The sequence below is a fragment of the Dufourea novaeangliae genome, unplaced genomic scaffold, assembly GCF_001272555.1.
Source record: "Dufourea novaeangliae isolate 0120121106 unplaced genomic scaffold, ASM127255v1 scaffold23, whole genome shotgun sequence".
In the NCBI taxonomy this organism is placed as follows: domain Eukaryota; kingdom Metazoa; phylum Arthropoda; class Insecta; order Hymenoptera; family Halictidae; genus Dufourea; species Dufourea novaeangliae.
Window position 1 is genome coordinate 487395 of NW_015373894.1, and position 66034 is coordinate 553428.

The following is a 66034-nucleotide window of genomic DNA, read 5'->3' on the forward strand; positions in this document are numbered from 1 at the left end:
CTAATGAAAACAGAATAGTAGAAATCATCTAGATTACCATTATTCGAATATTTCTACCATTCTTGTTTCAATAATATGTATTCCACTATGACTCTTATTTAAAGAATCTTCTAATTACTATCCCTGAAATTAAACTAAAAATCTTAAAAATAATTAAAAATTAAACTTCGATTTTAGGGTAAAAATGTCTTTCCCCATATTTCTTTTTGAAAAGAATGTCAAAGGATTGCCGAAGAAATTTTCATTAATATTCTAAGAAAAAAAGTCAAGATCTTATGGGGGTTATACTTAACACCACCATATCTTCTTTTCGATATTTTTCACGTTCAGAATATACATGCAAAATTTTGGAGAAAAACGTTAACAATTTATAGGCTAATGTGATTCTTGTTAATTAATATAAAAACTTCCAATCTCTTAGTTTCCTTACATTTCAGTACAATAAATCCTCGATGAGTGTTCGACACTGAACAATAAATATTTCATAAACTAATGGCCCAGCAATTCCAAACTCTATCACTATGCTAAACCTCATCAAAAACTCAGTGTTAAGCTGCGTCCACACAATATAACAAAAGAATGTTATATAAAAAATTGTTATACATCTTCGCTATACAACATGTTTTAATAACTTATTACAAAATGATACCTTTTGAACAAGTCCATAACAAATTCCTACATTTCGAATCTCATTATTAACAATGGCGTCACACTTATATTACATAACATTTTTTTTCTGTTCTTCTAACAAATTTTATAACTTTCTTATATAACTTCTTATAGTGCAGACGCTGCTTTACACCTAGGTACCCTTCCTAGTCAGTGCCAAAACGCCTTCGAACACTCATCGAGGATCTACTGTCCTTCAAAAAATGACACGTATAATTCCACACAATTCTGATCAATCGATCTAACTGTTCGCCAACATCCACCATCGCTGGGTGCCCCCCCCCCCACTACCCCTCAACTGAAGAGTAAGCTTCAGTTTTATGGCGTAGCCGACCAGCCGTGTCGTCGATGGCGTCCCCCAAAGCACGTGCTATTTACCTGTTTGGCAATCAGCTACACCACTCCTGGCGAACACATGTCAGAAACTCGACGGTCAGTCGTATAAATCTCCACCAGGGAAGAAAAATTTGGCGAGCACGTGGTGATCAGCCTGTGCCCACCTTGTCCGGGTGCACCTTTAATGAGATTCTCGGTCACGTTGCTTATATGCCTCGTGTACCCTTACGAACAAACTCGGCTTCCACTAGGGGAAAAAGTGACATAAGACTAACGACGTACTACGACTTGGTAAATATACGAAACGATTAACAGGCATCGAAAGATGTAAGAATCTTTATTAATGCAACTTTAGAAAACAATCATTCAGATGGGACTGACGTCGCAATTATTTGTTGTATTTATTCGTTTTTGAAGTAGCTTTCTTTTTTGTAAAAAATTATCGATATATTGACAAAAATTATCAATACCTGTAATTATTAGTTCCTAAAATAATGGTAAAAAAATTGTGATATATCGATAAATATCGTCCATCGCTATCCTGAACGACCTAATCTAATTGTCAGAGTGTTCCGAGCCAATAGTCCACGCCTTGAGAAACCGTCTGGGAGATGTTTAGAGAGGGTCGGATTGGATTAAACTGCGCCAATCTCTGCCTTGAGATGCTTGGCAAACATCCATGATTAATTGGGGTAGTGGGCAGTGGTGGGGCTCGAAGAAGCACTTTCATTGGATTAGGATCTAGAAAAGGGGTTCAAACGATTGTGAGTCTTACTCGATAAACCTGCTTCTTAAATGTCCTTGAACACATTATAATATTCAGTTTAAGAAGACTAAAACTCAACACTCTAGCCTTTTTCATTTGTAAGAAATTTTGCAAATAGTTTCTCCAAGGTGTGGATTTGCATATGTACCCTAGAAGTATAACACTGATCACTTGATTGAAGTGTCTAATGTAGATCTAAGTGTAAGGGATGAAATGGATATATGAATTTGGATATTTACCCTACAATTATAGTACTAAAAACTTGCACAAGAACTGCTTTTAGGAAAAATAATGTTAGAGCTTGTTGATGGTATGATAATGTAACTAAATTGTCTAATGTAGATCCAAGTGTAAGGGATGAAATGGGTATATGAATTTGGATATTTACCATATAGTTAAACCACTAAAAATTTGCACAAGAACTGCTTTTAGGAAAAATAAGATTAGAGCTTGTTGATGGTATGATAATTTAACTAAAGTGTCTAATGTGGATCTAGATGTAGGGATTAAATAGTTAGGACTTTGCATATGTGCCCTAAAATGATAGCACTGATTACTTAACTAAAGTACCTAATATGGATTCAAGTGTAAGGGATGAAAAGGGTATATGAATTTGGTTATTTACCATAAAATTATAGCACTGATTAGGTGAACTTACCAACTAACTAAACTACCTACAAACTTAACTGATGTTTCTAATGTAGATCTAAATGTAAGGGATGAAATGGGTATTAATTTAGACATTTAAGACATAGCACTGATTTCTTAACTGAAGTGTCTAATGTGGATTTAAGTGTAAGGGATGAAAAGGGTATATGAATTTGGTTATTTACCTTAAAATTATTGTACTGATTAGGTGAACTTACCAACTATATAACTAAACTACCTACAAATTTAACTGAAGTTTCTAATGTAGATCTAAATGTAAGGGATGAAATGGGTATTAATTTAGACAATTAAGTAGATTGTAAGGGATGAAATGGGTATTAATTTAGACATTTAAGACATAGCACTGATTTCTTAACTAAAGTGTCTAATGTGGATCCAAGTATAAGGGATGAAAAGGGTATATGAATTTGGTTATTTACCATAAAATTATAGCACTGATTAGGTGAACTTACCAACTAACTAAACTACCTACAAATTTAACTGAAGTTTCTAATGTAGAGCTAAATGTAAGGGATGAAATGGGTATTAATTTAGACATTTAAGACATAGCACTGATTTCTTAACTGAAGTGTCTAATGTGGACTTAAGTGTAAGGGATGAAATGGGTATTAATTTAGACATTTACTCTGTAGTTATACCACTGATTATTTAACTGAAATATCTACTGTGGATCTAGGTGTAGGGATAAAACAGGTAGATCTCTCATACATAACCTAAATTTATAGCACTGATTACTCGAGATACGTAATATGGGCCTAGATTTAGGGATGAATTGAGTGTGTTCTAAGAAGATTGATTGATTATAACGAGGAATGTTTACAGTTTCGGGGGGATCGAACATTCGTAAAGGCGGAAAAATCGTTGGGGAAAACCGTCTTTTCAGGACCCATTTACCTGTGCCACGGTTCATTTCGTGCCGAGTTATGCCTGTTCCTCGGTCAGCTAGACTTCCAGGCTGGATTATGGGGAGGACTTTATTAGCCCGGTAATCCACGAGTGGCGAGCATGCGGGCGACGTATTTCCCCATCGTACTTGGGCCTGAAAAGCAACGGCGGGGCCATTATTTTCACCACGTTCTTGCCTGGGCCCCGTCAACGAACCGTTCCGCCGGTCGAAAATCAGATTTTTATTTTGATAGAAACACGTGCTGAAACGACTATGACCTGTACCATGAATCTTCATACAAGAATCGATTTTCATTCAGATGCTGATATTTTTATTGTTGTTTATTAAGTAGCACACTCTTTAATGATTATGTATAGGAAACATAAAAATAACAAATTCTTCAATACTATTAATTAAAGAGTAACTTTTAATTAATAGTATTGAAGAATAAATCATTAAAAATTATCTTCAGTATGCAATTGAGGAAACAAATATAATGAATAATTAATTAGTTACTGTTAATAAGGAAAATTTGACACTGGAAGGTGTTCATAATTTTAACAATATAAATTATGGTAAGAATTGTTAGTCACTGACAATTTTAATCTATGTTCATTAGAAAATAGTCTTGTATATAATATTTAATTAAAAATTCACTTCCATAATCAAAATTAGTATTATTATGGTTAGTATCTAATCGAGAAAACAAATATAATGAATAATTAATTAGTTACTGTTAATAAGGAAAATTTGACACTGGAAGGTGTTCATAATTTTAGTATTTAATTTTAACCTCAAATGATTATTAACAATATAAATTATGGTAAGAATTGTTAGTCACTGACAATTTTAATCAATGTTCGTTAGAAAATAGTCTTGTATATAATATTTAATTAAAAATTCACTTCCATAGTAAAAATTAATATTATTACAGTTTACTTTTAATATTTTGTTTAATTTGAGAATATTCCATATGAAAATGTCATATTGAAATTATTTCTCCTGTTTGGTCAATAAACCGTCCACCTGGAAGAAAAAGGAAGAAACGTTGTAAACAGTCGGTGGAATGTAATTGTAAGGTGCAGGAGCAGTGGAGATGCAGGTTTCCACAAAATTAGATTGCTCTGGGTTTTTCCAAATTAGTCACCGTACTACCGGCAGCGAAGAGGGGGGAGGGTAGGGACAGGTTCGTGAGCGTTCCACGTTTTAACTACTTTTCATTGCAATCAACCTATTAATGGGCCACCTTCTGTGACGGGGATCACCTTCATTGTCACTTTGCTGGTGGCGTGCTTGCCGGTGCACAAGGGGGGTCCTTTGAAGGACAAGTGACTGCTCCACCCTTGGTCGCAGCCAAGTACCCATTGTTCTATCCGTCAATACGAAAGTGACGGTCATTTGTCAAATTTTATATAGGTGATTATACGTGTTTCACTTTAAATGAAACAATTTCACCTGAAGGGAAGTTTGACTAGGTTTTACGATGTTTGATGGACGATGAATAAAATAAAATCCTTTACACCTTATAGGTGATTATATATGTATGTGTCCTACAGATTAAATTATTTTGGTTGAGTGGAATGTTTGATAAGGTTTGATCACGTTTGATCGACAACGAATAAAGCATAATATTAGTAAAATAAATAGTAAAATAATATAAATTTTTATAACTTGTAGGAGATAATATGCACCACCCAAATAAAATTAATTTAGTTGGAAGTTTCACAAGGTTCGATCATGTTTGATAGATAATGAACAAAGTATCAGTAAAATAAAATATAATTGTTTGATAAGCAATGATAGACTATTTTTAATAAAACCAAATTTGTCAAGCTTCCGATGTTTTAGATAATATTATTTTATTATAATATTGACTATATTTGACTATACTTGAATATATTTAACTATGTTTGACTATATTTGAGTATGTTCGATAGAATTTCATGTAATTTACTGTCAAGATCTAGTTTTAAATCGCAAGTTCCATGGAAATAGAATGATTCTGAGCGTTCTTGGGAATTGGAAGGGTTATGCAATGGAAGAAACGTGTTATTAAATGACAGGCACACCCGGGCACGGCAATCCTTCACCGACAATAAACAAACCAGAGACGACGGAAGTGCAGAAACGCGGCGTCACTGGCTGTTTGTTTGATTTTCGAGTCGACTTTTCTTTCTGGCGGCATCCACGACGTCGACGACGCGTGCACCGTGTATACATCGGTTCCAGAACGTGGTTTGTCGAACCGTGAGAGAGGACCACCCTGGTAGCAATCTCTACAAAATCATTTTTTCAAAAATAATAAGCTACAAAATTCCGATCTTCTAATCCCAATTCATCAACAAAGTAAATCCAAATAAATAATCAAGATATTATGAATAAAGATTGTTTCTTCTCAAAAAAAAATTTTATCAAAAAATCAATAGACTTAACATCCGCCGTCTTTGGTACTGAATCGTATTATTGGAAGAATCACAGTAAAATGTCATAAAACAAAGAAAGATGAAATATCATGAAAACAAAACATTTCGTAAGAAAATATTTTAAACAAAAGTTGCTTGGTTTTGAGGGCGAAAGAGAATGATGTTATTTATTTTAATTTGGTGAACGTTTTGAAGGTCAATTTCGTTCTTTTAATTGATTAAACGAATTTTTTAAATTAAAATAAGGAACGTATAAAAAAACAAAGTTGACCTTCAAATGACCTTCAAAACGTTCGCCAGATTATAAATGAATAATGTCATTCTCTTCCCCCTGGTGGACGTCGACTTTTTCTCAACTTATACATTTTGCCACAACTGATGTGAATTTCAATACTGATTTTTTATTTGAACTATATATATATATATAAAAAAGTCTGTGGGAATAACCAAAAAGTAGCAAAACAGATCTATATCGAGATCCTCTACAAATCTACGAAGTTTAATGAAAAAAATCAATATTGAAATTTACATTAATTGTGGAAAAATGTATAAATTGAGAAAAAGGTCGACGTCCACCAACGAAGAAATTCAACGTCGACAACGAAATTGTGTAACGTCCCGTCGGTGATTCTTTACACCCTTGTAAGACGGACCTAATGAAACGTAATTCATTCCCATGCACCTTCAGGAGACATCGTCTGGCGAACACATGTCCCCCGTAGGATTTTATCCATTATGAAAAAGCAGAGCGGCGCCGTTCGTGACATTGGCCGTCGTCGAACATTGAAACCCGAACTCGCTAATTCTCTCTGGCTCCACCAGATGCCGGGGGGCCAAAGGGTTATTAAACATTTCTCTCCGTCCGGGAGATGGCCTGACACGATTACGGCCAGAAATAACCGAAATTATATTTTCCCTAATCATTTTTTTTCTCTTACTTGACTATGCTTGCTTCGTTATTTAACACTAGAACTACCAATGATAAACGCGTATCTTTTTCGATCGATCGATAAATATGACAAACTTTCAAAATTCAGAAATTTATAAATTAACTAATTTCTTTATGGTCGTATCGTAATAAAAGTTACAAAAGATCTAAGAAAACGTATTGTTATAACATTTTAATCGTTGTTATAAGCGTGTATTGGCAAGTCATTTTGACTTGGTTGGTAGTTCTAGTGTTAAAAAATGACTAATTACTAGACTGCGGATTTGTATGCAAAATGAAATTTTCTAAAGTAATTTGTAGAGGTAGGAGCAAATGTAGGAATTTAGTTTAGTTACCCTTTATTCGTTATTCGAAAGTCTTTATCCAGGTAATAAATTTGCCCATTTCTTCCACGTTTTGAATAGCACTTTGCTGCCTCCACTGATATCCTTCATTCATTATTCCTTTCCCACTATTAAAGAAGAGTTTCTTTTTACAGTACCCTAATTTTTAATATTATTTCATTCATTCCAATAATCACGTAAACGGTACTTAATAAATGTGAAATTCTACAAAAATTTTCAGTCGAGTTTTCACGCTTGACACTTGTCAATTGTTTTTCATCTAAATATTATTGGACCCCAAACTCGACTTTCCTTGCACCACTTTCTTTTTTATATAATATTCGATGGTAGAAAAACATTAGGGTGGCCACCGTGGGTAGATGGATTGAATTTCTCGAATCAACGTCTTCGAGGGGGTATTAGACCCACGGGGATGGCCCCGAGACGCGAAGGGCCGTCGCCGTGAAAAAAAGGGCCTCACGGGTTGCGGTGGCCTCGAGGGTCCCCTTGGAATCCTCAGTGGGGGTCCCCCTTTTGCTTTCGTTCATCTTTCCGATTCCCGAGGATCCATTGTCGTTTTTTTTTTTTTTCTCTACAACACACATCCTCAGACAGCTCCCGTTCACGATGGAAACATCGATGAATTGTCGAAAGAAAGTTTAATTAAAAACTAGTCCCATTTCGAACATTTTTCGTTCGAAATTAACAGAAGTAATGAACATCGCTCGAAATAAAATTAATAATAACATAAAAATAATTAAAAATTAATAATCGCAATAGGGTAAACCAATCAGTAATTGATTGCGTACCACTGAATGACTATTAAGCTGCGTCTACACTATATAGCATCATATGTTATATAGCAAAGTTATAAAACTTGTTCGAAAAACAGGAAGTAAAATGTTATATAACATTTTTCGTGTTATATGTTATCCTTCAAGTGTGACGTCATTATTGAATATTTAATTATTAATTATTAATTATTTAATGAGATGGGGAATGTTTTACAAACATATTACAAATTCTCCTAGAAGGTATAATCTCGTAACAAGTTATAAAAACATGTTCAATAGGAAAATTATATAACACTATTTTGCTATATAGTGTAGACGCAGCTTTAGATAAGAAATGTAAATTATGAATTTAAAAATTATTAAATGTTTCTACACGGAGTGTAGTTGTACTTTTAATACTGAATCAATTCTATTAAGAGATTTAATATTTGAAAATTTTGTTACTTTATGTATGAAATTTGTTCCTATTTTATATTTCAAGAGTAAACTTGATTTATGTCAGAATGTGAGGACCGTGCAGAAATGCTTCACGGTCTTGAGGAAACACTTCCCGAAAGGGACACACACTATTGTTCTCTGAAGGAAGCTGCCCTCCCGATTTCCCAGGACCTCTGGGACAACAGTACCTTTCCAGGATCTGCTTGAGTAATTAGGATGCCCAGGGCTGAACGTAAATCAAATTGAAGGTTCAAATTTGAGACAACACGGAAATCTAAGAATAAAAATGTTAATAACATAAGTAGTTAGAGAATAATAGACTGCGTGGCTTAACTATAAAACCACTCTAAAATTTTCAATTCTTATGTATTGTGGTTAAAATAAAAACAAACCATATGCCTTGTCTGAAATTGTGTTGAGAAATAATGTTTTTATTTTAACTGCAATATATAAGGATTGAAAATTTTAGGGTGGTTTCATAGTTATGTGTAGTGTGTACATATTTTAATTATTATTCCATATTAGTGGATACGTGACTGTAGTTTCAACCTAACCTACACAACATATAAATATATCATAAAAATGAAAAGTTTTATAATTAGAATAAAACTAGAATAGTAAATGAACATGTAACACTGAACGAACATTGTATATAGAAACGAGTAAATAAAGTTATTAAAGTAAGCAAATGATTAAATGTTGATATTTTTCTCAATTCTTCGTTTCATATTCAAACAATTTTCGCACCATTGCATTGGTTAGAAGTATTTATCTACTTAATGATATATTCTCGTGAATATAAGTTTATTTTTCAATTGGTAAATTTACAGGATTTTCGTATCGATATTATGAATATCGATACTTTTTGAATAATATTTTTCATCTACAGATATTCAACGAAAAAATATTTATCGATATTTAGTAATTACATAGTAGATTATATTTAGTAATATCGATAAAAAAGAAAATACAGGTTCGAAAAAGTGAAAAAATAGCAGAACAAGCGGTTCAAAAAGAAAAGAAAGTAAAGGGGGATCAATGCAGAAGCAACGGTTACAAAAATAAAAGTAGCTTGACAGCCCGAAGGGAGATAAAAAGTCGAGGGAGGCAGTTTGAGGTTAGAATGCGACCCAGTGGCAAAAAGAAGAAAAGGTGGAATGGTGGGGCGAGCGGTCAGAAGAAAAGGGAATGTAAAACGAAACTAATGAACATCACGTAGGTACTGGAGGGCCGAAGTCGAGGTCGTAGGTCGGCTACTACGGAATCTAAATGATCCTGGTTCTCGGAACAAGAGAAACATCAGGACACGCGACACTTCCCGAACTCCGAAGGAAGCGTGCCCTTTCGTTTATTTTTTTTCCCCGTTCCTGTTGGAACCCCCCGCGGATAGGGAAACCCGCAGGAGTCTTCCCGTTGAAAGATTCATCGTTGCTGTTCCAGCGGGCCCACGTACAAATGCGATTTGTGAAGAGTCGTGAAAAAAATCTGTTCCCCGGAATCCAACGATTTTTCGTACCGTTCGAACGGTATATCTGTTCGGGGTTCATTCGTTTTAACATCAGTGTGGGGAGGTGGGATTACTAGGAAATTTTGTAAAAAAAAATGATACCCTACAAATTGATTGTCTTTTATATTCATAAATATATTTCAAATAAGTGCAGGTGGAGAAAGAGTCTTAACCTCCACAGGGACGAATCTGTTATAGGAAATTATTTATTACTTTTACCATCAGTGTAGGAGGTGGGTTTCCTAGGAAGTTTCGTAAAAAAACAGGATAACCTACAAATTGATTGTCATTAATATTTATAAATATGTTTCAAATAGATGGAAAGAGTCTTAACCTCCACAGGGACGAATTTGTTATAGGAAATTATTTATTACTTTTACCATCAGTGTAGGAGGTGGGATTCCTAGGAAGTTTCGTAAAAAACAGGATAACCTACAAATTGATTGTCATTAATATTTATAAATATGTTTCAAATAGATGGAAAGAGTCTTAACCTCCACAGGGACGAATTTGTTATAAGAAATTATTTATTAATTTTACCATCAGTATAGGAGGTGGGATTACTAGGAAATTTTGTAAAAAAAAATGATACCCTACAAATTGATTGTCTTTTATATTCATAAATATATTTCAAATAAGTGCAGGTGGAGAAAGAGTCTTAACCTCTACAGGGACGAATTTGTTATAAGAAATGATTTATTAATTTTACCATCAGTGTAGGAGGTGATTTCCTAGGAAGTTTCGTAAAAAACAGGATAACCTACAAATTGATTGTCATTAATATTTATAAATATGTTTCAAATAGATGGAAAGAGTCTTAATCGCTCTAGGGACGAATTTATTATAATAAATTATTTATTAATTTTACCATCAGTGTAGAAGGTAGGATTACTAGGAAATTCCGTAAAAAAAAGGATGACCTACAAATTGATTGTTATTAATATTCATAAATATGTTTGAAATAGATGCAGTTGGAGAAAGAATCTTAACCTCTCCAGGAACGAATTTATTATAATAAGTGTGATAAATAAATTATGTGTGAAAAGTTATGGGGAATATTTTCAAGGCTTGACTGTATTTTGTTTTACCTTTTTTTGCAAATATACTGCGAATCTATGAAAAGAAGACCACTAATTAATTTGTACATTTAATACTAGAGTCTTCTGTATCTGAACATCCTAAATTGATATTTGGATTGGAGTGATATTGGCGCCATTTTGTTTCGACTCCCTATTCAGAGAATCTGACCAATCGTTACGAGTATGCGCAGACTCACCTATCCAGGTGAGTCAGATTGCCTCATTGGTTGACTGGAGGACAGGTGAAAGGCAGGTGTAAGCTCCACCTACCCCCCAGTATGTAAACATCTTTGCTTCAAGATGGCCTCTCCCAACAAGAAACACATCGTCAAATGTTTATTATACAGAATAAGTTGTTAAATTATATAAAAATTCAATTTTTGAGGTGACAAATATAAGGACACTCGGATTGCTCGTAGACTTAAAAATCTTCATAGTTAATGTATGATACTATTTTTTTGAATGAAAGGAACATTAAATAATATCTTCTTCCAAAGTAAGACGATTTTTAGGTATAAACAACAAGTAAAATGAGTAAAGGAAGTGACGCTACAATAAAGTATTAGTAATTGGTACATTTACCCTACATTTTACATAAATAACTGTTCTAAATCGAATGGGCTCTCCTCTTGATTATACGTAGTAAGAACCAAAAGTTCTCAGCCCGAGTATTAAAAAACATAAATTTTCCAGATGATCACATTCCATTAGGTCTCCACCAGACCTAACCAAAAATGTAAAAAAACAAACAAACAAATGTAATATCCAAATCTAAAAATCGCAAGCAAAACCAACCAAATTGAACACAAATTTTATAACTATATTCCTCTTCCGGTACGGTTAAGGGCACACAGCGTGTCTGTGTGTTTGTGTGACGAGTTTGCATCGCGTACGGTCGTTCGACTGCAGCCACGTTAAATGCACCGTGGCACGGATGTGTAACGAGAGAACCGTCGTCGGCGGGGTCCTTCCCATCGTTCCTTTTTTTCCCCGAACTCGGTTCAGCCGGTGCTTTGAAATTGGCACGCGGGATGATTTTAGCTATTCGAGGCCGTGGACTCGGTACGGGAGGGGTCAGGAGGGGGAGGAGCAACCGTCGTCTTTCGACCCGCTGGCGCCAGCGCGACAAAAACCCTCCCATAATCAGCCCCGTGTCTCTCCCCCCGCCCCACCGACTCTGTTTCGTCGTTTCTTTGCTGCGACATCGATCAGTCGAGTAGACAGAGTGTTCTGTATATAACCGTCGTTGTATCGATGCCTGGGTCCACTCTGACCCACAAGTACAATGACTCATGGGAGTATTCGTAACCTTGCAATTCTTGAATTCGAATGATTAATATTCTTTAACGATGTCCTACATTCTGAGACGTTTGTCAATAAGGATATATTGTGCAATAATTAAACTTTCGAATGATATATCATTGATTGGAGATAGTAATATAGGAATGGGCGTGGCCAGGTTAGCAGTTAGGGGGGGGGAAGGTAATTTTTTTCTTCGAGGGGGGACAAAATCTAATTTATTTTTTCTAGGGCGGTTGCAAAATGTAATTGTTTTCTTCTAGAGTAGTGCAAAATCCACTTTTTTCCGTCTAGGGAGGTGGGGGGGGGGCAAAATCAAATGGAAGGTAAATGAAAACTTTTGCAAATCATCAAGTATTTAATCCCATAAAAGTATTCTCATTCGTACAATTTAAGGGGCCACAGGAGATTTATAAATATTTACAAACATTTTGATTCCCCAAGGATAGAATTGCTATGAATACGAATACTTTTGTGAGCTTCATTTAGATTACTATGAATTTATATAATACACATATTATTATATTCCCATATTACTATGAGTTTTCTTTTATATTGCTATGAATTGTTACTTTTCATATTTGGAATTTTACAAAGTTAACAAACATGGTTTCTGCCTTTTTAAAAAAAAATCACATAGCTTCATAAATGTAGCCATGTCAGAAATATTCATTTGCTAGATTTTGAAAAATGGTACTATTCCATGTTAGGTATGTTATTCCATATTTGGCTAGTTTTCTCTAATGTCTTCACATATTTCTTCAACTCTTCATACTTTATAATGCTATAACCAGTTTTCGTCCTTTCTTCCAACAGCTTCTTCCTCTTGTATTTTTTCAATTTTTCATATTTTACGGTGTGGCAATACCTTCCCTCCATTTCTTCTTTTCTTCCAACAGCTTCCTCACACAACTCTTCAGTTTTTTCATATTTTAAGGTGATGCAATACCATCCCTCCATTTCTTGCTTTCTTCCAACAGCTTCTTCATACAATTCTTCAATTTTTCACAATCACTATCACTACAAACAGTTTTCTTCTTTTCTTCCAACAGCTTCTTCCTCTTGTATTTCTTTAATTCTTCCTACTCTATGATACCAATCAGACCCACATCTCTTACTTCCTCTAATAATTGCACAAGAACTGTCGACCTATCACAAAAATAATTTTAGTCACGATTTCTTCAGAATCACACACTCAATGTTCTTCCTCTGAGTGATAATGTTCAACAAGGATTTCATCGCTAAATACACCATAACCACCGAGAGACTAGAAATAATATCATCGCGGCAACACCTCAAAAATAACATTCGATCCACGTGTTCGGTGGAGCCACAGAGGTGGTGGAGGGGGCGAACCGCCTCTTCATTAACACATACTTCATCAGCGGCTGTTAATGAATCACACGTTCGTATATCAGCCACGAAACGACTCACGTGTGTTTTTCCAAGCCACTGATTTATACGTCGAACACCATTCTCGGTGTCCAAATAAAAAGGGGATCATCGCCGGCCACTCTCGAAAGGGCCAACCCTTTTTCACCCCAATGGGTGGAGCATCCCTTACAGAAGAAACCTTTTAAAACTTCCCTTATTTATTCTTCCATCGACGGCGGTACTTTTGACGAAAGCCCAACATCTTTCGAAGCTAACTAGCTGCTTCTAATACACGTGGGAAAATTGTTTCCTAGATAATATTTTCATTTAGTATTCCCTTAATCATCCAACCATAACTTGCATCGCTCTCTATTTCTCAAACTGACCGAAAAGTCTCTAATTTCTTCAATCTCTTAAGCCCATCGATAATTAAGTCAATTATCCACGTAAGGATTGATGGCCGGAGGCCGGGTCAATAGTGACCCACAACAAATTTCACATAAACGAGTATGAAACTCAAGGACGATATACATTAATTCATCGGTCGTCGGGTCACCAATGACCCAATCATGATACGAGCCACATAATTGCAGAAAAAGTTTCAATTTCTTCAATCATCCAAGCCCACAGAAAATCCAGTCAACTATCAACCTATTAAATGTGAGAGCCAGAGGCTGGGTCAATAGTGACCCACATAATATTCTACACAAAAACTTTAGTTTTCTTGCTGTATAAACAATTTTGTAGTCGTGTTCACCAACGGGTCACCAATGACCCAGCCATGGTAAACCAACCGTCTTGATCCTCATTTCTTCTTTTTCGATATTCATGCCCCGAACCACATAATTGGAAAAAAAGTTTCAATTTCTTCAATCATCCAAGCCCACAGAAAATCCAGTCAACTATCGATCTATTAAATGTGAGAGCCAGAGGCTGGGTCAATAGTGACCCACATAATATTCTACACAAAAACTTTAGTTTTCTTGCTGTATAAACAATTTTGTAGTCGTGTTCACCAACGGGTCACCAATGACCCAGCCATGGTAAACCAACCGTCTTGATCCTCATTTCTTCTTTTTCGATATTCATGCCCCGAACCACATAATTGGAAAAAAAGTTTCAATTTCTTCAATCATCTAAGCCCACAGAAAATCCAGTCAACTATCGATCTATTAAATGTGAGTGCCAGAGGCTGGGTCAATAGTGACCCACATAATATTCTACACAAAAACTTTAGTTTTCTTGCTGTATAAACAATTTTGTAGTCGTGTTCACCAACGGGTCACCAATGACCCAGCCATGGTAAACCAACCGTCTTGATCCTCATTTCTTCTTTTTCGATATTCATGCCCCGAACCACATAATTGGAAAAAAAGTTTCAATTTCTTCAATCATCTAAGCCCGCAGGAAATCCAGTCAACTATCGATCTATTAAATGTGAGTGCCAGAGGCTGGGTCAATAGTGACCCACATAATATTTCACACAAATACTTCAGCTTTTTTGCTGCATAAACAATTTTGTAGTCGTGTTCACCAACGGGTCACCAATGACCCAGCCATGGTAAACCAACCGTCTTGATCCTCATTTCTTCTTTTTCGATATTCATGCCCCGAACCACATAATTGGAAAAAAAGTTTCAATTTCTTCAATCATCTAAGCCCGCAGGAAATCCAGTCAACTATCGATCTATTAAATGTGAGTGCCAGAGGCTGGGTCAATAGTGACCCACATAATATTTCACACAAATACTTCAGCTTTTTTGCTGCATAAACAATTTTGTAGTCGTGTTCACCAACGGGTCACCAATGACCCAGCCATGGTAAACCAACCGTCTTGATCCTCATTTCTTCTTTTTCGATATTCATGCCCCGAACCACATAATTGGAAAAAAAGTTTCAATTTCTTCAATCATCTAAGCCCGCAGGAAATCCAGTCAACTATCGATCTATTAAATGTGAGTGCCAGAGGCTGGGTCAATAGTGACCCACATAATATTTCACACAAATACTTCAGCTTTTTTGCTGCATAAACAATTTTGTAGTCGTGTTCACCAACGGGTCACCAATGACCCAGCCATGGTAAACCAACCGTCTTGATCCTCATTTCTTCTTTTTCGATATTCATGCCCCGAACCACATAATTGCAAAAAAAGTTTCAATTTCTTCAATCATCCAAGCCCACAGAAAATCCAGTCAACTATCGATCTATTAAATGTGAGAGCCAGAGGCTGGGTCAATAGTGACCCACATAATATTCTACACAAAAACTTTAGTTTTCTTGCTGTATAAACAATTTTGTAGTCGTGTTCACCAACGGGTCACCAATGACCCAGCCATGGTAAACCAACTGTCTTGATCCTCATTTCTTGTTTTTTCGATATTCATACCCCCAGCCACATCATTGTAGATCAACGAACCGACACGATGAGAAAAAAAAAAGTCCCGCGCCGGTCGGTTCCGAAATAAACCGTGATCGAGGATAGCGAGCCTGCGGGTTTCGCCACGGAAATGTGTTTACACGGCACTATAGACTTCACCGGAATAATTTGACGCATCTCCGCGCCGGTTGTCCGCGGTGTCTTTTTGCTCGGAACGAAAACGAAACGGGGTTTCTCGCTGGCGGCCGCCGGATGCCGGGCATTGTGGCCGTGGTTTCGCGGTATCGTAAAGTAAATTCCGTTCGGGGGCGTGTGAAGAATGGGAAGGGAGAGGGTTGGGGGTGGTCCCACACTTACGATTTATTGTTTCCACGTTCCGATCTATTTTAATTATTCCAGCCAGATCGTGTACGAAAAATTCCATAAATCTTCGTCCCGAGTAATTAGCAGGCAACGATACACTGCGTGGAATAAATCGCGTGATTCTTTCCAGGAACATCCAGGGACGTTGATGACGGTGGGGTGATCGTATCTATTCTTTCATGTAGAAGAAGAAATGAAGAAATTAACAGAAATTCAGATGGAGGTGTTAACGCGAAGGTAGTGGTTTTAGTGGCCGGTGGAAGTTGTGTATTTTGCGATCGAATACTTGTTGAACAGTGTCAGTTGGAGGAAGAACATTGAGGGTGATTCTGAAGAAATAGTGACTAAAATCATTTTTGTGGTAAGTAGACAGTTTTTGCGTAATTGTTGTAGGAAGTAAGAGATGTGGGTCTGATTAGTGTTATAGAATAGGGAAAATTGAAGAATTAGACGAGTAGAAATTGAGGGAGAAAAGAAGAAAACTCATTGTAGTGATGGTGATTGTGAAAAATTGAGGAATTGTGTGAAGAAGCTGCTGGAAGAAAAGGAGAACAGAAGAGAACATATCGCGACACTAAGAAGTGGGATTGGAAGAAAAGAAGAAATGGAGGGAATGTATTGCAACACCACAAAATATGAAAAGTTGAAGAAATACATGAAGCAGAAGCTGCTGGAGAACGAAACGAATTGAAAAGAAGGTATTCCAACGCCGCAAAATATGAGAAATTGACGAATTATATGAAGAAGCTGCTGGATGAAAAGAAGAAATAAAAAGAAGGTATTGCAACGCCACGAAATATGGAAAATTGAAAGAATATATGGAAGAACTACTGGAAGAAAAGAAGTGAAATAATTGTAGCACAACAAAATATGAAAAATTGAACAAATGCACGATGAAGAAGCTACTAGAAGAAAGGCAGAAAACAGGTTATAACATTATAAACTCTGAAAAATTGAAGAAACAAATGAAGAGACTTTTTTACGAAACTGATAAATGGAAGTAGCAGCCGTCGTATGTATATCCACGTACCGTTTCCCCCTGGTAGAATTCAACCGTAGAGGATTCAATTTCTCAAACCGGCGACGATTTTAATTAGGGAAGAAGGGATTCGAAAAGTAGATAAATCGGGGAAGAGTCGCCGGCGTAGGTTGAGACCGTGGATAATTTACGACTATGTGTCGCGGGGGCGTTAGACACCCTAAGTTAGAGATTCAAACGGGGGTCTACCCTTACCGGAAGCACGGTGTGAAACCGAAGGGCGTCTGCGCCGACGGAGCCCTTTTTCGAAGGCGCCGCCCCCTCTGTGGGCTGCGTGTCGTCGGTCTGATGAAAGAGTCAGCAAGGGAAAAGTGAGAGGGATGCTGTCAGGGATGAACCGATCCAAGTAAATACAAGTAAATAATCGATACTTTTGTTTCAATACCGAGTATTTTTAGTATTAATACTTTCAGTCACAATAAATACTTGGTATCGAAAAAGAAGTACTCGTATATCGGAGGCAGCCAGTAATCGATATAAAAGCTAATAAATGTGAATAAATGATCAAATCGTTTCGATACCGAGTAGTTTTAGTATCGATACTTTCAGTCACAATAAATACTTGGTATCGAAAAAGAAGTACTCGTATATCGGAGGCAGCCAGTTATCGATATAAAAGCTAATAAATGTGAATAAATGATCAATTCGTTTCGATATCGAGTATTTTTAGTATCGATAATTTCAGTCACAATAAATACTTGGTATCGAAAAAGAAGTACTCGTATATCGGAGGCAGCCAGTAATCGATATAAAAGCTAATAAATGTGAATAAATGATCAAATCGTTTCGATATCGAGTATTTTTAGTATCGATAATTTCAGTCACAATAAATACTTGGTATCGAGAAGGAAGTACTCGTATATCAAATGAAGCGAGTAACCAATATGAATTGTAATCAAAATGAAAATATTCGATATTTTCGTTTCGATACCGAGTATTTTTAATATCGATACTGTCGGTCGCAATATAACCTCGGTATTGAAAAAAAGTACTCGTATATATCGAAAAGAGCGAGTAATCGATATGAAAGGTAATGTCCTCCAAGAGTTAATAAATGTTCGACAACAAAAACATATCTTCAATAATAAATATTCATTAATAAAATGTATATTCGTTAAAATCAGAGAGGAGCAAATTCATTATCTGGAGAAAAAGTTTCGAATAACAAAAGGAAGGTGGAAAATACTTGTGTACCATAGTCAGGTCATTGGTGACCCGTCAATCGACGAATCCAAGTGTATTGTCCTTGTATTTTACACTCGTCTGTATGAAATTTTTTGCGGGTCACTATTGATTTTTTCGAGAAGCGTCATGGGGGGCACTATTCTTGATTTTCTTTGTTATTTATGGAGTAAAATGGAATTGTTGTTGAGCAAAGTAAGCTTACATGAGCGATTTTGAACTCTTTTATTTTACAGGGGGGAGAGGAAACTGACTGGGAATAATAATCGCCTTCCGTTCACCGTAAATCTTTCCTTATGAACGGGTGCGATAGGGTTCCATCCGTACGAAAATAGAGTTTTTTCTTGGCCCTCATAAAATATTTATATATGCGCAAATAGTCGAGTAGAGTCGAAAATAGGTGTCGTCCGCGGACCCGAAAAGAAGAGGGGTAAGATACCCTGGGCAATTTTCTCCTTGTTCCACGTCGAAATAATTCCTCTGACATGCTATCAAAACACTTCCCTCCCGAGGAGGCTATAATTTTTAGGTTATGAGCCGTGAAACCATACTTGAATCCACGATCGAGTGATTAATACTATTCTTCAGAAGAAATAACACCCTTTCGTCTTCATCAAAAAAGTTCTTTATTTAAAAGGTGTACAAAAATCCATAATTTTAGTTGTTATTTTTCAGATCGAATTGCAAAAAGGAGGCTATAATTTTTAGGTTATGAACCGTGAAACCATACTCTAATATACGATCGGGTGATTAATACTATTCTTCAGAAGAAATAACACCCTTTCTTGTTCATCAAAAAAGTTCTTCATTTTAAAATTGTACAATAATCCATATTTTTAGTTGTTATTCTTGAACAGCTCGAATTGCAAAATGGCGGCAATTTCTTCAGAAAAAACTATATTCCTTCACTTACATGTTTCCTGAACTTCCAATCGAACAGTTGAAATCGAAGATATTCTCTCTGTTTTGTTTTCGTAATATTTTATTTAAGTTTCAAATATTTCAGATCGAAATGGACGACCATTCGCGTCGATGTCTGTTCGAAATCCTTTCGCCCCGCAGATGTTGGCGGCTGTGAACGTTCCAGTGGGGGAAGGTGACAAAATCGGTTTTAATAGAGAAGTGGACCCCCGGTTACATTATCGTCCCGTCGGAGGCGGGCGTTACTTTTGTCAGGCAGCTGGTTCCTCGTCGACGTTTTCGGGAAGAAGTGAGTGTTGAAAGATCCTCCAAAGAGGCCGAAGAAATCTTTAACGCTTTGAACCCTTCGAAATGCAAACACGAACCTAAAATCCAAAAGTTGCTAACACTGTGGCTGGGTCCCTGGCGACCCGTCAATAAATCTAAATATCTATATGCACGTGTCAGTGAGATTTTACACGCGGGTCATAATTGACCCAGGCATTGATTTTTGCGGTGAAAATAATTTCAGATTTTCAATTTTGATTTCAATCGATTACTAAACTCTTCATTTAGAACAAGAGCATTTCTTTGTGGGAGCATTGAATTTGGATTCTTTCTGTGATCAAAGGAATAATAATTTTCGATTTGGAGTATCGTTTACGTGATGAATTTTAATTGTTCGATGTGTTTCAAGAATGTTCTTGTAAAAGCATGTACGATGAGAAAAAAAAAGCGAAAAAGGGGAGGGTCGTGTGAACCGGATCTTACGTCGTTGGCAGCTGTCGAGGGGACACGTCGTCGGCTTCTCTCCTCTCGGACAGAGATCTTGCATAAAAAGAAATAGATGCCCGTCCGTGTGCTGGGGGCGCGAGCGGAACACGAACGCCACGTTAAGAGAAGAAACGAAGAAAACGAGTTTGATTATTTTCTGCGTGGACCTCTGAGGATATCGAGCTTTGGGAGATTCTGTAGAATGTAAATATATAAACAATCCATTAATTTATAACAATTAACTTTGTGGTAGTTGAAATAGAGTAGACAGCAATCTTCATTGAAGAAATGAAGAAATCGAGTTTAATTATTTTTTATTGGACCTCTGAGGAGATCGAGCTTTGGAAGATACTTTAGAATGGAAATATATAAACAATCCATTAATTTATAACAATTAACTTTGTGGTAGTTGAAATAGAGTAGACAGCAATCTTCATTGAAGAAATGAAGAAATCGAGTTTAATTATTTTTTATTGGACCTCTAAGGATATCGAGCTTTAGGAGATTCTTTAGAATGTAAATATATAAACAATCCATTAATTTATAACAATTAACTTTGTGGTAGTTGAAATAGAGTAGACAGCAATCTTCATTGAAGAAATGAAGAAATCGAGTTTAATTATTTTTTATTGGACCTCTGAGGAGATCGAGCTTTGGAAGATACTTTAGAATGGAAATATATAAACAATCCATTAATTTATAACAATTAACTTTGTGGTAGTTGAAATAGAGTAGACAGCAATCTTCATTGAAGAAATGAAGAAATCGAGTTTAATTATTTTTTATTGGACCTCTGAGGAGATCGAGCTTTGGAAGATACTTTAGAATGGAAATACATAAACAATCCATTAATTTATAACAATTAACTTAGTGGTAGTTGAAATAGAATGGACAGCAGTCTTCGAGGAAGAAAAGAAGAAATACCTCTAAAATTCGATTGACTCTTCAATATTCAGGTTCTAATTCTGAAAAATCAATTTTTCCATTTTCTTAACCATATATTCTAGACTCTTTCTGAAAAGAAATTTTCCTGAATATGCAACCAATACAAATTGAAACTGAATATCCGAAATAAAACGCGTTTCCGGTTCGAGAAAAGGGTCTCTCGGGCGGTTTCCCTTTGATGTGGCCGATAAACCGAAATCGCGAGACACGGAAGACAGGAAAGAAAGGTTCTTGCTCGGTCTCCCGAGAAATTTATAATTCGAACCGCCTGTCGGCGACTGACTCCTAGTTCGATGGGCGGGACCATGGCCTCGAAATGATTTTTCTAGCGAAAATCTGACCTCGGAGAACCAACCTAGAATCTTAATAAAACTAATCTTCAACAAATTTTTTCATTAATTACCCTTTTACAAACAGGTTTACTTTTAAATCATAAAGTGGACTTCCGAAGAAAATTGGGGAAGAGGAAAAATGTGATTGATAACCAACTTAAAATTTTAATAAAAGTAACCTTCAAAAAATTTGTTCATTAATTAACCATTTACAAACAGGTTTACTTTTAAATCATAAAGTGGACTTCCGAAAAAAATTGAGGAAGAGGAAAAATGTGATTGATAACCAACTTAAAATTTTAATAAAAGTAACCTTCAAAAAATTTGTTCATTAATTACCCATTTACAAACAGGTTTACTTTTAAATCATAAAGTGGACTTCTGAAGAAAATTGGGGAAGGGGAAAAATGTGATTGATAACCAACTTAAAATTTTAATAAAAGTAACCTTCAAAAAATTTGTTTTTCATTAATTACCCATTTACAAACAGGTTTACTTTTAAATCATAAAGTGGACCTCTGAAGAAAATTGGTGGAGGTGAAAAAATATGTTGAGTCTTGTAGACAAGACTGTTTGTTACGTCGTTTGTTATCAAGGGCGTTAAAGTTTGCAATGGAGCCAGAAGAAGACGGGTGGAAGCCGGAATCGGTAAGGAGGAAAACACTGTCTGCATTCATTCGTCTTCGGTGACCCACATTCGCAGAAGTCGCTATCTTTTCTCCTTCGCTCGTCTCGCCCGACGAACAATCGTTCATGAGTCAAACCACGGCTCGCTGAAGATCGCTTTGAATCTGTCACTTTGCTCCTCGAGACCGCAAGAACGATCATTCTCAGTCAGAAACATTAAACTACAAAAAAACAATCGAACTCTGGTATTCTCATCATTTCTTCCATTCTGACAGCAAAAGCTTAAGGTTCATCTTGTATTTGGGCCTAAATTGCTTGTGGATTCAAAACTTCAGTTCTGAAGACTAGGGATAAACAGATACCTTCAACGTATCGATACTTTTACTCGTTACTTGTATCGAAAAAAGTACGAATATCTACTCAGTATCGTAGTAGAAATATCGATACCTAGAAATAAACCGATACCGTTAAGGTATCGATACTTTTACTTCAAACTTGTATAGAAAAAAAGTATCGATATCTACATAGTATTGTATCAAAAGTATCGATACCCAGGGATAAATCGATATCGTCAAGGTATCGATAAATTTACTCATAACTTGTATCGAAAAAAGTACAAATATCTACTCGGTATCGTATTAGAAATATCGATACCTAGGGATAAACCGATATCGTCAAGGTTTCGATACTTTCACTCATAATTTGTATCGAAAAAAGTATCTATATCTATTCAGTATCGTATTAGAAATATCGATACCTAGGGATAAACCGATAACGTCAACGTATCGATACCTTTACGCATAATTTGTATCGAAAATTGATTCGAATAAGAGCCAATCCATCAGATCTATCGAAAGCTAAAAAAGATTCGTGAAAGACTACATAATATAGTTTATGAGAAATAACACACGTCTCTTGACGCCTTTTCCTGCGATTGTGAAGTGTGTACCATCGACGAACAATGACTTTAATGTTGGTACATGAATCAGACGATCGGTATACTTGTATTAGCCAGCAAGGTTGTTCGTGAGGAAGAGGAGGAAGCGGTGGCCAGTGAGGGACGAGTACATTTATGGGTCGTATCTTCGTAGATAGTATTCATTAGGGACACCGTGTACGCGTCAGCGTACAACCGTAGAAAGAAAAAAACGCCCGGAAAAAATGATTCAATCCACACTCGTGGGAAGTCGAGGTCTCTCGAAGACGATACTAGATCCTATATTTTACACACTCAACGAAGTGATACCTTTTTTTAAAAATTAGCTTTTCCAATTTATCAAAACGGTAGAAGCATCATTGAAGAAAACGGCAATAATTTTCTGATTCTAATTAGCGAAGTGAATATAGGGTAAACGCACCAATAAATGAACACTATCAAAGTCAAATTTGAAATGAAAATAATATTAATAAATATTTGACACATGAAAATTAGACTTTAATATCTATACCATTTTGTAACGTACAGATTTCAATTTGAAAAATGTAACCAATTAAATTAAGAAGACATAATACAGATTTCACCAGTGAATGAACAATATTAAGTAAATGAACATTTCTAACCAAATGGTGCGAAAATGGTTTCAATACGAAATAAGGAATTGAAAAACATAAATTCTTAATATATAATGTTCATTCGTTGAACAGTTCACCCCATTATACACTTTAGTATAACTACTATTTTCCATAATTGTTCGAATGAAATTAAAAAACATTTTTTTGTATCTACCTATGGCCGGGTCACTGATGACCCTTTGAAAAACACCATTTCATGCAATGATCAACTGAATACTGTTTAAGGGCTCTTAAAAAAAAAAATCACGTGGGTCACTTTCGACCCAGCCCTCGGCATTGACAGTCTGTATATCTATTTTTAAATATTCCATAAAACTAGCTGGGACTTATAACAACGTTACGAGAAGAAACGACAGTCGTACATTCTCACCTTTTTTTCTTTCCCAACGGACTTCAGGGAACGTCAGGCAGCATCCATTCTCGCGGCGAAAGATGATCGATTTGTGATGGTCAGGTCGAAAGGAAATATTAAAAAGGTCGAGGCGTCGCCGTACAGAGGGTACATGGAGCTCAGGTCAATGTCGAGGCGACCACCGCCGCCGTACACGCAAGTGAACGGTCCAGAACACGTGAACTTGCAGGATGATTCCGCAAGCAAACATCAAAATGGTACTTTTGGATTTTACTCTGTTCAAAAAATGGAGTATTTGAAATAATTTCTACAGCTTTTCTCTGACTAAACGACATTTTATACTCGAAAACATAAGGTTCCAATAAAATGAGACTAGAAGAGGTTGAAGACAGACCCACAATAATAATCACAAGCGGTTGCTCGAAATTCTCAAGATGCAGATCTATCAGCTACGGCATCACTGGACTGTTGGTTATCCTCATCTGTGTTCTGCTGACCACCTTATTGTTTCCTTATCCGCTGCATGCTTCCTGTATCGTCAAATGGTACATTCCATAGATCTTCTAAATACAGACTACTCTCGATTATTGTCCCGAACAGTGGTCCGCGTTGGGACAATAACCTTATCGTAAATTCGTTTTTTGCCCTCGACAACAAAGGTGGAGGGGCAACAAAGTATACGTTTGACAGGTTCCACCTCCCCCCCTTAATGGCAGGGATAACGCCTGGACAATAATCGTCTAGAACAATCCAGACAATAATCAAGAGGAGTCTGTACAGTGGACATAAAAAAAGAAAAGAAACATACGATACCTTAAACTATTTTTCCTTTTAAAATTATCATACTTTTATTTGATAGCCTTAATTTTTTTTATCATTTCTTCAATTTTTCGGGGTATTTTAATGGGTTAGGATGATTGTTTTGCCTGCATCTGTGGGAGACGACGAAAAATGTGTTCTAAGATAACGTCCACTTGCCAGCCGCTTCTGCAAACAATCCTGCGCATAGAGAAACTCAATATTACCCAGCCGGGAGGTTCGTATATTTTCCTTTGGCTGGACGACACCGCTTGAAAAATATACGGGCCACGGTTTTCGAGCCCATGAGAACGTTTAGGCGTCTGATACCGTGTTATTTCGGTGCGCCCCCTTTGAACTCCAGCACTGCCAAAAGATGACAATAAATTTTCTTCAATATAGACTGCCTGCGGGAGGGGGGGGGGGGCTTGTTAACCTACATAACAATTTTATATTTCGATGCTGAATCACAGAACATCTCACCCCAAATCATTACTTAAGTTTCTAACCCTACCATCTTAACTAAAATAGTTTCTTACTGGAAAAAAAATTACTTTCTTCCATTAAGTTCTTTAGACCAATTACTTGTGAATTTAGCGATGATAATGGTTCGTGTTTGGTAGGAAATTTGGTGACCCCTGCACACACACTATGCAGAAGTTCCGAAGTCAAATCCTTACCTGGTCGTTCTGGGTCAACTGTGGCCCACGTGGTAGCAAGTGTTTGTACTCGGTAAGAAATGTGGCTTCCGGTTATTATCAAATAGACTCCAATAGTTCCTTCCAATTGTAATTCATTATTCGTTTCACAGCTCAAAGCACCGATACCAGATGAAGGTAATGTGATCAGAGCCATTCACCTTGGATCGAACATGAAGATAATGGAGACCATAAAAATCACGTTTGAAGAGGTGAACAAGACCTGTGTGGCAACGGTACGATCCCATCTAATTGTCTCTGTTTACTATTTCTGTTACATTCTTCATATTTTTCTCGTTAAAGGGCGAATCTGTGTCTAACGAATGGTTCAGGGTATTCGATTACAGTACAAATTACTGCAATCTGAGGAACTTGGTGACCGGTATCGGTTTCGACAAGAGTCCCAGGTTTCTGGAGCTGACCACAAACGCGATTTGCACGCAATACAACATGGCAGTCTGCGAGTAGACCCAACGATTTTACACTTTTTAACGTGTTTTTTTTTTATGCAATAACCTTTACGATTTTTGACAAAGACATTGTATGAAGCAGTGTACGTTTGTTGTGATTTATTCGTTATTATTCTGTAAGGGTTTACAAAAATAAATTACATTAAACCGAACGTCGACGATCCTCGTTCCCTCTAAACGACTGACTACGCGAAAATATATAATTTAAGGCACACGGGTACACAATATGAATATTTACAAAATCAGATAAAACGTACCATTCCAATGTTCCATTTCCGTTCCTTATACTAGTCCGTATAAATATCATAAAATGTGAATTGTTACAATATTCGTCCAGTTTTAAAAAAAGTATCTTATGAGCAGCCTTAGCCTAGCAACGAAACACTTAAGTATCTAATGCGATTGTTTCAGTCCCCAAATATGGACGATCCGTTCTTATGTCTTGTGCAAAATTGGTGGCCAACGCTGGCGACGATACGACACTTTCGGCCGCTTTTCGTCATAGCGTTGCACAACATTCTAGACGATGCGTACGACGGAGTGACGCTGAAAAAAATATATTTTTTTTTAACAAATTACTAACACTTCAGAACGGATAATTGGTTCTTTCTGAGTTCTTTTACATACCTTCTGGAGGGAGAACCTGGAACGCGAGAGGATCTGCTCAGGGAGCCTTCTACTCTCCTCAAGCGTCGCCTCAGTTCATTCGCATCTATCAAATTGTCAAGATCATCGGTGCTGTCGTTTCTTTCGCTCATCACGTTGGAATTCTCGAAATCGGTGACGTCATCGGAGATCATGCTGGGAAACTCGCGGTGATAATTGTACACAAGGTCCTCCCGTTGCTTCTTCGAGGGCACGTAAGAGCAGGACAGCTCCTCCCGTTGCGTGAAACTTTGCCGACTCCAAGAAACTGCGGATTGCAGTAAGGCACCACTTTTTTCTGGAAACAGATCAGAAAAATAGAATCACGGGTACGGACTAGTGGCTTGTAAGTTCGTTGACTTACGTATACAATGATTTGTCTGATTGTAAATAGCGTTGTAAACGTTCCGTGTGTTTCTTTTCAGCTTCGAGTACAAAGACATCGAAGATTCCCGAAGCGACTGAGTGTTTGCACTCGAGGAGACATAGCTGTGTACAGCACCGTTTACGGGACCATTTTCATTGATGATTTGCACCGGTTCGGAACGCACTGTCTTCGCCTTTGGTCCGCAAATACGTTGGATTCCGGTCATCAGGAAGTGCACTGTGGAATCAAAGACATGTCAGTACTGTTGGATACGTTTGGAGAGACCTTTTTTGTTCTTTTAGTGTGATACATACTGGTTGTGATGAGGAATATTAGTACAGTCATCGATGTGAAGTCCAAGCAAGCTTCCATGCCATGTTTCAAGTACGATAATAAATTCAATGGCACTAAACCCATTATAGTAAGCCTGGTGATGAACGGTGCATGGAGAAACGCGGCGATTATCATAGCGCACAGCAAGTAAACAACATGCAACCCCGTACAATACATTTTGTGCATCTGTTCCCCTGTGTCGCCGATATAATTGGTCAGCCAATTAAGCTTCTGATCCACTTCTGCACGCATGGTGTTTGTTATATTCCAGAGGAACTGAATTGTATCATTAATCTGAGCTAGCTTCTCTAAAGTTTGCTCATACTGCACCAGTGCTTCTTCGTGCTGTTCGAATATACGATTGGTACTGGTTTCGATTTTGTCCCAAATGAACTGGGCTTGTTCTTGAATGTTTGTCAAATCCTCAAGTATTTCCTTATGATTGTTACTATGCTCGACTGCCTGATCCTCTAAACTTTTACTTGCTTCGGCCAATTTATTCTTGATGTCTTCTGCCATTACTGCCAACTGAGCGTGACCCATCCTGATCAATGCTTTTTCATTACTCAATTCTCTCAGATTCGATGTTACTAGTTTCTGAGCCGATGCTTGTGCGTCTTTCAAATGTTGCTGTTGCTCCAAGAGTGCTTCGTTCCCTTTAGACAAGGAGTCCAATGCTTGTACCGTTTGCTCTTCTAAACGATCTTGGCTTTCCTGAATTTATATTTAATCAATCACCGGACTAAGGCGGAAGCTACAAATATAAAATAGTTTCTTTTTGCACAATTACCTTCAAGGAACCCAATGTTTTAATTTGCGTGTGCGCGGTTTGCATCAATTTGTTTACCGTCAATTCTGTGAGAGCACGAAATTGCGTACCACGAGCTGCATAACAAACTGCCCTTGCTCTGTTACTCATTAAATGATACGCATTCCACATATCTGCGTCCATATCTGTTGTGCATTGTTTCAGGGACTATAAAGAATCACAGAAGTCACAAACACAGATAATGAACGAAACTATATTTTATTGAACTATTATTATTTCACTAAACTGTGATTATTGATTTGCAAAATTAACGAACAACCAATAAGAATATGTAGATGTTCAGTTGGATGTGCACATGTAAAGGATACTTTATGTTATGAGACTGATATTGAACAGAGCTCAGAGGGGGTCTGTGTCTCTTAGTGGGGGAAGTTGCAGGTCTGAACATGCCTAAAACTACCCCTGTACATACACATGGCACACACACGTGTGAAGCCATGTATATGTGAGTCTGATTTCAATCTATACAACATCAGCTCCATTCAACATATAGCAATGGAAACGTTTTTTTTTTGCTGTAAATCTTAGAGAAGTTAAAAACATATGATAACAAGAAGTTTCGGAATTTTAGACTCATTTTAAATCAAGGAATATTTGAACAATTGATTTACCATTTCTTCAGTGCAAGGAAACATTTTCCTGCCTTCCACTGCAGCTTGGCAGTTCAAAAGATTGACACTCAATTTGGCAAGTTGTTCTTCGGTCATCTCAGAGCAGGAAGTTCTAATCTTCATGATGACTTTATGCTGGCAAGTTTCCAACGGCGATGACACTTGGATCTCTGTGAATTTTGCCGCTTCCTGCAGAAATTTTTCATCCTCTGTCATGGATTCATAGGGAATTGCAACCAATGGTACACCATCGGCGACTAAAACAGTGCTCTCCTCGTTAGCCTTTCCCCAAATCCAACCAAACATTGAATTCGCTTCAGCCTGACAAGTTATTGACATAACAAGCAACGTCAATAAATATCCCAGCTCCATTTTTCCTATAAATTTCTAAAAAAACGCAACGAAAAACACTTGATTAATTATTCTATTTCGTGAAATTTATTTTTTGTTTGCCCAAAAAATGTCTGACTCAAAGTACCTAGAACGAAAGAAAAAGGCACACCTCCAATATTGAAGGAATACGTGTGATAGTCGAGTATAAATTTACTAAAATCGTGGAATCAACGTTTCGGCGATACGCTATCAAGTACACCAAATTCCTTCTTTCGTAACGTCACATGGACGAGCGTTCAATTTAATCGAACAAATACTACGTGTTCGACAATCACTCTGGCCAGAACCGACAGAATATTTTTACCGTTGGGAAAATCGACGGTTTCATTCATGTCATCAAAAATCACGTAGTGTTAGTGTCTGACGGACGAAAATAACCGCTCTACAGGTGAGAGACGAGATGACATGTGTTTATTTTCTTTCGTACGAAATATTCGTAACGGTCGGAGCGCTAGATGCAATGGCGGAAAAATTCGAATAAGAAATTTCTTTGTCGTTATACATAGCATACATGTCCATAACCGTAAATAATTTGCATAATCTATCTATTTAAAAAAATGTACAGATTCTTATAAATTTCATTGCTAAAGTTTGAACAATTTGAAAGTTTCTATTATAAAGCACTAACCTATCAGAGGCTCAATCATTCGAAGCCATTTTTAGCGCCTTTTGGTTAAGCCAATCACAGTGAGTCTCACTTCACTGTTTGGCGCGTAAACAGTTTTATTTCGCGAACGTCAAGTGACGTGCGGTTTCAAACGTGTTCTTTGTAAAGTGAAAGGTTTTTTTGTGTCAGTAGTGTTAAAACAGTTTCTGAAACGTGTATTTAGTGCAATTTAGTGCCTGAAACAATCTTCTACCTATCTTTTGGAATGTCACGGCATGTAACGCGGTTAAAAGTGTAACGGTGATGAACAGGACGACAATTACTATATGGCTGCAATGTAAGTTTTTATTACTACTCAAATTTGTATTGCGGATAAAAACTAATATACATTAATTTTATAATATTATATTTACAAGAAGTAATTTACACGTTTCATACAAAGTATTGTTTATAAAAAGTGAAATAGTGCGTTATTTCTTTTCTGGCACTACCTCACTAATTCCATACATTCCTGCCAGTAGTCTACCATGTGACGTTGGCACTGGTTCTTTTGGTGCCACATAAGGTCCTTTCTCGTCCATGTATACATACCTATATTTTCGCTAAGGAGTTTAAAAAATTTTAAATACACACAGTTGCCAGTTCATAAATGGCAATATTAATATAAAAAGGATACGGTAGCCTTAAGACCCAGTAGGCACTTTGGGATAACTTGATAGGTTCGTCACAACCGGTTACAAATATTGGACAGGGTGGAGGTCCTGGTTGAACTCTAGGATTCAATGTGACATGAACAGGAGCTTTTGGAGTCACCACGTGAATTCTCATTAACTGAGCTATCAGTGGTTTTGTTTGCCTACACAATTATGCAACTTTTAAGCATTTCCATTGCACCGATAGTAATAATATTTTGAGATCTACATACCTGCAAGGGCAAGGAAAATAGAGAGGCATGTCCGCTGTACTGGATGTGACTTTATTCCCACTATCCTTGACAATTCCATTTCCAGTCGCTTTCAAAACCTTGTCAGGTGCAGACGCCATGAATCTGTGACCCCGTGGACATTCGTACTCCACTCCGACAAATATTTTCACAACAAACTCTTTTCCACCTTTTGATTTTCGGCCACGAATGGTATTCATATTCTGAAAGTTCTTTCCTCTGGGACAGTAACTGTGTGCCCCATGATCACCTATTGTAGGCCATAAGGAACCTCTTTCCTTTTGGTGTTCCAATCTGCCAGAAACAAAGTATATGAGATATGTCTAACGGATTTTTGTCTTACGGAACATTTAAAATCTTTCAAACTACCTTACGGTCACATCCCAGGGTAGAAGGAAGGCGGAAGTAGGCAAAACACCAGCCTGGTGCTGTAAACCCAAATTGTGGGAGTACAAGCTACTTGGCCCAAGGCAAACTAAAGACCAGCTTGAAAACTGCGGTAACAAACCAGCTGGAGATTCAGTGTGCAACATTCCTGGCAGATATTCCGTGGTTGACGGTTGTCTGACCAATGATTTCTCTGTAGAATTCGAAATTGTTGGACGTTTCATTTCTTAAAATTGCCAACTTTTAGAGCGAAAATTGTGCAGCACTTACCTTTGTTATCTGCATCACTATCAGAAACCTCTATGACCACTTTGTGTGCATCAGTCGGTGTTAGACTGGTTTTACTGAGTTTAGGGGCGTCTTCGTTGGTTTCACTTGTCTCCTGAGACTGACCACCACTTCCATATGGTGTACGGATGTCATCTGAAACTGCGTATGGCGTTAAAACTTCAAATCTTGTTAGATTTCATAATAATGTGACGGTACCATTGAGAGTATTGACTCCTAGGCTACAAGCTTGAGTGTTTCCTCTTGGGGTAGGTGACTCTGCATGAGTGAAAGAATCCTTGCGTTTGGTTACAGAAAGCAATTGCGCTGGCCTGTAATCGAAATATGTATTATTCTACAAAGTATTTGTAATTTTGCTGAAGCAACATCACTGTTTACCACTGATTTACCTATAATTATGGGTGCTTGGTTGGAATACTGGAAATTGGATATTTTCTAGTTGTGCACAGCCGCATTGTTTGGCCAGCATTTGAAAGTAATCATGATTCGCCTGCCGTAAACTGAAGGGATCCTCCCGCGACGCTTGACAACGACCACAATTACATGCACAAATGTATCGTACTCCGCTGCAATGTTCTCTAATTGGCAGATCACTGTAAAGTGTTAAATAAATTTCGATTAACGTATTTTAGAATCGAGCGTAATAGGGTTTGCTTGAAGTAGACTCACTTGTCACCGTCTCTAGGCTCTGGTTGTTCCCCACCTCCAGCACCTTCACTTCCACCTCTGTGGATGGGGTTGGTGCAGGGGTTGCCTGTGAGGGACAGGACTTCACACATTTGTCGTCCTGACCGCCAGTGTTTTTCACATTCAGCTTGTAGCTTCTCGCTAAATTCTTCGTACAAAGGACCACGAGCATGCATCTCGAAAACCGCCATGGCGTGAGCCAATTTCGTTTCGTGGTATGCTCTAATGAAACGTCAACATTACTAATGGCCTACTAATTTCCTAGTGATGTCTTATACAATCCTGTCTGTACCTTGTATAATGCTGAGGCAGATTCTCTTGATACGTTTGCAAAGCCCTTGGTAACACTTTGCTGCACCTACTTTTGCTGAATTTAACGTCCGTATCTAGCAAACCGTGCAAACTCAGCAATTCCTTGTCCGTTCCATGCATGAAGTAGTTATAGACTTTGTTTGCCACTTCGCAGAATATTCCAACAGTTGGTATCTAATTGACGTATAAAAAGAGCAAGACTGAATCTGTGTTCTGTGGATCTTAGGTTAATAATTGAGGTTTCTTCATACTAACCTCGAAGTAGGCAGGCACAGAATGTCTTCCGACATTATCATCAAAACCTCTACCAAAAGCCAGATTTATGTGTTGCTGGAGGAACAGTCTGAAGGAACGAGTTTCTGTAAACATTATAGCTAGAATAGTTCTGGCCAGTCGGACACAGCATGTTAGTCAATTCTACTTACCTGGTTCTGTATCATCTAGTTGCAGATTGGAGTCCTGACTGGCCAGACTTCTCGATGTGCTCCCACCAGAACTGACTTTGCAACTTTGTACTAGCTTCTTTGCCATATATCCCAATATGTCTCTAGATTCGGTTGAACCAGTGTGCACATAAACGAATTCTTGATTTGCAGGAATTGCGAACAGGGAATTTGAACTAGAAATCAACCCACAAATTCAATCGAATAAACTGAAATAATTTGGACTTTTTTTATATCCAGAGTTTTATTACCTAATATTAGTTACTATTCGGTTTTTCCTTAACATTTGGTAGATTTGATCTTCCAGGGAGTGTTCTAGCTTCTTGATGTTAGCTCCACTAGTAGAATCTTGGAATACAGCAGGACAAGTTTCAAAATAGAACAATACTCTTGGAGAACAGGGTCTAACATTTGACACCCAATCCTTAGGCAAGTTAGAAATGCAGCTTAGAACATCGGAGAGCTGGGGTGATACTTTTTGTCTGACAATTAACAAAAGTATAAGTCAGGTTTTAGCAAATTAATAGCTACAGTATCGGACAAAAACCGTTTCCTGTAACTATTCTGAAAGTTTGCGTCGGAGTAATAGTAAACACTCTGGATGGCAGAACTTCAATAACATAACAATACAACGAAAAATGTCTTTGTCTGGTACTGTATGTATTTCTGAAACACGATAAATTCTTACCTCACGATATCCATTGCCCTGAACAAATGCACGTAACTGTAGTCAAATGTATGAGTGGGATGAGTAAGAACAATAACATGTGATATATGAAATAGGAGAAGCAGTGCTCTAGCATATTTGTCTCTCATATGAGCCCACACGCTAAGGAAATCTTTGCAGTCTTGTTTCTCTACGAATCTGTTATATTCAGCTAACAGGGCATGTGTGTCTAACAAGCCCCTTAAATGTAAATATATAGTTCTATCTTTTGTATCATGATATCCTTCGATTTCACACTATAAAAAGTTTCAACAAAATTATTGTAATTTGTTTTGATACTGTGACGACAGTATTAATATATTTCTTACAAATGTGTCTTTATCCATTTGTGGTTCATCCAGGAGATCCACTTGAAGGATTGAACTCAGCATGTTTGTCTTGCATCCTTTGGCTCTGTACTGTGACTTTCCAAACACAGAAACAATTACTACCTTTTTGTCCCTATACATAAATCTATAAAAAGAACATTAAAAAAGTACGTTAATATTATAAAATATTCGCATTATTATTGATGTAATATACATTATGTTTCCAGAATTTATATTTAATTTCTAGTATTAATAAACGGTGACTATATCTTTTCTTAAATAATTCATTACCTGTCTGCATTGCATGGAAGTCGAAACTTTTGCGGTCGCATTCTGTATTTATTCGAGTTCCCGTAACTGTCAAATTATACCATTTTATACTGAAAGATTGTAGGTTCAGTACCGAATAGCTAAAAAAATAATGGAAAGATTTGTTCGGCGTATCAAGCTAATTAAAACTTTTCTAAGCAGTCTTTATAAACATCGGACTAACCTTGTCTGTGTTATAAACAAAGTGTCTGGTTTTGCTAGGAGTTTTTGTTTATGCGATTCCTAGTTACACGGTTTATTCACTATTAAGGTGTTGGGCTTGATTATCGATCAAAGGAAAGGAACCGCTTCGTTCCGTTTTATTGTTTATTACTGTATCGCCCTGGGCTTCGTGAAAATTGATATTTACATGACAAATGTACAAAATTGTCATTTGCTTTTGTGTGAGAAACTAAAGTTCTACTGGCGAGTATCAGTTTGATGTTATTGTAGAAAGTTGTCAAGCTTCTGTTCCGAATATGGTATTGACGAAGGAATACCGCATATGCATGCCGCTTACAACGGAAGAGGTAAATTATTTTTCTGTTACTACGATACGATTGCAAAAAATTAAACGTTAATATCCGATATCCTGCTGTTCTTCAACCGCCACGACTTGTATAGCTTATATAGGGTTATTTTAAAATAATATTCCGAGAGTCTCGTCTGGTTGATAAGACAACACGATTTTTGTATTAAAGTTGTTCATATTATCGATAAATATTTACGTTTGAAGTTTTAATTATATATTTTCTTGAGAAATGTTATAGTAAAATTATTGAATCGTTTGTAGTATCGCATAGGACAACTTTACATGATTGCAAGGCATAGCCATGAGCAATCAGATAATGATGATGGGGTTGAGGTTGTTGAAAATGTAGAATGCGATGATCCTACACACGGAAAGGGCCAGTACACAGAGAAAAGAATTCATTTGTCTAGGTAATGATGATCATAAACATGTCCTGTAAGTGTAAGATTTTGCAGCAATAGTTTTTCTGCATTTATTTTATTGTATTGTAGCAAATTACCATATTGGATTCAATCTGTCATTCCAAGAATATTTTATATAACAGAAAAGGCATGGAATTACTATCCTTTCACCATCACAGGTATAAATATCTCTATTAACAAAAGGCGGATACTAAAATTATCTTAATTCTCCTGTTAATAATTATCCTATAAAGTAACATTTCAATTTAATGATATAACATTTCGTTTGCATGTTCTTTGTGGTCATCGAAGAATACACTGTAAGTATTGATATCAAGGACTGATCTCGAATTTCCTGTTACATAAAATTATTGTATTTCAGTGTTCTTTCATTCCCAAGTTCCAAATATCAATAAGAACCAAATACGAGGATAACAATGGTTCCACAGAGAATGTATGTGAATTTCTGTAGTACTTTATTTAATAACAATCATTCATTTATTAAACATCATATTTAAAACAGTCCTTAGGTCTGTCTCCGATTGATCAGCTACACCGTGAAGTTGACTTTGTAGACATTGCATATGATGAAATCTCTGCGAAACACTACAAAGAGGAAGAGGTATAGTTCAATGCGTTATTTTTCATTTCTAGAAACAAAGAGTTTTAAAGCATACATTTCGTCTAGGATCCAAAATTTTTTCAATCCAAACGAACCGGTCGTGGACCGTTGGTAGAGGGATGGAGGGAAACAATACAACCCATAATGTGTTCCTATAAATTAGTTCATGCTTCGTTTGAAGTTTGGGGTATGCAAACTCGAGTGGAAGACTTCATTCATAGAGTAATATGGCTTTACTAAAAAGTATTAAGTTAGATATATATATAAGTAGGGGTGATTATATTCGTTGATTGTCATTTTTTCCTTAGTGTATAAGGGATATTTTATTATTGGGCCATCGACAAGCATTTGCGTGGATCGATGAGTGGTACGATATGACATTGGAAGATGTTCGACAATACGAGCATAAGATGCAAACGGAGACCAATGAAAAAGTACGACTTAGAAATCAGAACAACGAGAAACCAATGACACCTACCACACCAAATGCATCGGTGCCATCGTCACCATTACCTAAGTCTCCAACACAATCCAATCGATCGTGGTTTTCTTGGTCATAGCCGTAATCCCAGAGACTGTTGGAATTAGCGATACGCTAGCCTGCCTAGGTAATGAAATTAAATTCTGTGCAAACAAACATTGGCATTTTCGATTTTATGTGTACGTGTGTATTCACATGTAGTCTGGTACCTGTAACTGAATTGGATCTTTTAAAACTTGAGGGTTTCTGAAACTCAAAGTTGTTCACGCGGAGAAAGAATTCTCTGCATCGTTTTCTCGGATTATTTACTTTGTAAAAAACAAGAAAGAGACGTTATAGAGTATTGAATATTTTTATAGTTTAATTAGTCTGCATTAATGTTGGGGCTAGGCACAAGTATCATTGTAAAGAGTAGACAGATTTGTTGAGGTACAGGTTTCGTTGATTCCAATCATGATTATAGTAACCTCAATCATTGTAGCAAAGTACCAGTTTACGTTACCATTGCATCGATTGTATGCAGATTTAGTTTGCTGAAGCAATCATAAAAGAAAAAGAAGTATTATAAGACGCCTGATGATATTATATTTACCGGCTTAATCTGTACTTATGTATATGTTGTAAAAAAAGAAAACCAAGCGGTAGGATCTAACGCAATAATTGTGCAATACCTGTGTGACTGCACAGAGTTATACGTATTGTTGCTCGAACAAATCTTACGGCACTAATGAATCATGTTCATTCTTGGGTCGATAACGAACCTTATGCTACCAATTAATTACTATTTTTTCAATACTATTTTTCAGTACTATTTTCTTTAATCGGTGAAAACGGGGGTTGTACATACGAGAAATAATGAGGATAGGACTATTTACTCTCGAATCATCTTTACCATCAATAAACGAATCGATAATTCTAAGCTTTTCTTTTTTTTAATTAAACAATAAGTGTCTCGTTCTTTCCTTATTTGCGTTGATAGTTCTCGATTATATTTCGTCTGAAAGTTTCACGGGACCAAACGTGTTGAAACGAGGACAAAAACAAAAATAGCACAAGAATTCGCACATTGTAAACCTGGTTGTAGGTGTAAAAGTTACAGCATACGTTGTGTCATTCGTGACTTTCGATGTAATCGTTCAGGACATGTTACTGTAATATCCATTGTACCTACTTAGTACACTTAGCATTGTGTTCCTTTCAAACACTGCAAAGCATTTAATTCATCCTGCAATGTAGGCACATGTATCTGAATAAATGTTTCAAACCGTTCTTCTCGTACACCTGTGGCTTTACTTACTCTGCAAACTTGTTTGTTGTTCATTGTTCATCCACCAACCTCAATATCTTGTGTAACATAGGAGCTGTAATTGGATTCAAGATAAAAATAGATATCTTTATTTTTTATCCTCTAAAATAGCTTTAGTCACTTATAAAGGAATTTCGGTACCCCGAAAATTTCGATTTTTTTTAAATAAACAAATAAACAAATTTTTACCAATTTCATTACACACTTTTATAGAGTAGAAGTATCGAAATTTACATCCCAGATAGCACATGACGTCTCGAAGACGTCCATTTTACGGTTATTTTAGGTCTAAGGCGCCTTTAAGCCGTCTTCAAGGCGTCATGTGCTATCTGAGTTAGTATTGTGTCAAAAGTATCGATACCTACCTATATCGAAGGAAAATGAATACAAAGTTTTGTTTAATTAATATACATAATATATTTTGACCAGAGTTGAGCATAATTTTACTCGAATCTCAGCTAGCATATGATGCCCAATGACGCCTTGAAGACGGCTTAAAGGCGCCTTAGACCTAAAATAGCCGTAAAATGGACGTCTTGAAGACGTCATCTGCTATCTGGGTAGCAGCTTTCATATCGATTACCTGCTCCATTCGATGTTAGTATTTTTTTCGATAGTACATATCGCAACCGAAAGTATCGATACTAAAAGTACTCGGTATTGAAACGAAAATATCGATTATTTACTTGGATTGATTCGTTCCTATCTTCGAACACTCATCGATGATTTACTGTCTAAACCATTAAGGGGTACTTTCACCCTAAAAAACCAACTATTAAAAAATGAAATATTGCCCGATGATTTTATCGAGGTCCCCAAAAAATCCGGGGGGGGGGGTTTAAAGAAAAAATCGGAATTTTCAAGGTACCGAAGTTTCCTTGTCAGTTCAATGCCCAAAAAGGGCTTCTATTTCTTTGGAATACAATAATTTAATCGTTTGACCTTGACCTTGACTTGGAAAACTGGTGATACCAAAATGTATGGATCTATTTGTCATCATGAAATATTCAAAGTATCAAATGGCAGTCGGAATGTTGCTGGGAACTATATTTACAACACAAATAAATATATCCAGAGAAGGCCAGGAGGCCTCTATCGTCATTGTTGCATCGAAGAAGGGGGCCGAACTTTTAATTGTCTTCGAAGTCTGCTACGAAATTAATAAACCTCGATCCGCGAATAACCAACCGACCGCTTTTGAGCCGCTCGACCCAGTTAGCCGGACTCCTTGCCTGCCCATTAAATTCATTGCTGCTTGAATTCGGTTCCTCCACCCCTTCGGGGGCGGGGGGGGGGGGGGGTACTGCAAATTAAGAGAGACAGGGACGAATGATTCGATAGAGCTGAGATTTTTATTTCTGTTCTGATGAGATTCCCCTGAATTATTCCACTTGGGACACACCCCCTAGAGATGTGCGACATTGGTTCTAATATCGATGATGTTTATCGATATATATTTTCTCGTTAAATATCGATACATGAACATTATTGGTTCATGAAGCATCCTGATAGCACATGACGTCTTGAAGACGGCTTAAAGGCGTCTCAAACCTGAAATAGCCGTAAAATGGACGTCTTCAAGACGTTATATGCCATCTGAGCATCGATACGAAAATCCTATCAATTTACCAATTAAAAAAATCAACTGCATACATCGAAGAGAATAATTTTAATATAAAAGTTTTCGCATAGAATTAAAAAATTGTTTATTTATTATGAAAACAGGCAATTCGCTTTTCGAATGATATTTATTTATTATTAAAATTTATTATTTATTATAAATTGCAATCTTCTAAAGACAAGCAGTCCAGATAATAGCACATGACGTCATGAAGACGCCCATTTTACGGCTATTTTAGGTCTAAGGCGTCTTTAAGTCGTCATTATGCCGTCTGTCTGCTATCTGGGAGGTTAAAAATAATAATTGTTGAAAATTTTGTATGGATGAACGGTTTTTCTTTTCGTTGAAAATTGCTTGAGAAAACAATCTCTCAGATGGGACTGACGTCGCAATTACTCGATGTATTTATTCTTTTTTCAAGCAGTTTTCTTTTTCTTTTTGTAAAAAATTATCGATATTTTGACAGAAATTATCGATGTCCGTAATTATTGGTTTCTAAAATATTGATAAAAAAATAGTGATATATCGATAGGTAAGTGTCGATAAATATCGCCCATCAATAATACGCATAACTTTCTTACCCACGTAACCATGCTCTCAGCGAGTTGTGCAACCGTCATCCCAGTGGAATGAAAATCCTTTGGAAGGATCTACCCACTCGTTTGGCTACTTCTTTCTTGCACCCCGTTTCCACTAAATATACACTCCCTGAAACTATTTTTAGCTAGTTTCTTAATATACAATAGGTGAAAAAAGTATTCGCACACCCTTTAAAACAGAATAACTGTTTTAAAACTGAACCAAATGGTTTGAGTTTTTTTTATGAAGTTAGAAGGATTAGTCGATCTTAATTTTTAGTTTTATTCTATCGTTAATCATGGGCGTAGCCTGGAGGGGGCATTGGGCCCTTGCCCCCCTGAACGAAAAAAAGTGGCTTTTGCACTACTCTAGAAGAAGAAAAAATGGATTTTGCCCCCACCCCTTCCCTCCAGAAAAAAATTGGATTTTGCCCCTTTCACTGATAACCTGTAAAAAATAACCTAAAAAATCTATAACCACCTAATTTTTGATAAAAATACTTTTTGTCGCTAAATAAGAAATGATTAAAAAGAAATTAAACGCGCGTTATAAAGAAATTTTCGTAATGTTATTTGTTTTTCAATAATTTTATGGCTGACCTTACGAGTTTTTGGTAGCAATCGAAAGTTGAAGCTTTCACGAATGGTCCGTTAAATTTTCAACTAAATTTATAATTATTAAAAATTTGCGGAAACCACTTTAATCTGTATTCGATTTTCATCGGGTAGGGAAATCCTTTTACTTGGTCACGTGGCGTGTGAGTGTTTACTGGGCACTGGGGGGCGGGGGGGTCACGTGGACGGAAGGGCCGCGTGATCTACGTGTCGACTTACGTAAACGGTGTTCGTCCTGGACAACGGGATATTGTATTTTGGAATCAATAGAATATCCCTCTGGCTTGATCGAGACTGGACCGTCCTATTATTTGAATTAATTAACAGTAACGGCCTAGCCCAGCGGTGGTGTTTCGTAATTCTGCGATCCGTTTAATTAACACACCAACTCGACGCTCGCTCTTTCTTTTCCGCCTTCGTGTTTGCGTAACGAGATTAGGGGGATAGTGTTCCACGGTGGAAATAAAAAAGAGAGAAAAAAAAGCACCACCCAGGATGAGAAGATTAGGGGATAAATGATGTTATCGTGATGTTTCTTCGTAAGATCGAGAATTATATCATCGAGACCGATGAGAAATTGAAGATCACTAATAAATTCTTTGAATTATTTAATTATTTGTTTATTTATATATAAAAGGGGTATGAACCATTTGGTACAATATAGAAGTACAGCAACGACTCGATGAGAGTTGGATAGGAAGTTCCTCGTGAGAGTTTCTACTTCATCCCAACCATTATTAAATTTGCATTACAATCTCAGAGAAAAAAAGTTGAAAAAAGCGACCTTTACTATTTTCTTCGCGATTTCGACCAATTGCAATTTTTTCTAAAAATTTTCTTTAATTTCTCTAACTTCACGAAACAAATAAAAAAAAAAATACTTGGTCCAATTTTAAAAAAATTGTGCTGTTTGAAAGGGTGTGCGAAGACTGGAAAAAACTTAAGGTCACTTTGATATCTCAAATAAAATAAGATATAAAAAAATAAAATTGTATCCATCCGACGCGTCTCTTAAAATGCTACATAATTCATTAAAACGGTTTTTAATACAACCAATAGGTAATGAGTTATTTTTTTTACAACATATCCAAATGTCAACAAAATCCGAAATGTTACTAGATGATCCCTGGGGAATACACAGTTTTTCATAGGGGGCAGCTACAGCGTTCATTTCGGGTGGCACTTTTTCTTCGATCCAAAGGAAGGATCGCTGGGATTACTCCATTAGAAGGAACATAAAATTCCACTCCGAAAAACATTCTCATTTAAACTGCAGGTTCTGTTTAATTCAGCACACGCCTTGCCAGCGAAATTTTTCTCCGACTCCGTTTTCCTTCCAGAAATGGAGATCGCTAATCCGAAACAAAAGGGGTAATTTTAAATGGTTCGCTCTTTGTACAGCGCGCCATGCTCACTAGGAATGATATATTCAGAATTTTCTGCGTGAAATTTTCTATTAAAGAAAGTCCGACACCGGAAGTGTCCTATCGTTCGTTGAAAATGACCCTTTTAGGTATGTCCTCTTAGCAATTTCTGGTGTCTATTCCAGCAAAAAATACGTAGCAAGGTCCAAAAGTTCTGGACTACTCCTATTTTTGTGCATACGTGGAAAAATATGAATGTTGTGGATACGAAGCTTAATATTAAGATGCGTGACAACTCCTCGGTTTACTTATTTAATAGTTTTAAATAATTTTCCATTATTCATAATAGGAAAAAGACTCATTTACTGCCATCTACCGAATTACTGTCATCCTAGACGATTTTATTTCAAATAATAAGTAATTGTTGTGAAGTTATAGATAAAGAAAATTTAGCATGCAATTTAAACTGTAATGCATACGATAGAACGAGCAGCACTTAATTTCTTCAAAAAGTTTTTACTTGATTGGAGAAGCAAGAACGACGACTTAGTAGCGAAAGGGAAAACAAGGTACTAAAGAAAAGACTGTAATTGTAATATTTGAGCTAGTAACATAATAAAATGTAATGTTTTAGATAAGATAAAGATCATAGAAAATAATCTAGATCATAATTCAACGATACGTTAAGTTTTTTAGTTTGATATTTGAGTGACAGTGATTGGTACAATAGTTTCAATCATTTTTCGATTACTGTCATGTCAGTTATTGCTTACGAAGACAAAGCCTTACACTATTAATGTCACCAATATCGTCTGCGGTCACGTGCAACCTAACCTGTTTGAATATTTTTGCATACTTATATACAAATATAATTCCAAATACAATGGTTATTAAATATATAATATGCTTTTATTTACAAAACCACGCAACATAAAAATATTTTTAAATAAAATATTTTTAATACTAATTTTGAAAAAAAGTGACAGTATTTAGGTATACGAGGTGACAGTATTTGGTTAGGTGGTAGCAATTGGTATGTCAATAATTCGATCGAACACGTTTTACGGGTGACAGTAATAGCATTCGAGATGTATTTTCGAAACTAATAAATTTACAAACCAAAGTAGAGGTTCATAAAGTTACAACAAATTTTTCCTTCAATTAAACATATCAAATAATGATAAACACAAATAAAAACTTCTGTTATTGGTCAATTAATACAAAAATTATGCAATAATGTTATTTCTTAACACTAGAACTATCTAACAAGTCAAAATGACTTGTCAATACACTCTTACAACGACGATTAAAATGTTATACAAATACATTTTCTCAGATCTTTTGCACCTTTTATTACGATATGAAAGTGAAGAAATTAGTCAATGTCTAAATTTATAAATTTTCAAAAGTTTTTCACGTTTATCCACCGAAGCAAATATGCGTTTATCGTCAGTAGTTCTAGTGTTAAAGTGTCAGTAATTGGGTCTTTTACCCTACATTGAAAAAATTATTTTTAATGTATTAATTAATTCTCATTTATTCGATATCTTTTTCCTATTCATCGAACTTTCGGACCTTTCTAGATGACCAACGTCATAGACATTTTTCATTAAGTACAGCCTATCTCATTGGCTGATCCCAGCGCTCAATCCAGATCTCCCCCTTGAAATTGTCAAATCCAAAAGGGCAATGAAGGATCCATCGTTTCGTTCCTCGAGTATACCTGGATCCAGTGTAATCGGGGTCGCGTGTAAACGGTGGAATGGTTGAGGGCAACCCTTTGGGGTGGATCGCTGGAAGGGGGGGGGGGTGGAACTTCCTTGCGACTAGGAGCGCTTCTGACCAGTTCCGAACAGTTGCCGCGCGTACTCTGTCACGTTCGCGTCGTTCCCGTCGGTGGTGCTTGCCCAAGGTGGCTCCAAGAATTCGTAGATCCGTGATCGATTCGGTGGAAATGGGCAATTTCATTATCTAGATAAAACTTTCCGAATAAAAGATAAAAAAAAGTACTTAAATTTTAATCGTTTAAACGTGGAAATACCATTTTTTTGTAACCCTCATCCGTCCCTTGCGTCAATTTGACACAGTTTTCTCATAAGAAATGACGTTATTCTGTCATGTGTAGATAAATTTAGATGATTCTTCGTGATTTTTACTTTAAAGAATTTGCAAACTTAACGATTTATCACTTCATTGTATTAATTTTTACCACTGAGTCAATTTGACACCGAGAGACAAATTAAGTTGGGAAAATCAGGGACGGGTGAGGGTTAAATAAAATAATACTTTTTCTTGAATGAATCGATTTTGAACAAACAATTATTTAATTTCATTAACAGTTTCAAGCTGAGAATGATGCCCTTAGTTATTGCAGCTTTTTACTAGGTATTATTCGAATAAAATTGTGCCCAACTTTAGTATAGAGGCACGAGTGGTAGCCAGGGTGAAGGGGACCGGAAGTCGTGTTTCACCTCGTGGGATCCTTGGTGAGTCCTCTACCATCACAGTGATTTCAGTTTTTTTGTATAATATTTAACAAAGCATGTATGTGATTGATCTTTGTTATTGTTGTTTATTGTGTGTTGGTGTTTTTTTTTTCGCGAAAAGCTTGGAAGAAAGTGGTGAGGCCCAATAGAATTTTTGTTTGTTTTGAAATCTTTGGGTATTGAAAATTATCCCAGATACTACCTGACGCCTAATGATGCCTTGAAGACGGCTTAAAGACGCTTTAGACCTAAAATAACCGTGAAATAGGCGTTTTCAAGGCGTCATGTGCTATCTGGGATGTGTACGTTTAATTTTTCTTTCATTCAATCGTGATTCTAAAGACAGAATGACTATTATTGTGAATGAATACTCCGAAATTCCGTGACAAAGAAAAACAGGATAACCTACAAATTGTCATTAATATTCATAAATGTATTTCAAAAGGATGCAGTTGAAAAAGAGTCTTAATAATTTGTCCCTGAATAGGATAAGTGGTAATATATAGGTCTGTAGAGTACAGTACAAAACAAAACTTTCATCACATCCAATCAGTTTTCTAGTTTATTCCGAACCTAATATGGTACTTCAGAAAAGAAAGAAATTCCTACATTTACTCTTACGAGTTGCTTTAGGAAATACCATTTTCCATAAAAAACCGCAGTCTACTTATTATTATCATTTGTAAGCTATTTACCATCTAACCTACGGTTTAGTTATTTTCTTCCAACATCAATAATTTCGGTGTTCATAAATATCGAGACACCTTGTAATATAATCTCCAGATTCGTGGTTTATTTTCTGGCATTAATAGCGTGTTCCACAACGATCCGAAGGAACACCCACTCACGTTTAATACCATTAAAGGTACCGGTATCCGCTCGACTGGTATCGAGTCATCGATGCGTGAATCGTCGTCGCTAATGCCCTCCCGCAATATACAATTATTTGCGACAGCTCCCTCACGCTCCCTGTGCGACTGCCGTCGGTTACCTCTGTGAACAATTACGACGAAAACGGGCATGTGTTCCGACCAGGTGAGCACGGGACGTGATTAATTTTTTCGCCAACCATTCCAAAGACGCACCAACACACATGGGCATAATCAGGGGTTGGCAGAGAGGGGCACTTGCCCCCCCCCCTGGACGGAAAAATGTGGCTTTTGCCCCATTCTACAAGAAAAAAAATTGGATTTGGTCCCCCCTCCCTTCTCAGAGTTACAACATTTTTGCGTAATATTTAATATTGCAGTATAATTTGAAACACGACCAACACCCTCTATTAACCGAACGCATACATTTTTAAGGATTTATGACTTTAGAAACAAGATAAAGTGTGTCTGGCTATGTACGGCCTTTTTTACTCTGTTAGTCGATGTGTTAATATTTTTGCCTCCCCCCCCCCCCCCCCCCCCCAATTGATAATCTGGCTACGCCTGTGCCAACACATTCGTCAGCCGAGGGACCAAGCAATTTCACGGGATTACATGTGTCTGACCGAATACGAACTTATACTACTCGAGGGAAACCAGCGAACGACGGTGATATTAGTTGCGTGCACTAAAAATTCGATGAGAATACGTCTCTGTTATTACAAACCATTTTCCTTCTGTAATATTGTATAGGGTAAAAGACCCAGTTACTGACACTTTAAGAAATGACATTATTGCATAATTTTTTTATTAATTGACCAAAGACATAAGTTTTTATTTGTATTTATTATAATTTAATATGTTTAACCGAAGGAAAAATTTGTTGTAACTTTCTGAACCTCTACTTTGGTTTATAAATTCATTAGTATCGAAAATACACCTCGAAAGCTATTACTGTCACCCGTAAAACGTGTGACGGTATTGGTAACATTAATAGCGTAATTGTCGTCATCTGAGATTGCAAGATGAACTCTAAAGAAACCGTACATCCAAGTGTGATTATTATCTAAAGTTTCGACGTTGGCCATTGCCATAAATCGAACAATATCAATTATTCCATGGATGTTCCTGTAGTTCTATTATTTAGGAACGTAAAATTTAAATTATGAAATATCTATCGAGTGGACACATTACCAAAATGAATCGATGGAAAACGCATTAATCTCGAGTGACTTCCCCCCTGAAACAATAATTGCTTCCCACGGGCGTTCTGTCAAATTCTCCGGCAGACGAGAGCACTTCAACGCTATAATTGACTTTACTCGCGATGAAGATAGCCAATTGTATGGATTCGAAAAAGGAAGGGCTCGAGGCAGTTTCAGTGTAATCGGTTCTTCAGCTGGATGACTCGAGATTTATGACAACGTGCATGTACAGGGTGGTTCGCGTAACACCACGATTTTTCAAGCACTTCCGGTGATCCGACGGAAAAGTATTTTAAACAAAACTCGATCAGTTTTTAATCCGCTATATATTACAAAAAAAAATTTTTTCAGAAAATTTATTTTGGGTAAAACGTCAAGGTGACCTTCATTTTTTTAAATGACATTACATATTTTTGACTTTGTAGTATTGTTGCTGATGTGAAGCTGAGTTCAACCACCTGGCACACTGTGACCTTGAAATGACCCTGAATTCAGAAATGCGGAATCAACGAACAGAAATGTTTTCGTTAAAAATTGTTATGAGCTGGACATCCGTCTTGCTGGAAGTAAATACACTGCACAATATCAATTGGAAGCCCTTGCTTCGACGGTCGATAGTTCACAACGAGAAAATGTCAATATGTGACGGCGTAACTATCATACTGTTGAGACAGTAGTTCCAATCCCACTTAAATTCAAGGTCATTTCAAGGTCACAGTGTACCAGGTGGTTAAACTCTTCTTGGCATCAGCTACAATACTACAAAGTAAAAAATATGTAATGTCATTTTAAAAAATTAAGTTCACCTTCACTTTTCAACCAAAATAAATTTTTTGAAAATTTATTTTTGTAGTATATAGCGGATTAAAACCTGATGGACTTTTGTTTAAAACACTTCTTCGTCGAAACACACCAGAAGTGCTTGAAAAATTATGGTAAGTGTCACGTGGGACATCCTGTATATGTATAGTCCATCGGGGGGAAGAACGTTCAAGGGGATCGTCAATAACTTTTGTTTCGATACGAACGACCCATGAATGGGTGTGTCTCAGCCCGGTCTACAAGAGACGACAATAGCTGCCGAATTATTAATTGTGAAACAGGAGCGGAAAGTTCTCCGTGAACGGGCAATGTTTATCGTTGGCCTTTTCACCGACAAGACGGGCCTGGAATGGACATGCTCTGAAAGCCTGGAAATTTTCTGGTATGTTGGACGCCTAAGGGACCAGAACGCCGTGAGGAATTGATCAGCAGGCGCCTATTCAAGAAAATCTATTTCACCAAGAACCAGAACAAAGACATTCAAAACGGTGTTCGAACAGAATTATAGGCGACCCTTGTATAACACGGTTAGATGATTGGGAGAAACCCTTAGTTAATACGGTGTTCCTACAACTTGTTTGTTTTTTTTTCCATTTCTAAATTATTGAAAAATTATCAAAGAAATATTTTGCTGTATGTTTGTTTATATTGGATGACACATAAATGATTCGCAAGAAGATAATGAAATAACTACATTTTATTATTTAAAACAACTTTTATAGTTTTGTACATTTTTGGTACTCAAGGTCATACTATTAAAGGTTATTGGATTGGTCTTGATCTCAACTACCATACCGTGATGATGAAAATACGTAGTCCCATATAAAAAAAAATATCAACGACCTTGAAATTTCGAAAAATATGACCTTGAGAAATTTCTTTTGCTGATCACAGTATTTGATCCTTCCGATCAAAAAATTGTTTCCCCTTGCACTTTTTTCTATCATAAGAAAACAATGAGATATTTAAGGTGCTCACGTTAGGTGGTACACCCTGTACAGTAAATTTTCGATCAGTGTTCTTATATATTATTCTTCCCTATCTCACTAGCTAGATAACCGAATTATCTGAAGTATAACACGGTGGTTAGATTCCTACGAAATGTCCGTGGTACGGGAATTCCTGTTATACGAAATTAATACAGTAAATCTTCGATGAGTGTTCTTATATATTATTCATACCAATCTTACTAGCTAGATAACCGAAGTATCTAAAGTATAAAATGATGGTTAGGTTCCTACGAAATTTCCATGGTACGGGAATTCGTGTTATACGAAATTAATACAGTAAATCCTCGATGAGTGTTCTTATATATTATTCATGCCAATCTTACTAGCTAGATAACCGAAGTATCTAAAGTATAAAATGATGGTTAGGTTCCTACGAAATTTCCATGGTACGGGAATTCGTGTTATACGAAATTAATACAGTAAATCCTCGATGAGTGTTCTTATATATTATTCATGCCAATCTTACTAGCTAGATAACCGAAGTATCTAAAGTATAAAATGATGGTTAGGTTCCTACGAAATTTCCATGGTACGGGAATTCGTGTTATATGAAATTAATACAATAAATCATCAATGAGTGTTCTTATATATTATTCTTCCCTATCTTACTAGCTAGATAACCAAACTATCTGAAGTATAACACGGTGGTTAGGTTTCTACGAAATGTCCATGGTACGGGAAATCGTGTTATATAAAATTAATACAGTAAATCATCGATAAGTGTTCGAAGGCTCCTCGGCACTGAGTGTTCAGTCGTCATATCTCCACCACTGAGGGACGTCCGTCATGGAATAGTCAAGCTTCCAGTGGTGGGTATGACATCTGAACACTCAGTGGAATCTTCGAACACTCATCAATGATTTCCTGTATTAATTTCATAAAACACGAATTCCTCAACCACAGAAATTTCGTAGTAACTTAGCCACCATGTTATACTTCATATACTTCAATTACCTAGCTAGTAAGATACCAGTGTCAAGATTCTTTTAGCCATTGACCATTTTAGCCCACCCAGAATGACGAAAGCAGGATTCATCCAAAACTGTCGCTCAAAACGAAACAGACCGTGTTGTGTTCCATCTTCCCTAATATTCGTCGGCTAATTAGCGTACTATCGCGCGCCCATTGTTACTGCAAGTTGGTGTGCGCCACACGAGTGCACCAGAAACTGGAACCTTGACCTGGATGAAACACACGCTCGACGATACCCGACGTGCGATTCGGGGCAATCGTCACTCTCTCTCTCTCTCTCTCTCTCTCTCTCTCTCTCTCTCTCACTCTCTCTCTCTCTCTCCACCGACGATCATCGGCGAACAAGAGAAGTTTAGCGGCCCGACGAAAATGGGATTAAATTAATCGCGAATTCACCGATGTAATTGGCGTCCTGCTGTTATCGTCTATTTAAGGGGAAGATGATCACCCATAAGCGTGAACACCAACTACAGTAAATCCTCGATGAGTGTTCGAAGGCTCCTCAGCACTGAACATTAAATATATGCGACTGAAACGAATATCACGGACACTTTGTCTCTGTATAAACCGTTTCGCTAAATGCATTCATCCATGGGTCGCTAATGACCCAGCCGTAGGAGCCGCGTGGATTAAAGAACTACGTGCTGAAGACTGTACGCTCAAAAATTATTTTACCGTTAATACTTTTCCAGATACAAAAGGAATTTTATTCTTAGGACAAGTGTAACGTTTACTCTAAATCTTAAATATTAATACCAATTAAACAGAATTTCAGTTCGACTCAAAGAAAATGAATAGTATACACGTTTATTAAATCCAGTTTGAAATCGTCATCGCGTATCTGACTCGATATTATAAGGCATAGGGTTAATATGGGGCATCCTTGTATAACACCCCTAATTTACGAAAATGGTGAATAATTTCACGACGTGAAGAATAACACGGTTGCAGTTCCTTCGCCCTTTTTATTTGCAGACTCTTAGTCTGGTGTTACTGTTAGAGGATTTCAAGACGAATTCGGTAAGTATCATAACATAACATGTGTTACACTTTTTTTTAAATTAATTTTTGAAAGAAAATTGAAGGTGACCTTGAAAAATCATGAAGAAAAAGAGTTGACAAAATACTTGCTATAATCACGTTAAAGCTCTCTTGAAACCATGCTATACCTGATAAAAACATTTTCGATCGGATTGCTAATAACTGAGTAATCTCTACTGATCACGATTCATGGTTCACCCTGTATATTACTATAAGTACATAATATCTCATTATTTCTTATTATTGAATATTTATTGTAAAAGTCCTACGAGTGGTTGAGGACCAAGTGCATGTTTATACTAAAATATCAGTGTAATGTAATCATGTTCAGAATTTCAGTTCGACTCAAAGAAAATGAATAGTATACACGTTTATTAAATCCAGTTTGAAATCGTCATCGCGTATCTGACTCGATATTATAAGGCATAGGGTTAATATGGGGCATCCTTGTATAACACCCCTAATTTACGAAAATGGTGAATAATTTCACGATGTAAAGAGTAAACTCAAATTTGCATTAAATTCTGTTTACATTTATATCGAAGTGTACAGATCTTCCTTGTTTTGCCTATCATGACCCCCCCCCCACTATCGTCCCTCTAACCATGATCACCTGCAAATGCTTTATGGCTCGTAAATCAGCGATTGCGTACTCACGTGTCACGGCTGTTGTCACAGGGCTGTGCATAATTGAATATCGTGGGCTTGTTTGTCCGATCGGTTCGCCGCGCGGTGAATTGCAATTTTCAAGAGCGCAAATGTTTAGGTTTGCAGACGAGTGCTCGCTGAAAAAGGGTGATAGCCAGTCCCCCCACCCTTAGTTGTCGTCAACAGCTATCGTTTTCCTGCCGCTCTGCGTTCCATGTGATTGACGTAGCGTCATATACCAGAAAGAAAACATCCGTTTGTTGCCATTTATCTCTAGAATGGAATGTATATTCTGGTCGACAGAAAATAAAAATCGGATATTCGTCAAAAGTCGAGTGGAAAATAAAAGGCCCCGAACACTTTCCTGGTTCCACAGCCCCTGGCCATTGAATTAGAAACACTAATAATTTGGAGCATTTTGCATATTTCTGAACGTAATTTAATAATAAACATTACTAACTACCGAAGTACAGATGTACTTTTTTAAATTTTTTTTATACACATACAGGAAAAGAAATTTTTCCCAGATATTTGGAGTGTAACAGACGGAAAAGATTGGCTTACAGTTTTTTTTTAACGTAGCCTCATACAGAATATATAATACAGTAAAGAATCCATGAGAGTTTGAAGCTCAGGTCCGCTTCAAAACTTTCACGGTGCACCAAGAATTATTTCAACACCTCACAAATCTATTGTTTGCCCAAAACCTGAACCTCCCGTCCCCAGTACCGGGGACGAAGTAGAAACTTTCATGGGGAACATCTTATCCAACTCTCATCGAGTATTTACTGTAATACGAAGTAGAAAATAAACATGATTACATTACACTGATATTTTAGTATAAACATGCACTTGGTCCTCAACCACTCGTAGGAATTTTACAATAAATATTCAATAATAAGAAATAATGAGATATTATGTACCTATAGTAATATACAGGGTGAACCATGAATCGTGATCAGTAGAGATTACTCAGTTATTAGCAATCCGATCGAAAATGTTTTTATCAGGTATAGCATGGTTTCAAGAGAGCTTTAACGTGATTATAGCAAATTTGTTGTCAACCCTTTCTTTTTCATGATTTTTCAAGGGCACCTTCAATTTTCTTTCAAAAACTCAATTTAAAAAAAAAAGTAACACATGTTATGTTATGATACTTACCGAATTCGTCTTGAAATCCTCTAACAGTAACACCAGACTAAGAGTCTGCAAATAAAAAGGGCGAAGGAACTGCAACCGTGTTATTCTTCACGTCGTGAAATTATTCACCATTTTCGTAAATTAGGGGTGTTATACAAGGATGCCCCATATTAACCCTATGCCTTATAATATCGAGTCAGATACGCGATGACGATTTCAAACTGGATTTAATAAACGTGTATACTATTCATTTTCTTTGAGTCGAACTGAAATTCTGTTTAATTGGTATTAATATTTAAGATTGAGAGTAAACGTTACACTTGTCCTAAGAATAAAATTCGTTTTGTATCTGGAAAAGTATTAACGGTAAAATAATTTTTGAGCGTACAGTCTTCAGCACGTAGTTCTTTAATCCACGCGGCTCCTACGGCTGGGTCATTAGCGACCCATGGATGAATGCATTTAGCGAAACGGTTTATACAGAGACAAAGTGTCCGTGATATTCGTTTCAGTCGCATATATTTAATGTTCAGTGCTGAGGAGCCTTCGAACACTCATCGAGGATTTACTGTAGTTGGTGTTCACGCTTATGGGTGATCATCTTCCCCTTAAATAGACGATAACAGCAGGACGCTAATTACATCGGTGATGGAAGGAACTGCAACCGTGTCAAGTATGACATTATGAAGGAAAACAAGAACTGGATGATAATTATTCTGGAACCATGAAGACACCTTGAATTAGAAGTTCTCTGCAATTAATAATAATTTTCAAGGCAAGAAGAACACATCCTCCGTCGTGGGAATATTAAACTTTCAGGCACCGATGCATCAGCAGGGCTTGAACGACCGTCATTAAAGAGGCTTATTCCTAGAAGGGAGTAATCAGTGACTGATTTCCTGAACTCGGAAGCAATTGTCCCCTCGATACTCTTTTTTCCTGTCGGACTCGATTCCCATTCCACCTGTGCAATCTTCTTAATGCTCTTTCGACGTCTAATGGGAGAACCTCTCTGATTCTTGGTCGACACATGGATTGAACGTTGTTTCGCCATTCGCTGATTAACTACCTTCTTCGGTGCCCCGACGAATACGCGCCAGCTGGTTGCATGACTGTAATTTCCGTAAATTGGAAACGATAGGGTTTTCAATTTTCACGGGGAAACTGGAATACTGTTCGTTCTGCAGCTAACGTTAGAGTGGAAACGATCCTGTGTAGATAAGAGTTCTGGACCATCAGAGTCTGGGCGAAGGATTAAGGGAAATTTTAATCCTCTGTTGACGATTGAATATTTCAATAAATATTTAGATAAAGATAAATATTAAAAATATTTAGTTAAATATAAATATTAAAAATATTTAGATGAAGATAAATATTAAAAATATTTAGATAAAGATAAATATTAAAAATATTTAGATAAAGATAAATATTAAAAATATTTAGATAAAGATAATAATACAAAAATTTAGAAATAATAGACCACTTCGAAGTGGTCTATTTCCCAAAGTTGTTGTTATTTTCGACATCAATCTTCGACCTCCGAAGACATTCCTTTATTTAGAATCTTCCTGTCCCTTCATCTTACGAGATGGGAGTTATCTAGTAGTTTTTCTAGTAATCTAGCTACGGTGGTCTGAAGGTGGAGTCACGGTTCCAGGATCATTCGTCAACGCCACTAGCTGTTGCCACGATGAATGGCGTTAGCTTCTTGCCTACCTAGTCGAATAGGTTTCCCCGCTGAACCCCATTTACCCTACGGAAGGTCCGTATTTGCATAGTATTGGAATGACTAATGGATAAAGGGAATTGTAGTTAAACTCGTTGGTGTGGAGAAAGTATTTAGTACTGATAATTGGACGACCCTGGCGAAATAGGGTACAGTGCTATACTGCTGGACTCTGGTATTTTCTTTTAATTTTCTCCACGTTCATTACAATAAGCAATACAGATGCATGTATTATAATAATAACTATTAGCCTTCGAACAACGTTGGTTCATATACAGGGTGAGTCAGTACGAAGTACCATTTAAAATACCAATAACATTACCTCAGCGTTTCGCAACCTTTTAATATTTGGGACCCAACTTCCCATGTCAGTTTCATTCGCGTCCCCCTTCCAATGATTTTTCGGAGCCCTAATATTTTTTAAATAGTTTTTTAATCGTTCAAACAGTTTTGTCGAATTTTTTATCTTTTCGTACTTTTGCCCACTCCATTTGTTATTTTGGGGCCCACAGGTTGAGAATCACTGCATTACCTATTGGTTGTATTAAAAAACCGTTTTAATGAATTATGCAGTATTTTAAGGGACGTATCGGATGGGTACTATAAAATTTTTTTACATCCTATTTCTTTTTAGATGTCAAGGTGACCTTGACTTTTCCCAAGGTTAATACATCTTTATTTTAATATCATCATGCTACAGGTCACTGAATCCGTCTTTCTATCGACCACAACAGGGTATTAAGAAAAACATAGACCTTGCAAAATCTCAAGGTCACCTTGATATCTCAAAAAAATAAGATACAAAAAAATTATGCAGTTACTTTAGATAGTTGTCATTTTCTCCCCCTGTACATGACATAAAAGAGTCTCAGGGTCACGACTGACCCAGTGTTAGCAAGGGTTTATTTTAAATCAGCTAACGATGTAAATACCCACTGTTCCTGATCGAATACTTCTTGTTGCAGATCCAGGCCATTCTGCTGCATCGGGGATTATTACGTTCAACCCGTGTGGAAGCTCCGCCTCTGGATTGACAAAACAGGAATCCCCCGACGGATCTTGCGTGAGAGCTCAGAAATCCAGGTTTCCCCCAGCACAAAGGAAATAATTGGGGGGTGAGAAATGCGCTCGGACGTTTAAATAACCGGCCTCGCGGGTGACTCCAACCGATGGCGCGAGCTACCTTGTGGAGGGCGGCGACGTAATTAGACAAGCGTCGAATTGAACCTGTCGGATGTGTTAAGCCCGAGGGACCCCCGTTGTTCCGCGCGCGAATACCTTGGACCGGATAATTAGCGGGAGATCTGGGTCTCGGCTGATTCGACAGGTGAGTCACGCCACGTTGTTTGATCCCTGTTTGCTCGTTTCTCCAACGGAAATGGCAGAAATAATATCTGTGTTCGTAGAACACTCGAAGATTTTGAGACACTTGAAAGGTCATCTTTATTTTTTAAAACGGGATCAACCTTTTTTAAACACGTACAATTATACTCCGTTTCATTAGGAATTCAGTGACTATAATTATTCAAGGTTCAAGGTCACGGAAAAAAGGGTGGTTCCATTTAAAAAAAATGAAACCTTGATATCTCTAAAAAAAATGACATAAAAACAAAAATTTTGTTGGCATCGCGCGAGCCCCATTCAACCATTCAACTTTGTCCTTAAGATATTTTATGTATTTTTAAAATACAACAAAGATATTTGACGTGCAAACGTTAGGTGACTCATCCTGTATACAGGGTGAACCACGAATCGTGATCAGTAGAGATTACTCTGTTATTAGCAGTCCGATCGAAAATGTTTTTATCAGGTATAGCATGGTTTCATGAGAGTTTCGACGTGATTGTAGCAAATTTTTTGTTAACTCTTTTTTTTCATGATTTTTCAAGGTCACCTTCACTTTTTTGCAAATACACCTATGATTTTTTTACGCCTATCTGTTAGAGGATTTCAAGACGACTTCGGTAAGTATCATAACATAACATGTGTTACACTTTTTTTTAATTGAATTTTTGAAAGAAAATTGAAGGTGACCTTGCAAAATCATGAAGAAAAAGAGTTGACAAAAAACTTGCTATAATCGCGTTAAAGCTCTCTTGAAACCATGCTATACCTGATAAAAACATTTTCGATCGGACTGCTAATAACAGAGTAATCTCTACTGATTACGTGGTTCACCCTGTATATAACTAGGTATGTAACTTTAATTAATTATACCTTCAAAACTATCAAGTAACTGCGGCCAATATTTCACACGTATTATTAGAAATATGCATTCAATCATTCCACAAAAGATCGATAAAATCGAAGTGGTACAGTTGAGATCCATCCCTTGTCAAAGCCAACTACCCTTCGAACACTCATCGATGATTTATTGTATCCTGGTTAAGGATTAACGTCTAACAATACGAAAAGTAGCTCGACAGATCGAATCTAGGAGTAGCTAGCGAATCATATGACCTTCTAATAGACCTGGTGACTTCTGTGCTCTGGGTCACCACTGACCCACCTGTCATACAGACACTATTATTTGAAAATCAATTGAACAAAAAAGAATATTATTCGGTTTTCTTCGAATCGAAGTGAAGTACTTCGTTGCTGGTATTAACCCTTAACTGCTGCTATCCGGTCAATTTCACCATAGCGCTATTTAAAACTTAAAAAACGCGGTTAATTTTATAGTTGTGAATTCATGCGCCAGTGTATTTTCTCATATTCTGAATGTCAGTCGACTGGTACACGCGTTGTTGTGTAGTCGTGCTACTTATCAAGACACCTAATTGCCGAAACGTAAGATTTGTTACTTGTGTCCAGCAAAAAAAGAAAGAAAAGCATCGCATGGTTTCATAACTTGCCATAAACCTGTGTGCTCACAATGCTCGAGACATATTTGTAAGGAATGCGCATGAAATTTTCAGCTTTACCATTTTTGTATCTAATATGATTATGTTTACTTCAATACATGCTATAATTTTGATGATTTGTTCTGTTTACTTATTTATTTCATTTTAGAAGTGAAGGGGAGAGGTGTGGTGAAATAAATCCATATTATAAGGGAAAATTTAAAGATGTAATTAGTGGTAATTACTAACCTTTAATGTAATGAAAATACAATGAAATACGCAGCAGTTACGGGTTAATATTTAACTTTTACAGTAAAAGTACAGCTACGATAGGTACAGAATTCCTTTCGTTTTCCTTCAGTTATCCTATCGATAACAATCTAACCCGGAAGACTACGGACGTCAAAAAAATCATAGGGCAAGGGGTTAATAGCCACCCAAAACTGACTCACTCTAGGACTTTCCAACTCCACATTTTCGATCCCAGAAGGCATCACTGTTCCGCCATCGAGAAGTTTCCTCCCTCCCTCATTAAACCGCCTGTTCAACCGTGACTCCCGTGAATCGGATTATTGATGCCGAGTTACCGCCTGGCGGAAGATCCCGCGTGTGGCATGCTTTAAATCTCCGCTGATTGCCATTACGCAGTTGCGCCCGGAAGTTCCTCCCGCGATTCGTTAAACCACGACCGGGTTCCGCCGCGTGGAACAAAGGTGACGAGAACTTCTTGATGAGACCTTAATGAATTTCGATCCTCCCCTCCCCCCACTACCGATGAAATTGGAGCCCCCAGGGGCGGGAGGGGGGAAGATCCTGCGCGCAGTTAGCAATTCGTTACTTCGCCTTAGGCGCAGAGATGGGCACAATTTTGTTCGAATAATACATAGTGAGAAGCAGCAGTATCTAAGATCGTTATCCTGACCTTTGAACAGTTCATGAGATTAAATAATTGTTTGCACAATGTCTAATAATTTAAGAAGAAATATTATTTTATGGTAAAAGTTGGAATTACCACGTTCAGTCAAGGAAAAATGACGAAATATTTTTTTCATCTTTTATTTGTTATGCGGCTCACTTTTCTGGGGTTAGGTACCTCATTTCCATTTTAGTGTCACTACCCATCGCAGATTCACGAAAGTAAATGGGAATTTTATGGACGCCATGTATATGGCAAGGCTACATTTTAAAATCGTGACCAAAAAGAGAATAGAAACTGTTGCTAGTATTCTACAAGTTACAGAAAGTAGTAACGTATCAATTATTCCACGAAAGTAGATGTGAATTTTATGGACGCCATGTATATGGCAGGGATACATTTCAAAATCGAGACCAGAATGAGAATAGAAACTGTTCCTAGAATTCTACGAGCTTAAAAAAAGAGTAACATATTAATTATTCCACGAAATTAGATGGGAATTTCATGGACACCCTTTATATGGCAAGGCTATCTTTTAAAATCGTAGCCAGAAAGGGAATAAATAGGAACTGTTGCTAGAATTTTACGAGTTTAAAGAAATAGTAACATATTAATTATTCCACGAAAGTAAATGGGAATTTCATAGACACCCTGTATACTACCTTTTAAAATCGAGGCCAGAAAGAGAATAGAAACTGTTCCTAGAATTCTACGAGTTTAAAAAACTAGTAACATAGTAATTATTCCACGAAAGTAAATGTGAATTTCATAGACACCCTGTATACTACCTTTTAAAATCGAGGCCAGAAAGAGAATAGAAACTGTTCCTAGAATTCTACGAGTTTAAAAAACTAGTAACATATTAATTATTCCACGAAACTAGATGGGAATTTCATGGACACCCTGTATATGGCAAGGCTATATTTTAAAATCGAGACCAAAAGAGAACAGAAACTGTTGTTGGGGTGGTAAACGTGTCTGGTTTCTCCTGGAAGCTACGCACCGATAGATTTTCCAATGCTTTCCCAGAAACACGTGGGACACAATCGTCTCGTTATTTCGCGGTTTTCAATGTTTTTATGGGAAGGTGAAACGGAAATCGCTCGGGGATACAGAGAGACACCCAACGAAATAGGTCAAGTCGCGGGTGTGTAGGTACGCATTCCTCTCGGAACAAATTCCGTCGGATCTGATGTCATTTTTCCGGAGAATTTCACGTTGCAGGAGAAAGCTAGAAAGGAACAATAACTCTGGATCGAGTTACAGAAGTTTCAGGGAAAACCTGGGATATTGACAATTCGAAGATCCTCGGTGGTGGAGTTGTTGCACGCGATGAAAAATCGTGGAAACACGGTAGACAGTAAATCCTCGATTAATGTTCACAGGCTCCTCGACCCAGACATGGACAGAGATGGACAAACTAAGTATCTAGATAAAAAGTTTCGAATAACGAATAAAAGATAAAAAAAGTATTTCGTCATTTTTAATTGTTTAAACGTGGAAATTTTAATTTTTATAATGAAATAATACTTCTTTATAAATGAATCGACATTAGTTATGTTATAGTTTATGAAATATTTAATGTTCAGTGTCGAGAAGCCTTCGAACACTCATCGAGGATTTACTGTATAGTGCTCTCTGTCTATAATCCTGCCGCTTGGGACTGACGACGCGACTATAAAGAGTACCATACGCAACTATCATCCGTCCCCAACTATAATAACTGAATAGTATACTATTAAAAGGAAATGTTTGATTGTACTCAGTTTGTCGGACGATATTGTTGGATCAATTGGTACTTTAATAAATCAATTTGTTCAATCAGTTTCTTCTCCCTCGCGGTGACATGATTCTTCCCTCTGCAAGCTCGACATTGAATGAAAATTTTGAAAGCTAATGAGGGAACACGACTCCGTCAGCGAAACCGGAATTTCATTCTGTTCATACAGGAGCAAGAGGTTGAAACGCACGGAACGGATTCATATCTTTACACGTTCTGGCGATGATCCAACCACCATTTCATTTCTTTTATTACGTTCGTCGATAGCCAGTCTCTACCGTCATCCGTGTATGCATTCTTCCCAAGACCTGTACTGACCACCAAAAAAAAAACATTAAAATCGAAAAAAGTTTCGAAGGTCTTCTAACAAGGGAAGGCACGGAAAAGTCCCCCTCCGATTTTGATGAAACTTCGTCTGTCTGTTAAGCAGTCAAAAAAATAGGTACACGTATTTTTTTTATCGGCTGAGACGCGACTTTAAGGGTTGAAACCACCCCTCGAAGTTTCGACCCGAAAGTACTATCTCGAAAACCATAGGAGGTACATGAAAACTTCTAATGGTCGAGGTTTGCGGTTTTTTATGTAGAATAATATGGTGCTAACAAATTGTCTAAAATATAATTTGTTTGTAACAAAAAAATGTCGGATAGAAACTTCGAGGGGTGGTTTCACCCCTTAAAGTCGCGTCTCAGCCGATAAAAAAAATACGTATCCCTTATTCTTGACTGCTTAACAGACCTACGAATTTTCATCGAAATCGGAGGGGGTCACTTCAGTGCCTTCCCTTGTAAGTAGAATAATTTTCATCTAGTTTTCTATACCTGGGTCTAAAAAGACCATCGATGCGCAGGGTTTAACGACGCGGGTGCTGATATTTTCTGAAAAATAGAATGAATAATTTTATTCCTTCCAACCAAGGAGTTTCTAGTTTTTCTTTTCCTCGTAGTTCCTCTTCGCTTCATCCTGGTTATTTCCGAATGTAGGTGAATCAGCGATTCAGCCTCGTCAAAGACATGCATTAACACCCCCCCCCCCCCCCCCCCCCCCCCCCCCCCCCCCCCCCCCCCCCCCCCCCCCCCCCCCCTCTCTCTCTCTCTCTCTCTCTCTCTCTCTCTCTCTCTCTCATACCATTTGAAAGCAGCCCAAGTAAAGAGAAGATACAAAAAGACGATCCAGGTGGTAACTATAGATCAGGATTGACGTGTCCCTCCGTCCGAGTCGTGAAGAACAAGACGACAAGGAGTCTGAACGGGACACCTTTTGTCCCATGTGTCACAGTCCAGGACCGGCCGAGTGAAATCTGAGAGGAGCGAAAGATTGAAAATCGATCAGTCCCAAGGTATAACGGAAGATCTCCGAGGAAACGGGAACGAAGGGAGCCAGGCATCAATAAATAACCGACTTTCCAGTGTCCCGTTTCTCGCCACCTATCGGTGGATGTCGAATGGAAAGGGAGCAAAAGTGATGAGGAACTTTCTGATGGGAAATAGATACCACACAGGTCTACTAGGACATTTATAATCCCCTTAGGAGGGGATATAATTTACATTATTCAAAGGCGCCGAAGAAATGTGATCATGGAGATAAAGGTAGACCCTAGGTTTCTAAAAGACAAGTGACCGTTTTGATGGAACAGTCATACCTGTCACGTAATTTAAGCACTTTGTCTTCTGGTTACATATCAGTTAGACCCTACTAATTTCTTTAAATATAAGGAATAATTGGAACCTTAACAAATGGTTTCTAAGAATCTCCCCAAATCCTCCAGTTAGTTAGGTCTTAACAAGCTTCCCATCACTATAAGTCACATACTTTAAGCACTTTGTCTTCTGGCTACATATCAGTTAGGTCCTACCAATTCCAGTAAATATAAGGAATAATTTGAACCTTAACAAATGGCTTATTAGAACCTCATCAAATCCTCCAGTTAGTTAGGTCTTACCAAGCTTCCCATCACTATAAGTCACATACTTTAAGCACTTTGTCTTCTGGCTACATATCAGTTAGGTCCTACCAATTCCAGTAAATATAAGGAATAATTTGAACCTTAACAAATGGCTTATTAGAATCTCCCCAAATCCTCCAGTTAGTTAGGTCTTAACAAGCTTCCCATCCCTATAAGTCACATACTTTAAGCACTTTGTCTTCTGGCTATCTATTAGTTAGGTCCTACCAATTCCAGGAAAAATATAAGGAATAATTTGAACCTTAACAAATGGCTTATTAGAACCTCACCAAATCCTGTAGTTAGTTAGGTCTTAACAAGCTTCCCATCACTATAAGCCATACATCTAAAGGTTTATATTGTTGGCTAATCTAAACCCATAGATGTTTGGGTTACAAGAATGGGTAGCTTGGTGAGATCTAGCTAACTAGAAAATCTGGTAAAATTCTTATAACCCATTTGTTAAGGTTCAATTATTCCCTGTATTTAGTGCAACAAAAAAATGTTTCCAACATAGATTAATCAGCACTTCCTGTTCTACAAATTCCAATATAAAAAATTACAAAAAAATTTATTTTTGATAAGAAATAAAGGCACTTTGATATTTTTATAGTCACTATGTATTTTTTACTTAATAATATTATAGCTGACGTCAATACGAATTCAACGACCTACATATTATTGTCCTTAAGCATTGAAATAACGTTAAAACAGTTCTGAACAGCTAACTCTTCGATCCGGCCCACTGTGCGTCGTAACGACGAGTCTTGCGCAATGTCTTCGATGAATTCGACGTATACACGTTTAGAAAACAATATCCATTCGTTAAACATCGATATGATGAATGTAATTTTTTTGAAAATGAACAGCTAACTCTTCGATCTGGTCCACTGTGCGACGGTGGAAATCTGCCGACGGCGAACGATCGTTGAAAAACATCGACGTCAATTTCGCGGTCGTGGCTCCATTCCTAAGTGGGTGGAGTCGGAATTAAACGTCCCCCGGTTTCATCGTCGTGTGCCATCACCGTCGGAAGCAGGGGTTATCACTTTTTTTTTAACGGGTGTGCAGGCAATTTTCACGGTCCCAGGAAGCTTAATCACGTCGTACCGGGCCGGAAGGAGCAAGTCACGTTCTCGACATGAATTCGCAGCCATTCATTTCCCAGAAACGCTGCAATTCACGCGACTAACCGGTGGCGGACGATGAGGGACCGTATGAATAAATAAATTCAACCTGGAGTTGGGAATGTATCTCGACGGCCCTTTCTCTCTGGTTTACTCTGCAATTTTGTCGAGACCTTTCGCCTCCGAGGCGCCCGTTCCCTTTGATCGTTGCCTTTGCCACGGGCGTATTGGCACCTTCTTTTTTAATTGAAAAATGGGATTATTCCTGGTGTACTTCTAACGGAAGTGAGTTCTAGCCACGGGAGGTCATTTTAATTACTTTAAAATATATGTTAACTGCTGTGAATATTTTTTAATTACCTTTGACCCCTTCTGTTTCCGTGTCTGGTGTTGAAAAAGTGGTCTCAAAGTAAGCTGAAGGTAATTTGCATCGGGGTCGTTTGTATAAGCTGAAGTAATTTAATACTTTTTTTATTGTTTCGCTTGAATTCTTCCATCGTGGAGGTGGGAAGGAGGTTAGGGAGGTCCAAAACGATACCTAATTAAGGGGCTTAGGGCTATTGAGACCTCGATGAACGCTGTTGGTTTTCCACTGAATGAGAGTCAAATGTGTTCTTAGTGGGAAAATATTGTGACCAGTAAACTGTGGATTTTATGCATTTATAGGCTATAGGGCACTCCCAAATACAGTAAAAGACAAAACTTTCATCAGAAGCAACGAAGTTTCTATTTTATTCTTCACCCAATAAGATACTTAAGAGAAGAAATAAATTCCTACATTTGCTAGTGTCTTTATAAATTACTTTACAAAAAGTCATTTTGCATAAAAATCCGCAGTCTAGTGATCAGTAATAGTTAGTGTAATTTTTAACGTTTCTCCAACTTCGAAGTCTGAAGAGTTGCGCAAGAAGTGTATTCAAGTATACCTTTCCATTCATATTTCCACTTAGCAAAAGGGCGTCTGACCTTTAACACGTTCCTCTACTTAGAAGAATTTCCATAGAAGAAAAGTCATTGACCTTTGCTTGACTTTTCCACCTAATAACTTCCCCAAGATTAAAAGAACGCAGTCGCACCTTTTTCTGATTTCTTTACAAACAGACAGGTGTAAAAAATGAAGTAAATCTGAGCTATGCATGATTCCTCTACTTAAGGTTACCTTTAAGATGTCTGACCTTTTGCTGGGTTTTCTACTTAGAGAGTATATGAATTGAAGAAACGTCTTGACCAGAGATAGGCACAATTTTTATGCAAATAAAATTTTTATCTAAATAAAAATAAGAATAACATTTTTTTTATCTTTTAAAAAAATGTTATTCGTTATTCGAAGCTTGAATAAAAAAGGTATCTTTATTCGACAAGAAGTATCCGACGAATAAAAGATCCTTTTTTCATTCGGGGCGTTTTATTCATAGCGTCGAATAAAATGTTCATCTTTTATTTGTACCATTTATCCGAAGGGTCTTGCATGCGTCTTAATTTTGCTACCCGAAACTTATTTTTATACGAAACGAAAAAATCATTAGGAAAACATCGAAGTGCAATAAAGACCAAAAATAACGCGGAGGAATAGCTAGATGGTGGATTTCACATTTTTGTAAATATGGATGAAAATGATAGGACGATATAAAATCTCCGAGCAGTTTCCTAGTGGAGCTACGTCGGGATTTTAGATGTTACCCCAGCCGCGAAATTACCCAGGGACCCTCGAATTTCCGTGGGATCTTGAAAAGTGCATCATCTTCCTTGCCAGCCTCGCGTTAACGATTCGCTGAGTTCCGACCGATGTTAGCTGGCCTGGAATGGATCCGTTTTCGTCAGTTTCAGGGTCTCGTGGCTCTTGAGATCCACCTGCCCTAATGATCGACAATCGTGATCGTGATCTTACGTTTTAAGGGGTTATGCCTACCTATAAATTTTGAAAAAATTAATTTTTGGGTTTTAATATTGTCTAACGTACATTATTTTAGAAATATTGTGTGAAAGTTTGAAGTTGATCCGACCAAAATTGGCGGAGGTACGCCTGTTTAAAGTATACGACCTTGGAAGTTTCGGAGCAGATATAAAGTGATAGAATCCCTTTGTAGGGGTGCGTGCGTCATAAATACTTTGCCTCAATGCAATTTATGGTTGCGTTAGTAAATACACAAAGCTGTATGAAGCCGTAATACTAAGAATAACTATTGTATATATAACAAATTTGCATTGATTCGATTCTAAACCTGACTTGAAACTTTAAACGTGTTTTTCTCAAAACCACATTTTCAAAATCGGTGACCAAAATATCTCGAGAACTGCTGCACCGAACTGATTCAGCTTTGGTGGACTCATTCTATACATAAAAATCTAGTGCCTGATCGTGGCTTTTTGTATTTCATTGCGTACTTTTTATTTTATAGATAAAAAATGAACGATTTTTTGGCGAAAATCGATACTTCGATCTTTAACAGCCGCCATTTTGTGGTAAATTAATTTTTCAAGATAATGAACGATCGGGCACTAGATAATTTAATATAGTAACTAAATTTGCTCGGATTTTTTATTTTAGATAAACGAACTCGATGTTACAGTGGTCACCGCAAAACGCTTCAAATAAAAACGCCGCCGGGAGATCGTTGATATTTCCTCTATTTATTCATATTTTGCATTGAAGAAATTACTGTAAGCACTTTGAAATGTACACTTTCGAATACAATGACGTATGTTTAAATAAGTCTTCATGTTTTTTAAAAATAAATTTTGAAAGTACATGTCTTTTTTCGAGCTCGCAGGTAGGCATAACCCCTTAATCCTTGTTCCAAGTAGAACAGTCTGCCATATGTCAGACATCGCGTTCCAGTCCAGAATTAATTTTCTTTCAGCTATCCAGAGTCACGTGTCTCCTCGCGTACTTGCATTTTAACATTCGTTTACGTCTCTAAAATTTCGTTTGCTTGAATGTATCCTTTTTTTTTTCATCTTGAAACACTTCGAATTGAAATTTTATTCAACACGTGCCAGAGTTTCTAAATAGGCGCTTCTGCCGCTTTTACACCTCCACCGATGAATACGGAGAAAACGCACCAAACTCGAATTGAAATTCTCGTTACGTCGAACGTTTTTCCGCGATCTCGACATTTTTGTAATAAATTAACATGGACGCGTTGAACGAATTAATTACGGAAATTAATTTTGCACCAGCAGTTGTCTATTAAATTTTGCACAAAAAGAACCAGAGCTAGTGGTAAAAGCTCGGTGTAAAAAGTCATTAAAAAATGTATGCAAGATTTTCTTTAATGTGGAATCCTTGATCCTCTTAAGAAAAGAAAATTGAAAGCTCTCGGTGGGAATAAAGTAGTCGCCTCCAAACTTTGCGAACTGTAATTATTTCCACAGGGGACGAAGATGAATGATACAAATGACGTTTAATTTTCTGTTGCAGGGAGAAATGGCCCATCTGAGAAGGGAAGGAAGTAACTCTGAAAAACAGTGTATGTGTGTCAGTGTCTCAGACTTTTCTACGAGTGTGTCTTCTTTAAAATAATTTATACGAGTGGCAAAAGTGGAACTCAGCAGAAAAAGTGGTGTAAAATTGACTACAAGGGAGCTACTCCCTCGAATTGATCACTTAAGAGCCAAAAGTCTCCGAGGAAATTTTTCGTTGTTCGAAAGAGTTGCGGCAGAGGAACGTGATAGTGCGTTTGTCACGAAAGGTGACAATAAAATAATTTAGAGAGTGGGGGTGTCGAAAACAAGCTAGGATTAGAATTTCAAAGAAGTTCGGTGTTCCCTGCGATAAATTTCTCTCGTCCCCGGTTTCGCCAGTCGAAAAGGGTGAAATAAAAGGTCGGCGGGTTTCTCGACTGATAGGGGG

At 37.2% G+C, this 66034-nt stretch overlaps 4 protein-coding genes across 5 annotated transcripts; 2 read left to right on the forward strand and 2 right to left on the reverse strand.

The window, feature by feature from the left end:
• Nucleotides 1-24127: 24127 nt before the first annotated feature.
• On the forward strand, nucleotides 24128-25940 carry LOC107189293. Its single transcript, XM_015577791.1, has 5 exons — nucleotides 24128-24233; nucleotides 24332-24521; nucleotides 25398-25506; nucleotides 25586-25708; nucleotides 25776-25940. The coding sequence occupies exons 1-5, from the start codon at nucleotides 24128-24130 to the stop codon at nucleotides 25938-25940; spliced, it is 693 nt and encodes a 230-aa protein (XP_015433277.1).
• A 129-nt stretch (nucleotides 25941-26069) lies between these two features.
• Nucleotides 26070-29274, reverse strand: LOC107189570 (protein brambleberry-like). The gene is made up of 7 exons (XM_015578134.1): nucleotides 29206-29274; nucleotides 28728-29114; nucleotides 28078-28263; nucleotides 27269-28001; nucleotides 26952-27191; nucleotides 26570-26885; nucleotides 26070-26488 (listed from the first exon to the last, which is right to left on the reverse strand). The coding sequence occupies exons 2-7, from the start codon at nucleotides 29097-29099 to the stop codon at nucleotides 26350-26352; spliced, it is 1986 nt and encodes a 661-aa protein (XP_015433620.1). The 5' UTR covers nucleotides 29100-29114; nucleotides 29206-29274; the 3' UTR covers nucleotides 26070-26349.
• A 789-nt stretch (nucleotides 29275-30063) lies between these two features.
• On the reverse strand, nucleotides 30064-34351 carry LOC107189491 (protein SMG8). Its single transcript, XM_015578034.1, has 16 exons — nucleotides 34316-34351; nucleotides 34114-34232; nucleotides 33823-33967; nucleotides 33476-33750; nucleotides 33039-33269; nucleotides 32770-32963; nucleotides 32600-32703; nucleotides 32325-32518; nucleotides 32015-32254; nucleotides 31735-31938; nucleotides 31544-31656; nucleotides 31328-31486; nucleotides 31040-31250; nucleotides 30653-30964; nucleotides 30404-30583; nucleotides 30064-30318 (listed from the first exon to the last, which is right to left on the reverse strand). The coding sequence occupies exons 2-16, from the start codon at nucleotides 34152-34154 to the stop codon at nucleotides 30198-30200; spliced, it is 2724 nt and encodes a 907-aa protein (XP_015433520.1). The 5' UTR covers nucleotides 34155-34232; nucleotides 34316-34351; the 3' UTR covers nucleotides 30064-30197.
• Nucleotides 34352-34440: 89 nt separating this feature from the next.
• On the forward strand, nucleotides 34441-37003 carry LOC107189502 (cytoplasmic phosphatidylinositol transfer protein 1). Of its 2 annotated transcripts, XM_015578054.1 has the most exons (9): nucleotides 34441-34661; nucleotides 34925-35073; nucleotides 35155-35243; nucleotides 35377-35384; nucleotides 35447-35518; nucleotides 35588-35686; nucleotides 35753-35908; nucleotides 35995-36294; nucleotides 36974-37003. In XM_015578054.1, exons 1-8 carry the CDS (start codon nucleotides 34611-34613, stop codon nucleotides 36244-36246), a joined length of 876 nt encoding a protein of 291 aa, XP_015433540.1. In that variant the 5' UTR covers nucleotides 34441-34610; the 3' UTR covers nucleotides 36247-36294; nucleotides 36974-37003. The 2 variants fall into 2 exon arrangements, with proteins under 2 accessions (XP_015433540.1, XP_015433531.1); XM_015578045.1 differs by lacking the exon at nucleotides 36974-37003 and having other exon boundaries at nucleotides 35995-36466.
• The last annotated feature ends 29031 nt before the right edge of the window (nucleotides 37004-66034 follow it).

Excerpts from the sequence above, each read along its gene's own strand:
- LOC107189293 (XM_015577791.1), top strand. The coding sequence starts at position 24,128 with ATGGAGCTCAGGTCAATGTCGAGGCGACCACCGCCGCCGTACACGCAA. Across the intron at positions 24,234-24,331 it reads CGCAAGCAAACATCAAAATG|GTTCCAATAAAATGAGACTA; the intron begins GTACTTTTGGAT and ends CGAAAACATAAG. Across the intron at positions 25,709-25,775 it reads ACAAGACCTGTGTGGCAACG|GGCGAATCTGTGTCTAACGA; the intron begins GTACGATCCCAT and ends TTCTCGTTAAAG.
- LOC107189570 (XM_015578134.1), bottom strand. The coding sequence starts at position 29,099 with ATGGAGCTGGGATATTTATTGACGTTGCTTGTTATGTCAATAACTTGT. Across the intron at positions 28,002-28,077 it reads AAACATTGGGTTCCTTGAAG|GAAAGCCAAGATCGTTTAGA; the intron begins GTAATTGTGCAA and ends ATATAAATTCAG. Across the intron at positions 26,489-26,569 it reads CCAGGTTCTCCCTCCAGAAG|CGTCACTCCGTCGTACGCAT; the intron begins GTATGTAAAAGA and ends TATTTTTTTCAG.
- LOC107189491 (XM_015578034.1), bottom strand. The coding sequence starts at position 34,154 with ATGCGACCGCAAAAGTTTCGACTTCCATGCAATGCAGACAG. Across the intron at positions 33,968-34,113 it reads CTTCCATGCAATGCAGACAG|ATTTATGTATAGGGACAAAA; the intron begins GTAATGAATTAT and ends TTCTTTTTATAG. Across the intron at positions 31,251-31,327 it reads TAGTGATGCAGATAACAAAG|AGAAATCATTGGTCAGACAA; the intron begins GTAAGTGCTGCA and ends CGAATTCTACAG.
- LOC107189502 (XM_015578054.1), top strand. The coding sequence starts at position 34,611 with ATGGTATTGACGAAGGAATACCGCATATGCATGCCGCTTACAACGGAA. Across the intron at positions 34,662-34,924 it reads TGCCGCTTACAACGGAAGAG|TATCGCATAGGACAACTTTA; the intron begins GTAAATTATTTT and ends AATCGTTTGTAG. Across the intron at positions 35,909-35,994 it reads TGGAAGACTTCATTCATAGA|TGTATAAGGGATATTTTATT; the intron begins GTAATATGGCTT and ends TTTTTTCCTTAG.